General features: G+C 47.5%; 1 long non-coding RNA gene and 1 pseudogene across 3 annotated transcripts; one reads left to right on the top strand and one right to left on the bottom strand.

Annotated features, from left to right (window-relative positions):
• The first annotated feature begins 49,307 nt into the window (after positions 1 to 49,307).
• LOC146752606 (uncharacterized) lies at positions 49,308 to 51,056 on the top strand. 3 transcript variants are annotated; one of them, XR_014940538.1, is made up of 5 exons: positions 49,308 to 49,417; positions 49,519 to 49,554; positions 50,118 to 50,153; positions 50,473 to 50,541; positions 50,701 to 51,056. It is a non-coding gene; the product is annotated as an uncharacterized LOC146752606 (long non-coding RNA). The 3 variants fall into 3 exon arrangements; XR_014940539.1 differs by having other exon boundaries at positions 50,668 to 51,056; XR_014940537.1 differs by having other exon boundaries at positions 49,309 to 49,417; positions 50,715 to 51,056.
• A 2,655-nt stretch (positions 51,057 to 53,711) lies between these two features.
• Positions 53,712 to 54,651, bottom strand: LOC146752605 (olfactory receptor 5AP2-like; annotated as a pseudogene).
• Positions 54,652 to 72,089: the final 17,438 nt, after the last annotated feature.

Genomic DNA, 72,089 nt, shown 5'->3' with positions numbered 1-72,089 from the left:
ACACAAAGTGATATTATTGACAAATTGGCTAATGTGCCTGATGTAGATGAATTCACGGTGGTACAAGATGATGGAGACAAGGATTTCCACGATCGCCTATTGAGAAAGCTAAACAACATGAGTTCCTCTCGACCTGTATCATCGAAAATCTCAACCATAAAAAAGAGACGTCCTCGTATTCAAGCAAATGACAACGATAAGACACCTCGTATTCAAGCAAATGACAACGATAAGACTACACGTCTTGCCTTGTTGTTTTTCCTCTGTAGTCATGGGGAGGACATGAAGAAGTGGTGTAATTCATCCACTTCTGCACATCAGGCATGAGTGAAAGAATTACAATGTGAAACAACCACCAAGGTGAACTCTTCCAAGAAGGGGAGAGTTCCAGTTGCTGCAAGCCACCGAGGTAAACAATAGAGGGGCCCTGCCCCCAGCCAGGGGGGGAAAGGGACAATAGAGTATATTGGACTGTGTAGATTAAGTGGCCTGGCACATCTCAACCACAGAAATATAAAGCCTTGGTGGACACTGGTGCACAATGCACCCTAATGCCCTCAAGTCACCAAGGGACACAACCAGTATATATCCATGGAGTGACTGGGGGTTCCCAAGCATTGACTATGTTGGAGGCAGAAATAAGCCTCACTGGTAAAAACTGGCAGAGACAGCCAATTGTGACTGGTCCAGAGGCTCCATGTATACTGGGAATCGATTACCATAGGATGAGATATTTTAAGGATCCCAAGGGGTATCGATGGGCCTTTGGGATAGCTACTGTTAACACAAACGGTGTTAAGCAGCTGTCAGCTTTACCTGGTCTGTCAGATGATCCTTCTGCTGTGGAGTTGCTCCAGGTAAAAGACCAAGAGGTACCAATTGCCACCAGAGTGGTTCACAGACAGCAGTACCGCACCAATAGGGACTCATTGCTCCCCATTCACAAGCTAATTCGTTAATTAGAGAATCAGGGAGTGAATAGCAAAACTCACTCGCCTTTTAACAGCCCCATATGGCCAGTGCATAAAACCAATGGGGAATGGAGGCTAACGGTGGATTACCGTGGCCTGAATGAAGTCACACCTCCATTAAGTGCTGCTGTACCAGACATGCTAGAACTCCAGTATGAATTGGAGTCAAAAGAAACTAGGTGGTATGCCACCATCGACATTGCTAATGCCTTCTTTTCCATCCCATTGGCTGCAAAATGTAGGCCACAGTTTGCTTTTACCTGGAGAGGTATTCAGTATACCTGGAACCGTTTACCTCAAGGGTAAAAGCACAGCCCAACCATTTGCTATGGGTTGATCCAAGCCGTCTTGGAACAGGGTGATGCTCCTGAGCACTTGCAGTATATTGATGACATTGTGGTGTCGGGCCATACAGCAGCAGAGGTTATCAAGAAAGGAAAACAGATAATCCAAATTCTCTTGCAAGCTGGTTTTGCCATTAAGCGTAGCAAGGTGAAGGGGCCTGCCCAGGAAATCCAGTTCCTAGGTATAAAATGGCAAGATGGACGTCGTCACCTCCCAGCAGATGTGATTGAAAAAATCACTGCTATATCTCTGCCCACCAACAAAACAGACACAATCTTTTCTGGGTGTAGTGGGCTTTTGGAGAATGCATGTCCCAAACTACAGCCACATAGTGAGCCCCCTCTATCAGGTAACACAGAAGAAAAATAATTTCCCATGGGGTCCTGAACAGCAGCAGGCTTTTGAGCAGATAAAACAAGAGATAGCCCGTGCCGTGGCCTTGGGGCCAGTACGGACGGGACAGGATGTGAAGAACATCCTCTACACTGCTGCTGGAGAGAAAGGTCCCACCTGGAGTTTGTGGCAAAGAGCCTCAGGAGAGACCCGAGGCTGACCCCTAGGAATTTGGAGTTGATCATATAAAGGGTCTGAGGAGCGCTACACTCCAACTGAGAAGGAGATCTTAGCCGTGTATGAGGGGGTTCGGGCTGCTTCTGAAGTAGTTGGGACAGAGGTTCAGCTTCTTCTAGCACCTCGCTTGCCAGTAATAAACTGGATGTTTAAAGGACAGGTTCCCTCCACCCATCATGCTACTGATGCCACTTGGAGTAAGTGGATTTCATTAATTACTCAACGAGCTCAAATGGGAAAACTCAGCCTTCCTGGAATTCTAGAAGTGATCATGGACTGGCCTGAGAGTAAAAAAAATTGAAACACCACCTACAGAAGAGGTATCACGTGCTAAAGAGGCACCACCAAACAATGAGCTACCAGAAAATGAAAAGAAATTTGCCATATTCACAGACGGATCATGTCGTATTGTAGGGAAGCATCGCAGATGGAAAGCTGCTGTATGGAGCCTCACACGACAAGTTGCAGAGGCCACTGAAGGTAAAGGAGAATCAAGTCAATTTGCAGAGGTAAAGGCTGTTCAGCTGGCTTTAGATGTGGCTGAATGGGAGAGGTGGCCAATGCTTCATCTTTGTACTGATTCATGGATGGTGGCAAATGCCTTATGGGGGTGGTTGCAACAGTGGGAAGATGATAACTGGCAACAAAGGGGTAAACCTGTTTGGGCTGCTGAACTGTGGAAAGACATTGCTGCCCGAATAAGGAACATTGTTGTAAAGGTGCGCCATGTAGATGCTCATGAGCCTAAAAGTAAGGCTACTGAAGAACATAAAAATAACCATCAGGTTGATCGAGCTGCCAAAATTGAGGTGGCTCAAATAGACTTGGACTGGCAGAACAATGGTGAATTATTCCTAGCTCGGTGGGCCCATGAGACTTCAGGTCGTCAAGGAAGGGATGCAACATATAAGTGGGCCAGAGACCGAGGGGTGGACTTTACTATGGACGCTATTGCTCAGGTTATTCATGATTGTGAAATATGCGCCATAATTAAACAAGCCAAGAGGAAGATACCTTTCTGGGGGAAGGGCGATGGCAAAAGTATAAATACGGAGAGGCATGGCAGGTTAATTATATCACCTTGCCACGATCTCGCAATGGTAAGCGTTATGTACTCACCATGGTGGAGGCAACCACTGGGTGGCTCGAAACATACGCAGTACCCCATGCTACCGCCCGAAACACCATATTAGGGTTGGAAAAGCAAATCCTGTGGCAGCATGGCACTCTGGAAAGAACTGAATCAGATAATGGGACCCATTTTAAAAATTCTCTTGTAACCTCTTGGGCCAAAAAACATGGCATTGAGTAGATTTACCATATTCCCTATCATGCACCAGCTTCTGGTAAGACTGAACGATTCAACGGGTTGTTGAAAACTATGTTGAAAGCAATGGGTGGCGGAACGTATAAATATTGGGAGAACCATTTAGCAGAAGCCACTTGGTTGGTCAACACTCGAGGATCTAGTAATCGTAATGGTTCTAACCAATCCAGCTCCCTACGTACTGTGGAGGGAGATAAGGTTCCTGTAGTACACATAAAGAGCGTGTTGGGAAAAGCAGTTTGGGTCCTTCCAGCGTCCAGAAAGGTCAAACCTCTCCGGGGTACTGTCTTTGCCCAGGGACCTGGGTGCACTTGGTGGGTGATGGAGAATAATGGGAATGTCCAATGTGTACCACAAGAGAATTTGATGTTGGGGGAGTGCAGCCAATGATTTCTTGTAGGTATATAGGTAGAGTTTCAGAAATGTTTGACGAATGTCCAGTTAGGTACAGGACTTAAGATAGAATGGATTAATTTTAAGGAAACACTTTTTCTCTATATACCTTAATTAGGCATTCTGTAAGCAAGTTTTCTATCTGGACTCTGTATTGTGCAATGTCCATTCATGTGTAGAGCACACATGGAAAGAAGTATAAGTCAAATGGAAATCTGCTGTGGCGGCTGGGAAACAATGAGTGCACCTTGATGTGGGGGATGCCCTACTTGCGCTGCCATTCTCCTCCACCGCTGACATGTTTTCCTTTTTCTGGCAGTTTTGCCATTTTCTCAAAATTAATAAATAATAGTGGTTTAGGTTATAGAGTTTTGTTCTCAACTTAGAGATCTGTATGGAATAAATATAAATTGTTGAGAAAATAAGGTTGCTGATTACTCACAACTATACGTATGAATGTGTATGTATGTATAAGCAGAATGTAATGATGTAGAATAAGGGGTGGAATGTCATGGTTTAATAATTTTGTAATTTTGCTATCAGTATTCCACATCATAACATCATATAAAGCATGAATAATCTTACTGAATCTGCAACTTACAGAAGAAGACTACATCTCCCAGAGATCAACGCGAGCAGAGAGATAGGTCACGGGACCTGGACACTATATTTACTCTGTCGCAGGCTAGACTGATGTCTTTCGAGTTCTGGCGTTCAGGGGAGTGTGTGGGAGCCTTCACTGTTTCGCCTGGATTCACAGTAGGCCTCTCAGTTCCGGGACCTCGTTCTCTCTCCTATTTTGCTTGATTTGTTAGCTCAATTTTCAATTATATTGTATTATATTGTGCTATCCTGTATTTCGATATAGTATTTAGTAAATAAGTGTGCCTCCTTAGATCGTTGCCGCTGTTTTCTTTTCCTAATTAATTTTTTCCTTTTGGCCTAGGGCCCCTGTGGGGCCCATGGCCCCCTGTCATATACGCAGGTGGATTTTTCATTTAAACCATGACAGCAGCGCTGTAGAGAGACAGCTGTGCCCAGGAGCAGCTCTTGTGCACTGCACAGCCTGCAGCTGACTGAAGTAGGGGAGAGAAATTGGAGTGAGCTTACAGGATGTGTACTTTATGATTGGGCTGTGAGATCACTGCTGGAAAATTGTACACAGATCACGACACGGTAAGTCTCTTGCAGTAGGTAATGCAGCTGCTTATAATAGAGGGTTATCTGTATGTGGGCCATCCCATAGGAGATCTGGCCACAGGCACTACATATTTCTTTACTATACAAAAAGCTTTCTGCTCCAGCTGAGGGCTTCCGTGCGGCAGCACCAGAGCACAGCCCTGAGGGCTGCGTGTCCCAGCATGGCTGCAGGCTGTGCAGCCGGGGCTGCAGTTGGGTGCCCAGGGCTGTCCTGAAGAGCAGGGTCCCTGCTGTGCCCCAGGGGCTGTGTGCCAGGTATGGGACTCTGCCGCCTGCCAGGCTCAGCACTCAGCCTGCCCGGGGAGCTGCCCAGGGTGCTGCGGGGAGACGTGTGGTGTGGGGGGAAGGAGCCCCCCGGCAGGGCTTGTGCTGCCACAGCTGCTGCCTGGGGCAGGGGGATCACAGCTCCACTACACTGCAGAATATTTGTAAGGGTACTTTGCTAGAGGAGAGCCAAGGCAGGGATTTTCCATTTCCTGTTCTGAGGGAAGGAAAAAGGTTTGGAGGCAGAAATCTAATACACGCTGTAAAATTTGAACACAGCTCTGTGGCTCCCCGGTATTTCTTCAATCCATCAGTTGTTTTGTGAACAGTCACACAAGTTGTGCTTTCAGCCTCTCTTTCGTAAAAGGGCAAACTGATAGAGTAAAGCAGTTAATCTGAGTCAAAAGTTAGGTACGTGGGCCAATAAACAAGTAGGATGTGTTGTTAACATAAAGGAAGAACATCCTGCTTACTAAAGGGAACATTGCCCAAGAAGCCGTCCAGGACCAGACTACCTCTATCAAACATGACAGGGTTAAAAGGACAGAGTGAGAAAGACTTTGAGCCTTTGCGAAAAATATGTCTTACTTTATCCCCACGTCCACTGGAGGGAGACCCCCCACTACAAACTGTGCATTTGCCAGAGGGAGAGGTGGTATGTAAAAGTGTTACTGGAAACAATGAATAAGTAGTTGGGTTCCTGAAAATTTATTGAATACGTATGAGCTTGGCTTTGAAATATGTAACGCTTCGGCTTGCTGGTGTGCAAGACAGAAAAAGTGATCCTCCTTGAACCCAGCATTGAATAAATGCATACCTGCTTTATAATATAAAAACTGGGTTATGGAGTTTAATTCCTCAAGTCAATTTAGCGGCCCAGATGGGAACAGCTCTAATTGGCGGCTGGACCAGCTGAGAAGGGGAACACTTTTGGTGCACCCTGAGATTTCTCTGAAGGACTCCCTTCCTCACCTGATCACTGCAGAGACAGACAAGGACCATCCATACATGGACCAAGTATGCGTATGGTAAGGGGAACTCATAAGTCCCAAGGAGACATCTTACACAGTTTACAGCCATACATGCTGCTCCTAGGGAGGTGAGCTCATGGCTTTGGTTGCCAGCTGGGGTAGGAAGACTCCTTGGGTGAGTTCCTAGGAAAGCGAACTGTCTGTCATATGAATGGAAACAAGAGCGAGAACTCTCTCAGAGGTGGTTGGCAATAGGACAGACCTAGGTTGGACTCTCCTACGGGTATGGGATATAATGGATATCCTGTCAAATGGTAACCTGGGTTCTCCAAGTTGTAATCATGGGGTTTATAGGTTGCATGTCCAATGTTATCATCTGCTGTGTTTGGTACCGTGTGTCAAGCTGACTCTGGAAAAAACCTTAAAGTTTGCAACTGGTTGACCAGGGTAACAGGCTGCCCAGGGAGGTGGTGGAGTCTCCTTCTCTGGAGATATTTAAAACCCTCCTGGACGCCTACCTGTGTGACATGGTGTAGGGAGATTGCTTTGGCAGGGGGGTTGGACTTGATGATCTCTAGAGGTCCCTTCCAACCCCTACAACTCTGTGATTCTGTGATTTTGTAATTCCAGCTAGAAGACGTTGTCAGCATTGTGTGTTATGAATAAACCATGGTTTTTGATCTAAATGTCAGAGTGAGTGTAGTGTGAGTGAGACACAGAACAGCTGCAGGGCGAGTGCCGAGTCCTGATCCATATTTCCTTCCTCCTGTGAGGGAAATGGCCAGAGATGGACAAAGTGAGAGACCCTGTGTTGTCTGTCCACTCATATGTGCTTTCTGCTTGTATATAAGAAGATGGGAATTTGTACTCTATAGATTAGGAAGAAGGTCCTGAGGAGAGGTGTAGATTCCACCCAACCAATGAGTGTCAGCCCATTTATGTCATACTATGTACTGCTTTCAAGGAAGTATGAGAGAGATGTTGGCCAAACAATGCTGGTTCTGTGGCGAGGACTTTATAACTGAACAATACAGATTGTGAATAGAAAGATATATGGTATTAAGGGTGTTTAAGGGAATTAAAGAACTGAATTGTTTGACAAACCGTTTTGAAGGTATAAGAAAGTGTAATTGTTAATGGCATATGGAAGTTTACTTGATGATATGTGGAAGTGTAAATGAGGGTAGAAGTAGTGCAATAGTGGAAACTGGCTTTGACTGATGGAGTACAGGAGCTGGGTCAAAGCAACCCAGAAGTCAGAGGAAGACTTCTGGCAAGTCTCAAAATTTAACTTGATGATATGTGGAAGTGTAAATGAGGGTAGAAGTAGTGCAATAGTGGAAACTGGCTTTGACTGATGGAGTACAGGAGCTGGGTCAAAGCAACCCAGAAGTCTGAGGAAGACTTCTGGCTTCATCCCAACGACCACTGGGGCAAGACCCCCCACTACGGACTGTGCACGCATCAGTAGGAGGGACAGCATGTAAACAAGTTCCCAGATAAACAATGAATATGTTAATGATATCTCAGAAATTTGATGAATATCACAGTATCACAGTATCACAGTCTCGTGCGGGTTGGAAGGGACCTTAGAGATCATCGAGTCCAACCCCCAGGATTTGAACCTCCTGTGTAGCAGAGTGGCACTTCTACCACCTGTGCCACAGGGGGGATTCGAACCCAGGCTCCAGTGTTGCAAAGCAGCATTCCTACCACTGTGCCACCGGGGCACACATATGTATACACTTGCTATATAACTTTGTAACGCTCCTTCCTTTCGGTGTGCATGATAGGAGGAGTGATTCCCCATGTGCCCAGTGCTGAATAAACACATACCTGCTTTATAACCTATCTCTGGTTATAGAGTCTGATTCTGCATGTCAATTTTGGTGACCCAGATGGAACAATCTCTGCTTGGCTGTGGGACCAGCTGAGAGAGGGAATGCCTTTGGCATGCCCCGAGATTTCTCGGAAGGACTCCCCTTCCTCACCTGATCACCACAGGAGCAGACAAGGACCATCCATCGGCAGAAAGGTATGTGTATGGGATAAGGGTAGCCCGTAAGCTGTAAGGAGACGTCCTACGCAGGATATAACAAAGCGGTTGTTGCTTCCCCTGGCCGAGTGAGCTCACAGATTTGGTTGGTTGCCAGCTGGGGTAGGAAGACTCCTTGGGAGTTCCTACAAAGGGACCCATAAGTCGTACATGGGGAACATAAGTCGTATGTGTGGAACATAATTTGTACGCAGGGAACATAAGTTGTATGCAGGGAAAAGGCATCTTGTGGAATGATTTGTGAATTTCTGGGACCATAGTAGTGGGAGCTACAGGTTGCCTTATTACTGTTATCATCAGTGAAAATTATAAAGTTGTTATTGCTGCTATTACCACCTATTGTTTGTGGCCAGTTACCGTGTATTTGAGTAACTGCTATCAAAGCGCTAGTAAAAGGGTCTGCAGCTCTGACTCAGTGAAGTGTGAAGCCGGCAGTGTATGTGATTGAGAGTATGAAATATATGGTTGTCTGATTGTTTGTTTACATATGATAGATAAAATTGCTGCTAATACTCATAATAGTTTGCATACAAGTGTGAGTGAGTTGGAGTTCTTGCCTTGTAAGTTGGTTTTCCCGTAAGAGAAATGGTTGGCGTGTTTTAGGGAGGAACTGAAGTGATTGTGTGTGTTATATGAGTAAATGAATTATTTGGAGTAGAATGAGAATGGAAGAGTATAGTTTATAAATTATAGTGACAGACCAGAGGAACAGTGTCATTTTCACAGAACTAGAGAGTGTTATCCTGTATACGTGATAATTTGTTTAGTCTGTACAGAAATATATTAAGGTTGTTGGTGTCATTTGTACCCAGAGTGCAGGTGCAACTGGTGGAACGAGTTTGCAGAATTGTTTTGGGGAAATTTTGAAGTACGAGGAGTTATCTGTGGGGACTCCTAGAGGATAGTGAACCAACAGAGGAGCACAATGTGGAGTTTGCAAGGAAAGGACATACCTGAGAAAACTCCCCTCAGGTGTATTTTAGCACACTGGCAAGAAATTGCAGGAGAGCCAGGGGGTAGCCTGAGTAAAAAGACGCTGATAAAGTACTGCAATCAGTGGTGGTTATTGTGTGAGTTAGAATATGGGGAAAAGTGGCCCCTGAATGGCACTTCAGATTAACAGCATTGCAGGAGGTGGGGCCAAGGGCAGTAAGAAGGCTGCTTGAGAAAGAACAGTGTGCCATCTGTAGGGAAAAAAAAAAAAATAAAAAAAAAATAAAAAAAGGACAGTGGAAAAAGAATGCCCACAGAATAGGGAGGGGGCCTGGGTTAAGATCCAAGCCCCAGTGAAAAGGGACTGACATGAACCTGGGGAATCTACCCTAGCGGATCCACTGGATAAAATAAAGCTAGGGAATGAAAAACAAAGAGGAGAATTTTTGGTGCATACAGGAGCTACTTATTCTGTTTTAAATGAATCCTCAATGACACTGAGTGAAGATTTTGTGATGGTAAAATGGGCCACAGGTCAAACAGAAAGGCATATATTTCTAAACTATTGAAGTTTGACTTGGGAAAACAGATGGGAATACATAGATTCCTATATATGCCAGATTCACCAAAATGTCTTCTAGGGTGAGACTTATTGGAACAGCTGGAAGCAGAAGTGAAATTTGAAGAGGGGAAAATAACATTTAAAGTAAAGGAAGAGCCTGCAATAGAACTACTTAGCTTGGCCTTAATAACTACCCCAACAAGTACAGAGATACCAGAATAAGTAAGGGACCAGGTTTACCTAGGAGTATAGGAAGTTGAAACCCTAGGCCAAGCTAAAAATGCATCCACTGTAGTAATAAAAATCAAGCCAGGGAGTCAGCTCCCACGAATTAAACAATACTCCCCAAGGACAAAAGATAGAGAGGGACCAATAATTGACCGATTCATAAAGCATGGCCTGCTGGTAGAGTGTGTAAACAATGTTACCAGTCAAAAAGCCTGATAGAAGTTATAGAATTGTCCAAGACCTAAGGGCAATCAATAAAATAACAGAGGACTTATACCCTCTGGTAGCTAATACATATACTCTGCTCACCAAGTTATCCACTGAACTAATACATGGTTTACTGTCTTGGATTTGAAGGATGCTTTTTCTGCTTACCACTAGCCATGGAAAGCAAGCTGTTATTTGCTTTTGAATGGGAAAATCTGAGTACAGGACAAAAATCGCAGCTTGCATGGACTGTGCTTCCACAAGGATTTAAGAACAGTCCTGTGATATTTGGGAATCAGTTGGCAAAGGACTTGGAGCAGTGGGAGCGCCCATCTGATGCAGGGGTATTATTACAATATGTGGATGATCTTTTAATAGCTACAGAAACAAAGGAGTCATATCTGAAGTGGACAGTTAGTTCGTTGAATTTCCTTGGACTTAACCAGTATCAAGTTTCCCCACAGAAGGCACAGGTGGCTCAACAGCAAGTGACGTACCTGGGATATGAGATGGCTGCAGGGATGCGGATGCTGGGACCTGCCCGGAAGGAGGCTATTTGTCAAACCCCTGAGCCACACACCTCCAGAGAGTTGCGGACATTCCTCGGAATGACAGGATGGTGCTGTTTATGGATACCTAACTACGGAATAACGGTAAAGCCGCTCTACGCGATGCCAAAATCTTTCCCAAAGGATCTGATTTGGGATGGGGAGGCCAGAAGTGCATTTCAGCAGTTGAAACAGGAGTTGATGAAGGCCCCAGTATTGGGACTCCCAGATGTCACTAAGCCCTTTCTGCTATACTCCTATGAAAAACAGGGGATAGCCTTGGGAGTTCCAGCCTAAAATCTTGGACCATATCGGAGGGCAGTAGCTTACTTCTCTAAACAGCTTGATAAAGTAAGCAAAGGATGGCCTGGATGCCTAAGGGTTGTGGCTGCCTTGGTAATCAATATCCAAGAGGAACGGACGTTTCCAATGGGGCAGAAGATAACTGCATTGGTATCCCACATGGTCTCTACAGTGCTGGAGGTAAAAGGGAGACATTGGCTTTCCCCTCAGAGATTTCTGAAATATCAAGCCATTCCAGCAGAACAAGATGATGTAGAAATAACAGTAAAAAATATTGTAAATCCAGCTGCTTTTCTTAGTGGAATTACAGGAGAACCCGTGTCTTGCAACTGTTTAGAGACTATTGAAACAGTATATTCCAGTCGCAGAGACCTGAAAGAAGAACCATTGGAGGATGCGGAAGACACCTGGTACACAGACGGGAGCAGTTTTGTTCGGCATGGAATTCATAAAGCAGGATACGCAGTAACAACCATTGATAAGGTAATAGAGGCTATGTCCTTGCCTCCAAACACCTCAGCACAGAAAGCTGAAATAATAGCCCTCACAAGGGTCCTAGAATTGGCAAAAGGGAAAAAGATAAACATATGGACTGATTCAAAATATGCCTTTAGTGTTGTTGATGCACATACAGCGATATGGAAAGAAAGAGGACTGTTGTCAACACAAGGGAAAAGTATTAAACACGCTGAAGAAATACTCAGACTCCTGGAGGCAGTACAACAGCCAGAGAAGGTTGCTATAATGCACTGTCGATCCCACCAAAGGGGAGACAGTGCTGAAGGAATGGGAAGTGTACTGGCCGACAGAGAAGCAAAGCGAGAGGCAGAGGGTGAGGTGGTGGAGGCTTCCTTGATTCCAGATGGTAAAATTCAGGTGGATGGTGAGCCAAAGTACTCAAAAGAGGATTGGAACTTGATAAACGATTTGGAAGGGCACGTAAAAGAGGAAGTATGGGCCTTTACACCACAAAGGAAAAGTAATTATTCCAGCAGCCATATTATGGGCTGTGGTGATGACTGAACATAGGAAAACTCACTGGGGAGCAGAAGCATTATATAAATATCTTGTTCAACGAGTGGTCACCCGAAATTTGTATACTACCATCAAAGAAGTGACCCAACAATGTGAAGTTTGTTTACAAAATAATCCTAAAACAGGCCATAAAGTTCAGTTAGGGCAAATAGGAAGAAGAAATTATCCAGGACAACAATAGCAGGTGGATTTTTCAGAGCTCCCAAGAAATGGGTGGTACAGATACATGTTGGTTTTAACAGATACCTTTTCAGGACGGCCTGAGGTACGCCCCTGCCAAGCTAACAAGGCTAGGGAAGTAACAAAGGTTTTGTTACAAGAAATAATTCCAAGGTTCGGGGTGCCAGGAACAATCTCTTCTGATTGAGACCCACATTTTATTGTTAAAGTGGTTCAACATATCAGTACTTTATTGGGAATCAAGTGGCAATTGCATACACCTTATAGGCCACATTCAAGTGGCCAGGTGGAAAAGATGAACCACTTGATTAAGCTGCAAATAATAAAACTTGACAAAGAGGCTGGGATTCCATGGCTGCAAGCACTGCCTCTGGATCTTCTGAAAATTCAAACTAAACCCCGAACTGAGGAAGGATTAAGCTCGCATGAAATTCTCTATGGGCGACCTTATGCTGTACAACAGGGAATCTCTGCACAGGTGGGGGATGAGGTGTTAGGACAAATATGTGATCAGCCTAACAAGGCAAATAAAGAGAACTGAAAGAGTGGTATTTGGTGCTAGAGCACGGTGCCTGGACGGGCCAGTACATGATGTATTACCTGGAGATTATGTTTATGTTAAATCCCTCTCAGATTCACCTTTGGAACCGAAGTGGGAAGGACCCTACCAAGTGCTACTGACTACACATACAGTGGCTAAGGTGGAAGGACTGATCCCATGGATACACCACACTCGCCTGAAGAAGGCTGCTTAACCATGGTGGACTGCTGAAGAGAAAGAACCTCTTAAGCTTAGGCTTACGAAGAAAACATGAATGTATTAGTTTTTTGTATATATATAGGAGTTGCTTTAGCTTGGCAGGATAATGCTTTTATACAAATGACAGAAAATCTTACTTGAATTATGAATATTTCAGATTGCTGGGTATGTACGGCCTTGCCAAGGGATGGAGGAATGGAACTCCCTCAATATGGGATTCCGTCCACCAATTAGACATTGTGGAAAGGAGCAGGAGGTAGACGTAAGTGTATGAATGAGAAAGTAACTTCAGAAATACAGGGTATTAGGTAGAAAAACCTAAGTTTGAGTTACAACTCTTGGCAAAACATATCATCACAATGCTTAGGAGATGTGGTATAGGTAGACCAGTAAGTGTAGGGGAATTTAATGTGTTCCTATGGAATGGAGTACAGTTTTGTAATCTTGAGAGCCCCAGACAAAGTGGGAAAGATGACCCTTGCTATAATATCACCTTTTATAAACGATCATAGAAGTGCCCCTTAGGACCAGGGTTGTGGTGGCTTTGTGGTGATGGACAGGCAAGGAAGACTTTACCAAGTAAATGGAGGGGACATTGTGTAGGGGGATATTTGGTACCACATACTTCATTTTACAACAAAACTATTCTCCCTCCTGGGATACTAAGAACTCCTTGGAAGAGGATGAAGTGTGTAAATAACCCCTTTATAGACAGGCCAACTGGCTTTCATAGTTTTGTTAGATGTTTCTTTCCGAGCTTAGGCATAAGCAAATTTAGAGAAAGCAATTATTAATATTTCAGCTATGTGGGAATACAAGAAAAGCTGTTCAGAGCAGCAGCTGTGGAGCAAGATAAACAGCATGGGAACCAAGGACACCTCTGCAAGGAGAAGAAGAGTCTCACAGCTCTGATTGGATATGTGCCTGCATCGACAGTTGAAAAGTGTTTTGTAGAATGCTTTGTTGACATGTAAGGTGTTTGGGAAAGTTGTAAGGGCGGATGGGAAAGTTAGAAAATAACAACTTGTGAAGGTATATAAGGGATGTGAGAACTTGTAATAAACAATTTGGATCATTCACATCTGAGTCCGTGCCAAGTCGCTGCACAGCTACATTAGAGATAATAGAAAATGCAACTACTGATGCAATACAAGCGCTAAAAGTAGAAGTTTCAATGTTAAGTAAGGTAGTACTGCAGAATAGAATGGCGCTGGACTTAATAACATCAAAGGAAGTTTGTGTAATGATAAATCAGAGCTTCCGGGCTTATATAGATGAGATGCAAAGAGTAGAGATTCATTTGCAGGCTATGTGGGAACGTACTAGAGTGCTCCATCAGGTTTCATTAGATGATACATCCCTTGGTTTTACAGGGTTGCTGGAAAAGTTAACTGATTGGTTCCCCAACTTTGCCTAGTTAAAACAATTGTTTCTGGCTTGCGTTGCAATATTGGCCTTGCTTGTTTTGATGTGTATAATGTCACGATGTGTGATGTGGCTTTGCAAAGATACAGGAAATAGATACGAGGATTGGAAAAGACATAGATTATGGCAGAAGATGGAAAATTGAAGTTATTTTAGAAATTCAGTTTCTAGAAATGGAATCATTTAGTACAAGATTTTGCTAGATTCAAGAAAAGGGTGGAATTGGAAGTAGGGATCAGGTAAATAGGGGTCTTTCATGAAGATTATGTATCCCAGGCTTTAGGAAATGTCAGAAGAAAAGGACCAGTGAGACATGTCAACATTGCTATAGTTACAGTACAGCTGGGATAACGAAGCTGGGTGTATAGTTAAGACAAAACAGTTGGATATACATGTGCCGGCAGGCCGGCTTTTGGCCTGGCAGGGCCCACTCGAGCCACCCGGTTGGCATTTGACATGGTATGGCGCTACTTTGTGGTTATGGAGTTTGATACCATCATGAATCATATGTCATAATTATTATCCTTTTCTTTTTCTCTGTCTTACTAAATAGCTTTAACCGAGTAAATTCTAATCTGGAGTAGTGCGCTGATTCCCTTACAGATCTCCTTGGGACGCTTGAATCTGACCCAGTCACGCAGTGAATAACATGAGGAGATCTCAAGACCTTCTCAGGGAGCAGCTCCTGAGGTATATTCCTTACACCAGCTTTGGAAGAGACCTCCAGTTCTCTGGTCCTGCTCTGAAGGGGCCCTCCTGTTATGGCAGTGCCAGCAAGGAGACCAGCTCTGACACAGCCGTTCATATTGCCGGCTACTGACTGCAGCCCCGGAGTGCTGCTATAGAGACAACTGGACTGCTGTCAGACACACAAGACCTTCCGGTCAGCAGAAATGAGAAGACCTAAGAGCACTGTGGCAGGGTAAATAGAGAAGGAATGAAAAGAGCCCATTGTGCTGCTGTCCATAGCTGTACCTCCCCCAGACCCAGACAAGATAGGAAGACAGGAAGTGAAAAAGATATGTCTACTCTGAAAGCCTTTTATTTATCCCTTAACCTATTCAGGGAATCTGGTTCAATGTTTATACGAACTTTTGGAATTAGCAAATATAAAAGAGTTAGAAAAAACTATGAAATCATATGCAACATTTTTCTGCAAATTTCTGTATCACACAAAATCAAACCGTCAATGTCACAGAGTTCTCTCTAGAGCTCACTCCGGGACAGTGGGAACAAACCCGGGGGAGCAGGAACAAAAATCCCCCCTCCCCTTTTCTCTAGCGGCACTGTACGGCACTGCGCGGCACAGCCTGGCCACGTGCGTTTAGGGAGAGGGGAAGGGAAGGGAGATTGCGATTGAGTCTAACAAAAAATGAAGGAGAAAAACGTGATCTGAGAATGAACGGCAGTTTAATAACCTAATAACGATAAACAACAACAAGAGAGTTTCAACAAAGAGAATACCAAGTCCCCAATCTCACTGATGGAGGCAGGAAGTTCCGACCACGTTGTCTCCTCGCAGGGAGCCGGGGCAGCAACCCCATCCCCTTCCCCACTTCCCTTCCGGTGTCCCTCCCCACATGCCCATTTAAGGCAGACCACAGAAAAAAACTTGTTCCCTTTACTCCCATTATTAGGCGTGGTGTTCTGATGTGGAATACCAACACCAACCAAATTGCAAAACCATAACAATCAAATATGCATAAAAGATAAAGAACCACCACAGGGAACCATATGAGGATGATGAACACTTTATGGAAGCTGGAATAGTGCTTATTACAACACCTTCCTGAGAGAGTTCTTGATCTCCCTGTTCCTCATGGTGTAGATAACAGGGTTCAGAGTCGGAGGAACCACTGAGTACAGAACTGCCACCATGAGGTCCATGGATGGAATGGAAAAGGAGGGGGGCTTCAGGTAGGCATAAAGGACAGTGCTGAGAAAGAGGGAGACCACGGCCAGGTGAGGGAGGCACGTGGAGAAGGCTTTGTGCCGTCCCTGCTCAGAGGGCATCCTCAGCACGGCCATGAAGATCTGCACATAGGACACAACTATGAAAACAAAGCACCCAATGACTAAACTGATAGTAAAAATGAGAAACACAACTTCCCTGAGGTAGGAGGCTGAGCGGGAGAGCTTGAGGATCTGTGGGATTTCACAGAAAAACTGATTCACAACATTCCCATGGCAGAGAGGCAGTGAAAACGTACTGGCAGTGTGCAGTAGGGAATTGAGAACCCCAGCGCCCCAGGCAGCTGCTGCCATAGTGGCACAAGCTCTGCTGTCCATCAAGGTCCCGTAGTGCAGGGGCTTGCAGATGGCAACATAGCGGTCATAGGACATGATGGTGAGAAGGGAATACTCTGCTGAGAGGAAGAAGGTAAAGAAAAAGAGCTGTGCAGCACATCCTGTATAGGAGATGGCCCTGGTGTCCCAGAGGGCGTTGGCCAAGGCTTTGGGGAACGTGGTGGAGATGCAGCCCAGGTCGAGGAGGGCCAGGTTGAGGAGGAAGAAGTACATGGGGGTGTGCAGGCAGCGGTCGCAGGCTATGGCTGTGCTGATGAGGCCATTGCCCAGGAGGGCAGCCAGGTAGATGCCCAGGAAGAGCCAGAAGTGCAGGAGCTGCAGCTGCCACGTGTCTGCCAGTGGCAGCAGGAGGAACTCGCTGATGGAGCTGCTGTTGGTCATCTGCTGTTGTTGGGCTTGGAGTCCTGCTCAGAGTGCAGAAGATAATGACAAGTCCAGACAGTTCTCAGAGACACTTGTTCTACTGTACAATGAAATGTTTTCATTCTTTTATGAGAATGTTTATTTAGCACAACAAATATAATTGAATTTCATTAAGTTCAGCATTCTGTAAGTAGAAGAGCATATGAAGCTTTAACCTTGCTTTCCTCTTCTAATCTTATCCCATCTCCCTGTATTATTTCATCTGTTTCGTGTCTCATATCTTTACCTTCACTGCTCTTAAAGCCCTCAGTCCCAACCTTTGTGCCCTTCACTTTCTGTTCAGGAAACCTGCCTATTTGCAATGTAAGTGCATTATTCTTGTCAACAAAAATGATAATTTCAACTAGTTCCACCCTTAGAAAGGGTCCTTTTCGTGAAAGGAGTGGCTGGAAACACGTCACTTGTGACAGTTCACAAAACAAGCAATTGCCTGAAGAAGAGTTTGGGAGTCTCAGATCTGTGTTTATATTTGACAGCCCCTTTTAGATTTCTGCTTCCAATCCTTTTCCCTTTCTTCCAAACAAGAAATAGAAAATCGCTACTTTGGCTGCCCACTTGCAAATGGCCCTCACAAATATTCAGTTGTGCAGTGGAGCTGTGATCCCCTGCCCCAGGCAGCAGCTGTGGCAGCACAAGTGCTGCTGGGGGGCTCCTTCCCCTCACACGTCTCCCTGCAGCACCCTGAGCAGTTCCCCGGGCAGGCTGAGTGCTGAGCCTGGCAGGCGGCAGAGTTGCATACCCAGCACACAGCCCCTGGTGCACAGCAGGGACCCTGCTCTACAGGACAGCCCTGGGCACCAGCCTGCAGCCCCAGCTGCACAGCCTGCAGCCGTGCTGGGACACACAGCCCTCATTGTTGTGCTCTGACACTGCAGCATGGAAGCCTTCAGCTGGAGCAGCAGGCTTTTTCCGCAATAAAGAAACTTGCAGTGCCTGCAGCCAGATCTGCTATGGGATGTCTAAGTTTAGTTAACACTCTATGACAAGCAGATCACAGTCAGCAGTGACACTTACCATGTCTTGGTCTGTGAGCAATGCTCCTGCAGTGAGCTCACAGCCCACTCACACAGTGCACATCCTGCAAGCACTCTCCCCTTTCTCTTCTTTCCTTCTGTCACCTGCAGGCTGTGCTGTGCACAAGAGCTGCTCTTGAGCACAGCTGTCTCTCTGCAGCTCTGTAATCTTTTATGAGCTCCCTGTGTCCCAGGAGCTCAGACAAGCAAGCAGCAGATGATGTCATTTTTATCCTTCCCACTCATCTCCCCTGACACATCCCTGGGTCCTCATGGCCATCAGCTCCTGAAAGACAACAGTTTCATGAGTTTGCTTTGAAATCCGCTCAATTAACCACCACATGTCCAGTGGTCCATGACTGATTGGAGACATATGGGGAGTGCTACCAGAGATCGTTTGATAAAACACAAAGGGCACCCAGACAAGGACAGGGAGGGTTGGACTTCCCCTGTGCAGGGCAGTGATCCAGCTGAGGCAGTACAGGCACCTCGTCCCCAGATGGAAACCCTGGGGCTTAAATGGGATTCAGTTCCTCACAGACCCACAGGTGCTGGGATTCCTCTCGTTCTGCACAGATGTTCACAAAGAGTTGTACAGTGCTGCTTTAGTATCTTCTTTAAACCCAACTATAAATAAACAGACAATAAATGTATTTTGGATTCTTCCTCTTTAAGCTCTCTCCAGATACCTCTGCATTTTGATGAACAAGTTCTGAAAACCTGAAGAAGAGAACAGGAAGGCACAAGGCACAAGAGGCTCATTAGGTTATAATGGGATCCAGGGCACATGTGATGCTGAGTCCATCAACCTCCAGTGCAGAGAGAAGTTTACACAGAGTACTCAGCAAGACAAAGTCAGAAGTAACAGTGAAGTTTCTTGGAGTATTAATGGGCCCACTGAGGAACATTACCAAGCAAGCTTCCCAAGGGACTTGTTAGAGCAGATAATTGGAAGCCATGACTACAGGCAGGCAAAGGCACAGGCATGGTAGCTCTGATGCTGAGAAACCCCTCCTTTGCCTTATGATTCCTGACCCCTTGACCGTTGGCAGGGAGATCTGGTCTCTCATGTTGGCTCAGGACCCTTCCTGGGGCAGTGGGATGGAGCTGTGTATAATGTTAAATGAAAGACATGGGGACAGAAGATCCCAGGCTCTGCATGGGGTGCAAGGATGCTGTGAAGTTCATGTCCCATGTGTGCCCTGTTTCTCATCACAGGATGTGGGATGTGAGAAAGGCTCAGTCTGAACAAGCAGTCAATCCCACTGAAACTCTGAACTTCAGATCTCTCAGTTCCAGTGCCCTCTTTTGCACACCATCCCATAGTTTGATGTCCTTTCTATTCTGTGGTGCCCAGAAGTGCACCCAGTGCTCCAGGTGAGGCTGCAGCAGTGCAGAGCAGACAGGGATGATCCTTTCCATTACCCAGCTGGCAATAAATTCAAAAAAGCAAGAACTTGTTTCCTGTGCTCCCAGTCCTTTCCAGTCAGACTTCTCTCCAGTGTTCCATATCCAGTCAGTGTGTATGTCCAGGGTTGCCTCTACCCAGGTGCACAATCAGGCACTTGTTCTTGTTATGCTTTATGTACCAACTGGTTCTCACTTCTCTCTGCAAGTCCTCTCTACCCTTGTCATGGTTTTGTCATCTTTGCTATTGGTATTCTGCATCATAACACCATGTGGAGCTCAGAGAAGAAGAACTAGACGTCCCAGAGGACCTCACAGTCAGAGAGGGAAACACGTCACGGAAGTGTCGCTAGCTCTCTCTCTCTCTCACTGACTGGCAGCTAGTGGGAAACCTCTCTCTTTTATTTCGCTTGATTGATTAGCTTCAATTTCAAATAGATTGTAATTAGTCAAATAAGTTTTCCTCCTTAGATCATTGCCGCTTCTCTGTTTGTTTCCCTGAGCCCAGCTCCCATCTCTCTACCCCTTTCCCTTATTCTGTTCCTGTTTGTCAGGGGCCGGGGGGCCCACGGGTCTACTGCCCCCCGTCACGGACAGAGACTGATCTAGATAACACCGTGACACCATGCACTGTTCTCAAAAGTGATTCAGTGTATCGAGAACTTTCCACTCAAGCATTTCCAAACCAGTTCAAATGCTGAGAGATAGAAATGCTGGTTTGGAAGTTCAACAACTGTGGTGGTCTGCTGAACTTCTCAAAGGGCAGTGTGTAGGACACCCCACGGTAAGAACCATCAGGGGGGTAATCCCACAAACACACACATCTCTTACCAACACTCAGACCATTTCCAACAGCCACGTTTTGGATGCTGCTCCTGGACTGATGTGACACTGAACAGCGTCAGTGCCAAGGGCTTTACGAAGCGCTTCTTTTCTGAGCACACCTAACAGATATCAGGTGGGTCCCTTGGCTCATTTCCCAGTTGGTTGGCAATTTGGAAGCACCGTGGATGAGTTCCACCCAAATCATCACCTGTTTGACCAAAAGGGGTGACAGAAGGGCTCAGAAGGGATGGTGTCACTGTGCAAAGAGCACTGGAAAGACAGGATGAGCTGAAAACACCCTGAGCCCAATGATGGAGTTGAGCAGATGCAAGGACTGATATAAATCACAACCCACAACCACAACAAACCAAGATATAATACTATGACACCAGAACATGTGACACAGAGGTATATTCAAGATTCCGGCACGGTCAAATCTTTGGTTTTTCTGTCACAACACACAAATGGGTAAAGGCAGCTCTCAGCCATTCTGTGTTCAGTCAAGGTCCCGCGGGGATCTTCTTTGAAATAGAACAAGACCCCAACTCGCCCTTTTGGGGGCTTTGTTCATATGGTTAAAATGAGGGAATAACCCAGCAAGTGTTAATTTTAGATTCCTTTTTGGGGGTGTCCTGAGCCTCCCAAGGATATTTGTTAAGGGATTTCATTAAGGCGAGGGAAGCTGGCCTCAGGTTGGCTGGATCAATCCACACAGGCTGGCCAGGGAGAGAAGTGTTTCCCTGGCTTCTCAGCATGGTAGCTCATGGGGGCAAATGGCAAGGGTGTTTTATATATAAAGTATATATATATATAAAGTTTTATAAACTTTAAATTCCTGAATCTGGGCGGATGGCCAATACCTCGGATTATTAGTAAACACTTTTGAGCTATGTCTTTTTACTTTTTTTCCTCTATATTGGAGAAAAAGAAAAAGGAAAAAAAAAAATTATTTTCCTCTATTAAATTTTTTTTACAAGGGACTGCGTCTCATTAGTTCCTCTTTTGAGATGCTCCAAACATATTGGATGTTGTTTAAGCTAGCCACTTTTTCCTATGGAGCTATAGAAATGTATAATCGATTGAAAGCATGGTTAGCAATGCTTACTTGGTATCTGTATACAGCTCCAGAGGGAGCAACTAATGCAACTAATAATACAGAAATGGTGGTTTTTGAGCGTGCTCCTCCTTTTTTCTTTGCACCCTTTAAGCAATCTTCGAATGACCATTTGGCCCAGTTGAACACACTGTCAATCTCCCTGAACTTACTGTTGACTTTTTAACTTATTGGTTCTTGGATTTATTACATTTGTTACATCAGGAGGAAGTCTTCCCTAGAATCAGAGAATATTGAGTGGCAGGGAGTGTGGAGAGACTTTGGAGAGACTTTTAGAAGACAGACATCTTTAGTGTCATGGAGCTTTACTCCTGAACACTTAAAGAATCCTGAGAGTTTGACCGCATATTTGAGACAGGAATGTTGTGGCTCAGGCAGATCTAAGGAGGCACAAATGACTTGGGGCCTAGCTAATGCTTATCGGGCCTTATTCAATACCATTCCTGAGAGGGAAGATTTTGAGGTTGAGAGAGAGAGTCTCAGGGCCGAGAATGAGCGTATGCAATCCAAACTCGACACCCTCCAGTCTATGCACAGCACTCTCCAGTCCGAGCACAACACTCTCCAGACTGAGCACAATGCCCTCCGGACCGAGTACAACACTCTCTAGACTGAGCACAACACCCTCCAGTCTAAGAATAACATCCTCCAGTTCGAGTGTAAAACCATCCAATCCGAGTGCGACACCCTCCAGTCCAACTACGACAGCCTCCAGACTGAGCTCAGTGCCATCCAGTATGAGCGGAACACTCTCCAAAACCAGCTATGTGCCCTCTGGGGTGAGCTGAATATATTTAACCAACTATTGGGGGCACATGTAGTCCAATTTGAACAGCCACTGGGGGCACATGTAGTTCAATTTATCCAACCATCGGGGGCACCAGATACAATGTTGGTTGCCCCTGTAAGAGGGCGAAAAACAAAACGAGTTTCAACTCAGTCAGAGAAAATGCAGAAGGAGTTAGAAAAGCTGAGGGAGTTAGGAGATCAGGGGGAGTCAGAAGAGCAGGGGGAGTCAGAAGAGCAGAGGAAGTTGGAGGAGCAGAGATGTTAGAGGAGCAGAGGAAGTTAGGAGAGAGGAAAAAAAAAGAGGTTTACCAGAAGGAAATAATAGAAGAGTCAGAGTCAAAAGAAGAAGAGGAGCCAAAAGCTAGATTTTCTTTACGAGAAATTCTTAAGTCCAAAATTTTAGATGGGGTGTCCTCATCAACACAGTTGTCACCATCAACACCTGGGACTCTTGATAGAGCAAAAGGCGAGCAAACTATTACAACCATTATTGATTGATCTTTTAAAATGAGTGAAATTCGGGATCTAAGAAAGGATTTCACACGTCAGCCAAAAGAACATATGGTCACTTGATTACTTTGAAGCTGGGACAATGGTGCCAGCAGTGCGTGGCTAGATGGTAGTGAAGCTCGCAAACTGGGTGGCATTTCCAGGGACTCACGTGTGGACAGAGGTACTGGCACATGCCAAGATCCTACACCCTCTGGAAGTGGATGTTGATAGTGGTAAGAGATAGATTCCACTTTAAACGGCACTTGGAGCCTGAGAGAAAGAAATGGACTGATATAGAGAAAGGTATCCATTTTTTGAGAGAAAGTGCTCTGGTGGAAATGCTATACAGCTCCCACTTCAATTGTAGCGATCCAAACCAATTACATGATCCTGAAGCAGTCCGTGTTCCACGACAAATGTGGCGTGACTTTACAAAGGCGGCTCCAGAAAAGCATGTCAGTGCACCTGCATTTGTATATGGCAAAGGGGAAAGGAAACCCCTGGTGAATAAACTAATTGGCAGATTTCAGAAATTTGAATTATTTATAAGCGCTACAGAAGTTAATCTTTACACTTCAGCCATTGTGGAAAGATTAAACAAAATGGAGGGAACACAAAGTGATATTATTGACAAATTGTCAAATGTGCCTGATGTAGATGAATCCATGGTGATACCAGATGATGGAGACCAGGATTTCCACGATCGCCTATTGAGAAAGCTAAACAACATGATTTCCTCTCGACCTGTATCATCGAAAATCTCAACCATAAAAAAGAGACGTCCTCGTATTCAAGCAAATGACAACGATAAAACACCTTGTATTCAAGCAAATGACAACGATAAGACTGCACGTCTAGCCTTTGTTGTATTTCCTTTGTAGTCATGGGGAGGACATGAAGAAGTGGTGTAAATTCATCCACTTCTGCACTTCAGGCATGAGTGAAAGAATTACAATGCAAAACAAACACCAAGGTGAACTCTTCCAAAAGGGGGAAAATTCCAGTTGCTGCAAGCCGCCGAGGTAAACAATAGAGGGGCCCTGCCCCCAGCCAGGGGGGAGAAAAGGGACAATAGAATATACTGGACTGTGTGGATTAAGTAACCTGGTGCATCTACACCACAGAAATATAAGGCCTTTGTGGAAACTGGTGCACAATGCACCCTAATGCCCTCAAGTCACCAAGGGACACAACCAGTATATATCCATGGAGTGACTGGGGGTTCCCAAGCATTGACTATGTTGGAGGCAGAAATAAGCCTCACTGGTAAAAACTGGCAGAGACAACCAATTGTGACTGGTCCAGAGGCTCCATGTATACTGGGAATCGATTACCATAGGATGGGATATTTTAAGGATCCCAAGGGGTATCGATGGGCCTTTGGGATAGCTGCTGTTAACACAAACGGTGTTAAGCAGCTGTCAGCTTTACCTGGTCTGTCAGATGATCCTTCTGCTGTGGGGTTGCTCCAGGTAAAAGACCAAGAGGTACCAATTGCCACCAAAGTGGTTCACAGACAGCAGTACCGCACCAATAGGGACTCACTGCTCCCCATTCACAAGCTAATTCGCCAATTAGAGAATCAGGGAGTGAATAGCAAAACTCACTCGCCTTTTAACAGCCCCATATGGCCACACCTCCATTAAGTGCTGCTGTACCAGACATGCTAGAACTCCAGTATGAATTGGAGTCAAAAGAAGCTAGGTGGTATGCCACTACTGACATTGCTAATGCCTTCTTTTCCATCCCATTGGCTGCAAAATGTAGACCACAGTTTGCTTTTACCTGGAGAGGTATTCAGTATACCTGGAACCATTTACCTCAAGGGTAAAAGCACAGCCCAACCATTTGCCATGGGTTGATCCAAGCCGTCTTGGAACAGGGTAATGCTCCTGAGCACTTGCAGTATATTGATGACATTGTGGTGTCGGGCCATACAGCAGCAGAGGTTTTCAAGAAAGGGAAACAGATAATCCAAATTCTTTTGCAAGCTGGTTTTGCCATTAAGCGTAGCAAGTTGAAGGGGCCTGCCCAGGAAATCCAGTTCCTAGGTATAAAATGGCAAGATGGACGTCGTCACATCCCAGCAGATGTGACTGACAAAATCACTGCTATGTCTCTGCCCACCAACAAAACAGACACAATCTTTTCTGGGTGTAGTGGGCTTTTGGAGAATGCATGTCCCAAACTACAGCCACATAGTGAGCCCCCTCTATCAGGTAACACGGAAGAAAAATAATTTCCCATGGGGTCCTGAACAGCAGCAGGCTTTTGAGCAGATAAAACAAGAGATAGCCCGTGCCATGGCCTTGGGGCCAGTACGGACGGGACAGGATGTGAAGAACATCCTCTACACTGCTGCTGGAGAGAAAGGTCCCACCTGGAGTTTGTGGCAAAGAGCCTCAGGAGAGACCCGAGGCCGACCCCTAGGATTTTGGAGTTGATCATATAAAGGGTCTGAGGAGCGCTACACTCCAACTGAGAAGGAGATCTTAGCCGTGTATGAGGGGGTTCGGGCTGCTTCTGAAGTAGTTGGGACAGAGGTTCAGCTTCTTCTAGCACCTCGCTTGCCAGTAATAAACTGGATGTTTAAAGGACAGGTTCCCTCCACCCATCATGCTACTGATGCCACTTGGAGTAAGTGGATTTCATTAATTACTCAACGAGCTCAAATGGGAAAACTCAGCCTTCCTGGAATTCTAGAAGTGATCATGGACTGGCCTGAGAGTAAAAAAAATTGAAACACCACCTACAGAAGAGGTATCACGTGCTAAAGAGGCACCACCAAACAATGAGCTACCAGAAAATGAAAAGAAATTTGCCATATTCACAGACGGATCATGTCGTATTGTAGGGAAGCATCGCAGATGGAAAGCTGCTGTGTGGAGCCCCTCACGACAAGTTGCAGAGGCCACTGAAGGTAAAGGAGAATCAAGTCAATTTGCAGAGGTAAAGGCTGTTCAGCTGGCTTTAGATGTGGCTGAATGGGAGAGGTGGCCAATGCTTCATCTTTGTACTGATTCATGGATGGTGGCAAATGCCTTATGGGGGTGGTTGCAACAGTGGGAAGATGATAACTGGCAACAAAGGGGTAAACCTGTTTGGGCTGCTGAACTGTGGAAAGACATTGCTGCCCGAATAAGGAACATTGTTGTAAAGGTGCGCCATGTAGATGCTCACGTGCCTAAAAGTAAGGCTACTGAAGAACATAAAAATAACCATCAGGTTGATCGAGCTGCCAAAATTGAGGTGGCTCAAATAGACTTGGACTTGCAGAACAAGGGTGAATTATTTCTAGCTCGGTGGGCCCATGAGACTTCAGGTCATCAAGGAAGGGATGCAACATATTAGTGAGCCAGAGACCGAGGGGTGGACTTAACTATGGACGCTATTGCTCAGGTTATTCATGATTGTGAAATATGCGCCATAATTAAACAAGGCTAGAGGATGAAACCTTGTTGGGGGGAAGGGCGATGGCTAAAGTATAAATAATGGAGAGGCATGTCAGCTTGATTATATCACCTTGCCACGATCTCGCAATGGTAAGCGTTATGTACTCACCATGGTGGAGGCAACCACTGGGTGGCTCGAAACATATGCAGTACCCCATGCTACCACCAGAAACACCATATTACGGTTGGAGAAGCAAATACTGTGGCGGCATGGCACTCCGGAAAGAATCGAATCAGATAATGGGACTCATTTCAAAAATTCTCTTGCGACCACTTGGGCCAAAAATCATGGCATTAAGTGGATTTACCATATTCCCTATCATGCACCAGCTTCTGGTAAGACTGAACGATTCAACGGGTTGTTGAAAACTATGTTGAAAGCAATGGGTGGCGGAACGTAAAAAAATTGTGAGAACCATTTAGCAGAAGCTACCTGGTTGGTCAACACTCAAGGATCTAGTAATCATAATGGTCCTAACCAATCCAGCTCCCTACGTACCATGGAGGGAGATAAGGTTCCTGTAGTACAACTAAAGAGCGTATTGGGAAAAACAGTTTGGGTCCTTCCAGCATCTGGAAAGGGCAAACCTCTCCAGGGTACTGTCTTTGCCCAGGGACCTGGGTGCACTTGGTGGGTGTTGCACAAAAATAGGAATGTTCAATGTGTACCACAAGGGAATTTGATGTTGGGGGAGTGCAGCCAATGATTTCTTGTAGATCACAGAATCACAGAATGTCACAGAGATCTCTCTAGAGCTCACTCCTGGACAGTGGGAACAATCCCGGGGGAGCAGGAACAAAATTCCCCCTCCCCCCTCCCCTTTTCTCTAGCGGCACTGTACGGCACTGCGTGGCGCGGCCCAGCCACCTGCGTTTAGGGAGAGGGGAAGGGAAGGGAGATTGCGATTGAGTCTAACAAAAAATGAAGGAGAAAAACGTGATCTGAGAACGAACGGCAGTTTAATAACCTAATAATGCTAAACAACAACAAGAGAGTTTCAACAAAGAGAATACCAAGTCCCCAATCTCACTGATGGAGCTGTGGAAGGCAGGAAGTTCCGACCACGTTGTCTCCTCACAAGGAGCCGGGGCAGCAACCCCATCCCCTTCCCCACTTCCCTTCCGGTGTCCCTCCCCACATGCCCATTTAAGGCAGTCCACAGAAAAAAAACTTGTTCCCTTTACTCCCATTATTAGGCATGGTGTTCTGATGTGGAATACCAACACCAACCAAATTGCAAAACCATAACATTCCACCCCTTATTACACATCACCACATCATGCCTAACTTTTATCAACATATAAACAGAACAGTAGTTAACATGCATTACATATGTACATACAGATATATATATATATACACACACACATGGAATCACAGGCTGCACTCTCCCAGCATCAAATTTCCCTGTGGCACACACTGAACATCCCCATCCTTCTGCATCACCCACCAGGTGCACCCAGGACCCTGTGCAAAGACAGTTCCACGGAGGGGTTTCCCCTTTCCAGAGGCTGGGAGGACCCAAACCGCTTTTCCCAGCATATTCTTTACATGCACCACAGGAACCTTGTCTCCCTCCACAGTTTGCAGGGAGTTGGATTGTGTAGGGCCGTCTCGGTTGGCTGATCTTTGGGTGTTTACCAGCCTGGTGGCTTCGGCTAGATGTTTCTCCCAGTTCTTAAATGTTCCACCACCCATTGCTTTCAGCGTGGTTTTCAGCTAACCGTTGTGGCGCTCGATCTTACCAGCGGCTGGTGCGTGATAGGGGATGTGATAGATCCACTCGATGCCATGTTCTTTGGCCCAAGTGCTTACCAGTGAATTTTTGAAATGAGTCCCATTGTCTGATTCGATCCTCTCTGGGGTGCCATGTCGCCACAGGATTTGTGTCTCTAGGCCTAATATGGTGTTTCTGGCAGTGGCATGGGGCACCGCATATGTCTCAAGCCACCCGGTGGTTACCTCCACCATGGTGAGTACATAATGCTTACCATTACGAGTCTTTGGCAGGGTGATATAATCAATCTGCCATGCCTCCCCATATTTATACTTTTCCCATCGCCCTTCCCCCCAGAGAGGTCTCATCCTCTTGGCCTGTTTGATCATGGCACAGGTGTCACAATCATGGATGATCTGCGCAATAGCGTCCATTGTTATTTCCACCCCTCAGTCTCTAGCCCACTTATGTGTTCCATGTCTGCCTTGATGGCCTGAGGTCTCATGGGCCCACCGAGCTAGGAATAACTCTCCCTTATTCTGCCAATCCAGGTCTATCTAAGCCACCTCAATTCTGGCAGCTCGATCTACCTGGTGGTTATTTTGTTGCTCCTCTGTCGCTCGACTCTGGGGCACGTGGGCATCTACGTGACGCACCTTTAGGACCATGTTCTTTATTCGGGCAGCAATGTTCTTCCATAGTTCAGCGGCCCAAATAGGTTTACCTTTCCGCTGCCAGTTGTTTTGCTCCCGTTGCTGCAACCACCCCCATAAGGCATTGGCCACCATCCATGAGTCAGTATAGAGGTAAAGCACTGGCCATTTCTCCCGCTCAGCAATGTCTAGGGCCAGCTGGACAGCCTTTACCTCCGCAAATTGACTCGATTCTCCTCTTCCTTCCGTGGCCTCTGCAACTTGTCGTGCGGGGCTCCACACTGCAGCCTTCCATCTGCGATGTTTCCCAACAATGCGGCACAATCCATCAGTGAACAGGGCAAACTTCTTTTCGTTTTCCGGAAGTTCATTGTATGGGGGAGACTCTTGGGTGCGTGACACCTCTTCTGCTGGTGGTGCTTCAAACTTTTTACCTTCGGGCCAGTCCTTGATCACTTCTCTGGATCCCTGGACGGCTGAGGTTCCCCATCTGGGCCCACTGTGTGATTAGTGCAACCCACTTGCTCCATGTGGCGTCTGTGGCATGGTGAGTGGAGGGAACCTGCCCTTTAAACATCCAATTCAGCACTGGAAGTCGAGGTGCTAGGAGAAGCTGTGTTTCGGTGCCAATTACCTCAGAGGCAGCCCGGACCCCTTCATATGCGGCTAGGATCTCCTTCTCAGTTGGAGTGTAGCCCTCTTCCGACCCCCTGTATGCTCTACTCCAGAATCCTAGGGGTCGGCCTCGGGTCTCATCTGAGGTTCTCTGCCACAAGCTCCAAGTGGGACCTTTCTCCCCAGCAGCCGTGTAAAGGATGTTCTTCACATCCTGTCCCATCCGTACTGGCCCCAGGGCCACAGCACGGGCTATCTCTTGCTTGATTTGCTCAAAGGCCTGCTGCTGTTCAGGGCCCCACGCGAAGCTATTCTTCTTTCGGGTCACCTGATAGAGAGGGCTCACAATGAGGCTATAATTTGGGATGTGCATCCTCCAGAAGCCTACTACACCCAGGAAGGACTGTGTCTCTTTTTTCTCAGAGAGTGCAGACACTTCAGTAATTTTGTTCATCACGTCTGTTGGGATGTGGCGACACCCATCTTGCCATTTCACCCCTAGAAACTGGATTTCTTGGGCAGAACCCTTCAATTTGTCTCGCTTAATAGCAAAACCAGCAGACAGGAGGATTTGGATTATCCGTTCTCCTTTTTTAAAAACCTCCGTCGCTGTATCAACCCACACAACGATATCATCTATATACTGCAGGTGCTCTGGAGCACCGCCCTGTTCCAACATGGCTTGGATCAGCCCATGGCAGATGGTCGGGCTGTGTTTCCACCCCTGGGGCAAACGGTTCCAAGTGTACTGAACACCCCTCCAAGTAAAGGCAAACTGTGGCCTACACTCTGTGGCCAAAGGGACAGAGAAGAATGCATTGGCAATATCAATGGTGGCATACCATTTTGACTCTTTCGATTCCAGTTCATACTGGAGTTCCAACATGTCTGGCACTGCAGCGCTCAATGGGGGTGTGACCTCAAGGCCACGATAGCCCACTGTCAGCCTCCATTCTCCACTGGCATTGCTCACTGGCCATATGGGGCTATTGAAAGGTGAATGGGTCTTACTAATTACTCCCTGACTTTCTAGTTGTTGAATGAGCTTATGGATAGGGAGCAAGGAATCCCTATTAGTACGGTACTGTCGTCTGTGTACTGTTCTCATGGCAATTGGTACCCGTTGTTCTTCCACCCGCAGTAACCCCACAGCAGATGGGTCCTCTGATAGGCCAGGCAAATCAGACAGCTGCTTAATGTTGTCTGTTTCTATAGCAGCTATTCCAAAAGCCCATCGGTATCCTTTAGGGTCCTTGAAATGTCCCCTTCTTAGGTAATCTATTCCAAGTATGCAAGGAGCCCCCTGGCCAGTCACTATATGATGTTTCTGCCAGTCTCTACCAGTGAGGCTTATCTCGGCCTCCAACACAGATAGTTCCTGCGAACCCCCAGTCACCCCATGTATATGTATCCGTTCTGTTCCTTTGAAACCTGAGGGTATCAGAGTGCACTGCGCACCGGTATCCACCAGTGCTTTATATTTTTGTGGTTCTGATGTTCCAGGCCACCGAATCCACACAGTCCAATACATTCTATTATCCCTCTCCCCTCCCTGGCTGAGGGCAGGGTCCCTCTATTGGTTGTCTGAAGCGGTAGAGGCAATCTCAGTAGTGGTTGACCTCTTTTGTAATTCTCTTACCCGTGCTCGCAGTGCAAAATTGGGTTCATCATGCCACTTCCTCATATCCTCTCCATGGTCACACAGGTAGTTCCACATGGCGCCACGTGACATAGGCTCACTGCGGTCATTCACTCGGACAGGTGTGCGTTTGCGTCTGACGACTCAGACTGCCACAGGTTCACTGTGGTTCCTTGCTGCAGACCAGCTCTTCTGCATGTTGTCTTGTTTTCTCTCCATTTGGTCCAGTCTATCCACCATTTGACAGATGGCTGCGATGGTGGTACGGTGTGGCAGTAGTGTGTTTTCGGTATTTTGCAGTGAAAGGATGAGCTCAAAAATTGCAGGTCTTCTATCCAGATCATCATACCTGTTAGAGTTCGTTAACAGTATACTGGAATACTTCCCTGGTGCTGACCGTATGAGTTTCTTGCATATTTCCTGAGTACAGCTCACCTTTTCTGGGTCATGGCCATCCTCTGGCTCCCCAGGGACAAACGTGGGATCGAACAGCATTTCTGCCACAGCCATTTCTCTCAGGTACTGGATACCTTCCTCAGCTGTACTCCATTTTTCCAGTACAGGCTCCAAATCACTTTTGAGAAGACAGGTTGCCTTTACAGCTGATAGCATCCTCTCCCAGAGAGTGGCGACTCCATCGAGACATCTGCTGATCCCTCTATCAATAGATGAGTCTCGAGCAATGTTTCCTAATTGACGAGCCTCATTGCAGCTTAGGGACATGCAGGCGGCCCCATTGTCCCAACACCGGAGCAGCCAAGTGACAAGGCATTCACCTGGGAGTCGGGCAAACTCCCTTCTCGTACCTTGGATTTCAGTAATTTTAAGAGGTTTACGAGTAGAGGAAGCGGTGACTTTTCCCTCATCATCACTATCCTCTCCGTGTCTGTTAGTCTTCCGAGTTGCCTTCCTTGGTGGTTTTGGGGAGGGTCCCTCGCCAGGATCTTCCTCTACTTCCTCAATCCGTTCCAGACGTGAGGACACACGTTCCCATCTCAGGCCTTCCACTGGGGTGACTGACACTGATGCTGGTGCTTCCTGTGGTCGGCTGGGATTAACTTGGCACCTTCCCTTTACGGTTTGGATCTCATTCTCGAGACTCTCTATCTTTTTCATAAGCCGTTCGTTCTGAGATCCCCCTGATCTCCCACCCTCACTCACCAGTTCTTTTAATCTCTCATTCAAAAGTTCTATTAATTTCCCAAGGTCCCTCTGGTGTTCAGGGGTGAGATTACCTGATACTGGGGGTTCCGATGCTTCTGTCCCTTTTCCTGAGTCTCTCTGCACTATTCTTTGCAAGTCTCTCCGCACGTTATAGTAAACTACTACAATTAGAGAGACTAACAACACAGTATCCCATTTGACACTCCAGTCATACTTAAGGAATTCAGAGCATTCGTGAGCCAGTTCGAGCACAGTGCCTGTGATGTTCGTTAGTCTGGAAGGGAGCCAGGCAGGTATCTCTATCCCTGCCAGCCGTCGGCTTAATATATCTACCCCTACCCCCATCATCAGGATGTTCTGAAGCCAGGACCTAAGGAACCTAAGGACCTTCAGTCCTACATACAGGGCTGTTGAAAAAAGCCACCTAATTACTGCCCAAAACATTGCCCAGAGCATTGCCCGCATCCTCCACCAAAAATGTCATGGAGTTCTCTCTAGAGCTCACTCCGGGACAGTGGGAACAAACGCGGGGGAGCAGGAACATAAACACCCCTCCCCCCTTCCTTTTCTCTAGCGGCACTGTACGTCACTGCGCAGCGCGGCCCAGCCACCTGCGTTTAGGGAGAGGGGAAGGGAAGGGAGATTGCGATTGAGTCTAACAAAAAATGAAGGAGAAAAACGTGATCTGAGAACGAACAGCAGTTTAATAACCTAATAACGCTAAACAACAACAAGAGAGTTTCAACAAAGAGAATACCAAGTCCCCAATCTCACCGATGGAGCTGTGGAAGGCAGGAAGTTCCGACCACGTTGTCTCCTCGCAGGGAGCCGGGGCAGCAACCCCATCCCCTTCCCCACTTCCCTTCCGGTGTCCCTCCCCACATGCCCATTTAAGGCAGACCACAGAAAAAAAACTTGTTCCCTTTACTCCCATTATTAGGCATGGTGTTCTGATGTGGAATACCAACACCAACCAAATTGCAAAACCATAACACAGAATGACCCAGGTTGGAAGGGACATCAAAGATTATGCAGTTCCAACCCCCCTGCCTAGCAGGGCCACAAAACATACACCTTTACTAGATAAGGTTACCCAGAGCCCTGACCAACCTGGTCTTGAACACCTCCAAGGACGGGGCATCCACAACCTCCCTGGGCAGCCTGTTCCAGGACCTAACCACTCTCCTAGTAAAGAACTTCCCCCTAACATCCAACCTAAATCTTCCCTCTTGTAACTTAAAACCATTTCCCCTAGTCCTGCTATTATCAGCCCTTTCCAAGAGTTTACTCCCCTCCTGGGAGTAAGTTCCCTTCAGGTATTGAAAGGCTGCAGTGAGGTCACCCCGCAACCTTCTCTTCTCCAGGCTGAACAAACCCAACTCCCTCAGCCTGTCCTCATAGGGGAGGTGCTCCAACCCCCTGATCATCTTCGTGGCCCTCCTCTGGACCCTTTCCAAAATCTCCATGTCTTTTTTTTACTGAGGGCTTCACACCTGGACACAGTACTCCAGATGGGGCCTCACAAGAGCCGAGTAGAGAGGGACAATCACCTCCCTATCCCTGCTGACCACCCCTCTCCTGATGGATCCCAGGATCCCATTTGCTTTCCGGGCTGCCAGAGCGCACTGCTGGCTCATGTTAAGTTTCTCATCTATCAGGACCCCTAGGTCTTTCTCTGCCGAGCTGCTCTCAAGGATTACTCACGGCAAAGTGCAAGGTTTTGCACTTGGGCCAGAAGAACCCCAGGCACCTGTACAGGCTGGGAGGAGTTGTCCTCCAATTTGGAGATGAGGATGTGATGGGAGACCATGTCAAAGGCCTTGCTCAGGTCCAGGTTAATGACATCAGTCGCCTTCCCTTCGTCCACCAACGCTGTCACTCCATCATAGAAGGCCACAAGATTAGTTAAGCATGACCTTCCCCTAGTGAAGCCATGCTGGCTGTCTAGGATTACGTGCTCGTTCTTTATGTGATCAAGCATGTTGTCCAGGAGGATCTGTTCCATCATCTTCCCAGGTACGGAGGTGAGACTCACCGGCCTGTAGTTACCCGGGTCCTCTCTGCTCCCCTTCTTGTATATGGGAGTGACTTGACCCTTCCTCCAGTCATCTGGGACCTCACCTGACAGCCACGACTTCTCAAATATGATGGAGAGCGGCTCAGCCTCAGCCAGCTCCTTCAGCCAGCTCCTTCAGGACCTTGGGATGCACGCTGTCTGGCCCCATAGACTTGTATTCATTCTGTCTAAGGAGGCACTCTAGGACTTTCTCTACCCTTACAGTGGGGAGGGATTTACCTCCATGGTCCCCACATAGAGGTATGGGGGTGCAAGACTTAGGGACGTGAAAAAGACTAGAATCCTGGCCACCAGTGAAGACCGAGGTGAAGAACTCATTCAGCACCTCAGCTTTCTCTTCATCTGTTGAAGCCATTTCTCCTTTTAAATTTACCAAAGTAGGTACGCCCGTTTTGACCTGTCTCTTCTGGCCAATGTACCTGTAGATGGTTTTCTTATTGTTTTTCATGTCCCTTGCCAAGTTCAGTTCTGCCTGCGCCTTGGCTTTCCTGATCCCACGTCTGCAAGTCTGGATGGCATCCCTGTATTCTTCCCAGGTGACATAGCCTTGTTTCCAGAGCTTGTACACCCCTTTCTTGGCCCTCAGTTCTCTCAGCAGGTCCTTGCTGAGCCATGCTGGTTTTCTATCTCTCCTGCCCACTTTCTTAATCAGGGGAATGGAGACCTCTTGTGCTGCCAGGAGGGCATCCTTGAAGAGCAGCCAGCTCTCCTCAACGTCCTTGTCTTTGAGGGCAGCACACCAGGGGATCTTGGCCAGCAATCCATTGAGTAGCTTGAAGTCTGCTCTTCTAAAGTTCAGTGTCCTGGTCCTGCTCTTTGCCAGGCCCACATCGCTTGAGATCACAAACTCAACCAGGGCATGATCGCTGGAGCCCAGGCATCCTCCAACCTTGACGCCTTTGATGATCTCCTCAGCGTTGGTGAGCAGCAGGTCCAGCAACACTTCACCTCTGGTTGGTCTGTCCAATACCTGAACCAGAAAGCTATCATCAATGGATTCCAAGAGCCTTCTGGAGCTCTTGCAGCTCGCCATGTGGTTTTCCCAACAGATGTCCGGATGGTTGAAGTCCCCCACCAGGATGAGAGCCCGTGAGCCAGATGCCTCACGCATCTGGAGCAAGAAAGCCTCGTCAACAGCTTCCCCTTGATCAGGTGGCCTGTAGTATACCCCGAATACCAGCTGACCTTTATTAGTCCCATCTCTAATCCTAACCCACAGGCTCTCAACCTGTTCTTGACTGTTTCTCATGGGGAGCTCCTCACAGTTTATCCAATCTCTGACATAGAGAGCGACTCCCCCACCCTTCCTACCTCGCCTATCTCTCCTAAATAGTCTTTAGCCGTCGATGGCAGTATCCCAATTGTGGGAGTCATCCCACCATGTTTCTGTGATAGCAACAATGTAATAACTTTCAGAGTGTATCACAGTTTCCAGTTCCTCCTGCTTGTTCAACGAATGAACCGTTCAACCCCAGTAGCCCTTATTTTGCCCCCTTCCCCCTTCGTTCCTAGTTTAAAGACCTGTCAATGAGTCCCGCTAATTCTTCAGCTAATACCCTCTTACCCGTCAGGGACAGGCTGCTTGCATCAGCAGCCATCATGCCAGGTGCAGTGTAGATTGCCCCATGGTCAAAAAAGTTGAAATTCTTGTGTCTGCACCAGCTCTTAAGCCATCTATTTAGGAGTTGGTTTTTTTGGATCCTCCCTGTACCTTTTCCTGACACCACGGGTGTAGAAGAAAAGATCACCTGCACCCCGGCTCCTTCAAGTATTCACCCCATTCCCCTGAAGTCTTTCTTGATGGACCTCAGGCTTTCCTTGCCAACTTCCTCGCTGCCAGCCTGAATTATTAAAAGTGGGTAGTAATCTGAAGTCTGAATCAACCTAGAAATTTTCTTTGAAATGACCCTGACCCGTGCCCCAGGAAGGCAGCACACTTCTCTGCGGGTAGGGTCGGGCTGGCATATAGGGCCTTCTGTTCCTTGCAGAAGGGAGTAACCTACAACAATCACCCTTCTGTCCTTACGTGTAGAAGCAGTCTTGAGGCTTCAGGGTGACCGCTTCACCTGAGGCAACCTCATGGGTGAACCTGTCTCCACACTCTCACTAGTCCCCCCCTCAAGTTCCAGGGCCTCAAACTGGTTTCACAGAGGCACCTGGGGAGCCGGGGATGGTCGGGATGGGGGATGCCCCTTCCGCCCAGCAGGTACCCGTTTCCATTCCTCATCCCTTCTCAAATTGCTGCTGGGGGGAAGAGAGGACAGGGGGCTCGCTGCAGTGCTGCCAGCTGGCTGGTTCCCCTTTACCACCTGTTTGTGAGGTGGCAGGGGCTGACATGCTCCATTAGGAGCCTCGGCTGTATGCTGAGAACTTGAGGCTGAGAGGGACTGACACCACAAGTCAATCTCCCTCTCACACTCTTTTATAGTCCACAGCCTCTCCATTTCCTCCTTCAGGTCAACTACGAGGCTGAGCAAGTAGTTCACCTGGTCGCAGTGAACACAGTCACTGCCTCCCTCACCCAGCACTGCAAGGGCCAGGCTCTGGCACTCAGTACAGCCAGAGACCTGCACACCAGCATCACGGGTTGGGGGCTCAGTCTGAGTCTCCTCAGACATTTTGGCAGCAGCCTTCCTATAAGGAATGTGCAAGACCTCAGTCTGGGTCTCTGCAGTCTTCTTGGTTGCTGTCTCCCGTTTCTGAGGGATTGGGACCCTTGTCTGGGCCTCCTCAGTATTTCTGGCAGCAGCCTTCTGCCGGGGAGCAACCATGTCGATCGGAATACTTACCAGAACTAAAACAGGAAGTCACGAGGTGCACGAGCCCTGCCTCCTCCTGTCCGTCTACTGGTGGGCAGCGACTAGTTGCTGCCCTCTCTGTGCCCATTTAAATCTCCCTCCGTAGCCAGGGAACACCCACACTCTGCGTCAGCGGCTGCATCAGCTGCTCCCGTGAGAGCTGCCAGGCTTCTCCTCTACCCAGGGGTTTCCTGGTTGAAGGAACCGCCCGAGATCCCCCTTGAACCACGCGGTCAGTCGCTGCTGATCGGTCCGGGACGGCTCCGAGTCAGGCGACTTCGGTGATCAAAAGGATGTATCAGAAAGCTTACAACAAAAGGAGAAGATCCTCGATCTAACACCTTCTATCCCACCCTTGCCACTTGCCCCTGTGAGTCACCATCCAGTTGATCCAGCCAACCTGAGGCCAGCTTCTGTCACCTTAATCCCTTATTAAATACCTTTGGAAGGCTAAGGACACCCCCCAAAAGGAATCTAAAATTAACACTTGCTGGGTTATTCCCTCATTTTAACCATATGAACAAAGCCCCCAAAAGGGCGAGTTGGGGTCTTGTTCTATTTCAAAGAAGATCCCCGCGGGACTTTGACTGAACACAGAATGGCTGAGAGCTGCCTTTACACATTTGTGTTTTGTGACAGAAAAACCGAAGATGTGACCGTGCCGGAATCCTGAATATACCTCTGTGTCACATGTTCTGGCGTCATAGTATTATGTCTTGGTTTGTTGTGGTTGTGGGTTGTGATTTATATCAGTCCTTGCATCTGCTCAACTCCATCATTGGGCTCAGGGTGTTTTCAGCTCATCCTGTCTTTCCAGTGCTCTTTGCACAGTGACACCATCCCTTCTGAGCCCTTCTGTCACCCCTTTTGGTCAAACAGGTGATGATTTGGGTGGAACTCATCCACGGTGCTTCCAAATTGCCAACCAACTGGGAAATGAGCCAAGGGACCCATCTGATATCTGTTAGGTGTGCTCAGAAAAGAAGCGCTTCGTAAAGCCCTTGGCACTGACGCTGTTCAGTGTCACATCAGTCCAGGAGCAGCATCCAAAATGTGACTGTTGGAAATGGTCTGAGTGTTGGTAAGAGATGTGTGTGTTCGTGGGATTATCGCCCCCCCCCCCGCGCAACAGTTCTTACTGTGGGGTGTCCTACACACTGCTTTGTGAGAAGTTCAGCAGACCACCACAGTTGTTGAAATTCCAAACCAGCATTTCTATCTCTCAGCAGTTGAACTGCTTTGGAAATGCTCGAGTGGAAATTTCTCAAGACACTGAATCACCTTTGAGAACACTGCATGGTGTCACAGTGTTATCTAGATCAGTCTCTGTCCATGGCAGAGGGGCAGTAGGCCTGTGGGCCCCTCCGGCCCCTGACAAATGGGAAGGGAATAAGGGAAAGAGGTAGAAAAATGGGAGCTGGGCTCAGGGAAACAAACAGAGAAGTGGCAATGATCTAAGGAGGAAAAGTTATTTGACTAATTACAATCTAATTGAAATTGAGGCTAATCAATCAAGTAAAATAAAAGAGAAAGAGAGAGGTTTCCCACTCGCTGCCAGCCAGTGAGAGAGAGAGAGCTAGCGTCACTTCTGTGACTTGTTTCCCTCTCTGACCGTGAGGTCCTCTGGGACGTGTAGTTGTTCTTCTCTGTGCTCCACGTGATGTTATGATGCAGAATACCAATAGCAAAGATGACAAAACCATGACAAGGACTAAAAGATGTTCTGAGCAAGTTTGCTGATGATTCCAGTTTAGGAGGAGCTGTTGCCTCCACCAAGGGTGAAGAAGACTTGCAGAGAGAAGTGAGCACCAGTTGGTCCATAAAGCACAACAAGAACAAGTGCCTGATTGTGCACCTGGGTAGGGACAACCCTGGACATACACACTGACTGGATATGGAACACTGGAGAGAGGTTTGACTGAAAAGGATTGGGGATCCTGGTAAACATCAAACTGAATGTGAGTCAGCAGTGTGCCAAGGCAGCCAGGAAGACCAACGGTCCCAAGGAGGGCATTAAGGAATTTATTGCCAGCTGGGTGAGGGAAAGGGTTGTCCCTGTCTGCTGTGCATTGCTGCAGCCTCACCTGCAGAACTGGGTGCACTTCTGGGCACCACAGAATAGAAAGGACATCAAACTATGGGATGGTGTGCAAAAGAGGGCACTGGAACTGAGAGATCTGAAGTTCAGAGTTTCTGTGGGTTTGACTGCTTGTTCAGACTGGCCCTTCTCACATCCCACATCATGAGATGAGACACAGGGCACACGGGGAAAGTGAACTTCACAGCATCCTTGCACCCCATGCAGAGCCTGGGATCTTCTGTCCCCATGTCTTTCATTTAACATTATGCACACATCCATCTCATCACCCCAGGAAGGGTCATGAGCCAACATGAGGGACAGGATCTCCCTACCAAGGGTCTGGGGGTCAGGAATTGTAAGAGAAAGGAGGGGTTTCTTAACATCAGAGCCACCATGCCAGTGCCTTTGCCTGCCTGTAGGCATATCTTCCAATTATCTGCTCTAACAAGTCCCTTGGGAAGCTTGCTTGATAATGGCCCTCAGTGGGCCCATTAATACTCTTAGAACCTTCACTGTTACTTCTGACTTTGTCTTGCTGAGTACGTTGTGCAAACTTCTCTCTGCACTGGAGGTTGATGGACTTAGCATCAAATGCGCCCTGGGGCCCATTATAACCTAAAGAGCCTCCTGTGCCTTGTGCCTTCCTGTTCTCTTCTTCAGGTTTTCAAAACTTGTTCAGCGAAATGGAGAGGTATCTGGAGAGAGCTTAAAGAGGAAGACTCCGAAATACATTTATTGACTATTTATTTATAGTTGGGTTAATAGAAGATACTAAAGCAGCACTGTACAACTCCTTGTGCACATCTGAGCTGAACCAGAGGAATCCCAGCTCCCATGGGTCTGTGGGGAGCTGAATCCCATTTCAACCCCTGGGTTTCTATCTGGGGATGAGGCACCTGCACTGCCTCCTCTGGATCACTGCCCTGCACAGGGAAATCCAACCCTCCTTGTTCGTGTCTGTGTTCCCTTTTTGTTTAATCAAACACTCTGTGGTAGAACTCACCTCATGTCAGGAATTGACTGGTGGAAAATTGAGCAAATTTCAATGAACAGTTATGATATTGTTGTCTTTCAGGAGCTGATGGCCATGAGGACCCAGGGAAATCTCAAGGGACACGAGTGGGAAGGATAAAACTGACATCCTCTGCTGCTGAGCTGGGCCAGGCTCCTGGGACACAGGGAGCTCATACAAGTGGGCAGTGCTGCAGAGAGACAGCTGTGCCCAGGAGTAGCTCTTGTACACAGCACAAACTACAGCTCCCAAAATGAGAGTAGAGAAAGGGGAGAGAGCTTCCAGGATGTGTACGGTGTGAGCAAGCTGTGAGCACACAACAGGAGCATTACTCACAAACCATGACAAGGTAAGTCTCACTACAGACCATGCAGCTGCTTTTCATAGAAGATTAACTTAATCGGGAACATGCCGTAGCAGATCTGGCTTCAGGCACTGCATATTCCTTTGCTGTGTTAAAAGCCTTCAGCTCCAGCTGAGGGCTTCCGTACTGCAGTGTCAGAGCACAGCCCTGAGGGCTGCGTGTCCCAGCACGGCTGCAGGCTGTGCAGCTGGGGCTGCAGGCGGATGTCCTGCAGAGCAGGGTCCCTGCTGTGCACCAGGGGCTGTGTGCCGGGTATGGGACTCTGCTGCCTGCCAGGCTCAGCACTCAGCCTGCCCGGGGAGCTGCCCAGGGCGCTGCAGGAAGACATGTGGGGGGAAGGAGCCCCCCAGCAGCACTTGTGCTGCCACAGCTGCTGCCTGGGGCAGGGAATCACAGCTCCACTGCACAACTGAATGTTTGTGAGGGCCCTTTGCGAGTGGACAGACAAGGTAGCAATTTTCTATTTCTTGTTTGGAAGGAAGGGGAAAGGATTGGAAGCAGAAATCTAAAAGGGGCTGTCAAATATAAACACAGATCTGAGACTCCCAAACTCTTCTTCAGGCAATTGCTTGTTTTCTGAGCTGTCACATACGATGTGCTTTCAGCCTCTCCTTTCATGGAGAGGAACATTTCCAAGGGTGTAACTAGTTGAAATTATCAATTTTTTTGACAAGAATAATGCACTTAAATTGCAAATAGGCAGGTTTCCTGAACGGAAATTGAAGGGCACAAAGGTTGTGACAGAGGGCTTTAAGAGCAGTGAAGGTAAAGATATGAGACAAGAAACAGTTGTAAAAATCCAAAGAGATGAGATAATTTTGAAGATGAAGAGAAGGTTAAAGCTCCATATGCTTCTTCTAATTATAGAATGCTGAACTTCATGAAATTCAATTCTATTTGTGGTGCTAAATAAACATTGTCGTAAGAGAATGAAAACATTTCAGAATACAGTAGAAACAGTGTCTCTGAGAATGGTCTAGACTTGTCATTACCTCTGAACAGGACTCCAAGCCCAGCAACTGCAGATGCCCAACAGCAGCTCCACCAGTGAGTTCCTCCTGCTGCCGTTGGCAGACACGCGGCAGCTGCAGCTCCTGCACTTCTGGCTCTTCCTGGGCATCTACCTGGCTGCCCTCCTGGGCAACGGCCTCATCAGCACAGCCGTAGCCTGCGACCGCCGCCTGCACACCCCCATGTACTTCTTCCTCCTCAACCTGGCCCTCCTCGACCTGGGCTGCATCTCCACCACTCTCCCCAAAGCCATGGCCAACGCCCTCTGGGACACCAGGGCCATCCTCCTACGCAGGATGTGCTGCACAGCTCTTTTTCTTTGTCTTCTTCATCTCAGCAGAGTATTCCCTTCTCACCATCATGTCCTATGACCGCTACGTTGCCATCTGCAAGCCCCTGCACTACGGGACCTTGATGGACAGCAGAGCTTGTGCCACCATGGCAGCAGCTGCCTGGGGCACTGGGGTTCTCCATTCCCTGCTGCACACTGCCAGTACATTTTCACTGCCTCTCTGCCAAGGCAATGTTGTCAACCAGTTTTTCTGTGAAATCCCACAGATCCTCAATCTCTCCTGCTCAGCCTCTTACCTCAGGGAAGTTGTGTTTCTCATTTGTAGTGCCATTTTATTCTTTGGGTGCTTTGTTTTCATAGTGGTGTCGTATGTGCAGATCTTCATGGCTGTGCTGAGGATGCCCTCTGAGCAGGGATGGCACAAAGCCTTCTCCACGTGCCTCCCTCACCTGGCTGTGGTCTCCATGTTTCTCAGCACTGGTGCTTTTGCCTACCAGAAGCCCCTGACCATTTCCTCCCCACTCCTGGATCTGACAGTAGCAGTTCTTTATGCAGTGGTTCCTCCAACACTGAACCCTATTATCTACAGCATGAGGAACAGGGAGATCAAGCACGCTCTCAGGAAGGTGTTGCAGTACACACTATTCCAGCTTCCATAAAGTGCACATCTTCCTCACAGGATTCCCAGTGATGATTCTTTTTGTTTTATGCATCTTTGATTGTTTGATATTGCGTGATATAGCAACCTGCAACAAAATGTTATTGAACTTATAAATAAAAAATAATTTCACTTCTTTCTTACCTAATTTCCATTTTCTCACTCCAAGAGCTCATGTAAACATGGAACCAGATTCTCCGAATAGGGTAAGAGATAAAGAAAAAGCATTCAAAATATGCTTTTCCTTAGCCCTTCTTTTATCCAACTTTGTCTGGATTTGGAGGAGGTACAGCCACAGACAGCAGCACAACGTGCTCTTTTCATTCCTGTTCTATTTCCAGTGCTGCACTGCTCTCAAGCCCTCTCATTTGTGCAGTCCTGAAGCTCTTGTGTGTCTCACAACAGTCCTGTTGCCTCTACAGCAGCACTCTGAGGCTGCAGTCAGTAGCCGGCAATATGAACGGCTGTGTCAGAGCTGGTCTCCTTGCTGGCACTGCCATAACAAGAGGGCCCCTTCAGAGCATGACCAGAGAACTGGAGGCCTCTTCCAAAGTTGATGTAAGGAATATACCTCAGGAGCTGCTCCCTGAGAAGACCTTGAAATCTTCAGGTGCATTTCACTGACTGGCAGGGATAGTTTCAGATGTCCCAAGGAGATCTGTAAGGGACTCAAGGCAGTGCTGAGGTTTAGAATCTGTGGTCTAAGGTCAAGATAAAAAGAAAATGATTATAAATATGATGTATGCATATATACATATATATATAGTATATTTTCACATGTATGCAATACAGGCAGTTGCTAACATTTATGCATATACTAATACACATACATATCATACATAGATGATAATAGCTTATATGCATATCTGTTTGCAAGTCCAGGACTAGTTGCAGGGGTTTTAACAGCCTCAAGTTTCACTGTAGGAACTGGAGAGGCTGTTTTCCTATTACAGGAGTTGGAGCAACTGCAGAGCTCATTGCCAGAGCAGGAATCACCGCAGGACCTGTGATTGAAGTTGGAGCACCCACTGGGCTCATCGGAGGGGTTGGAGTGACCACAGGGCTGTACCTCCTGGCACAGTGCACCTCCCCTGGGAGGCATTTGTTTCATTTTCTTGTAGCAATAATTGGAACAGCTACAGGACCTGTAGCAGGAGTGACCGCAGAGCTCCTTATGAGGAGTGGAGTGACAGAGGGATCTGTCCAGAGCTTGGAGCAACTGCAGGATGTCTATCAAAAACTTGGAGCTATTGCAGGGTCGGTGCCGGAGTTGCAGAGGCTGCAGCACTGTCAGCAGATCCAGCTCTCTTCCCCTTGATGATGTTGAAGAGTGTTGAACACAGCTCAGTAGGTGTGGGCCAGGCCCTGGCACACTGCAGTCATTTGTGCCTGTTTAGGATTACCAGTGCTACAGCAGACCTGTCTCCAATATTCTACCAATTTCTCAGGATCCTGCAGTTGCTCGGAGATGAAGTTCCAAAGCCCTGGGGGTGCCCACCGCTCCAGGCAGCTGCCCAGACTGTCCCACACCCCCTGCCATGCAGAGCCTTCTCACCTTGGGGCAGATCTCTCACTGATATTCCTGAATAAATGTTTAATCTCAGTCATAGATTCATAGAATCACCAATGTTGGAAAAGGCCTAAAAGATCATCCAGTCCAACCGTTCACCTATTACCAATAGTTCCCACTAAACCATGTCCCTCAACACAACATCCAGTCACTCCTTGAACACCCCCGGGCTCACAGGGGCGACACTGTAAATTGTGTAATTCCTAATCATACTGACAATATTACTTCTAAAACCCAAAAATGGCCACAGAGCTGAAAGTGCACAGAACTTCACTTTGTCAGCTGCCAATTTTATCATGGTACAAACTGAGGTCAAACAGCATAGCAAATAAATACCCTAATCCAGCATCCAAGCACAAAGGAGCTGTGCAGTGAAGCTTAATGAGAAGACTCAGCAAGCTCCACAAATAGGGAAACAATCAGCATCATGGCCAGCACTTTTCCAACTCCCACAAAGCCCTCAGAGTTATCTCACTCTGGACAGTTGTGCTGTTATCTCAACCCTTGGAGCCTCACATTGGGCACCAAAATGACAGTGGTTGTTGAACCCAACATGTGGCCCAGCAGCTCACAGTGCTTGGTGCACTGCCCTATTCCCAGTGGGATGGGGAAGAGAACTGGGAAAAAAAGTACAACTTGTGGGTTGTAACAAAGCAATTTACTAAGAGAGATAAAAGCAGACGTGTAATAATTATCACTATATATCTGTTGATATGGAATTGTATGTAACAACTGATGCACAAGCACAGCATATGGGTTTGTTGGGCCTATATGTGGTTGTGGGGCCTGTATGGGGTCTATGTGGCTTGTATGGTGTTGTGGGACCTGTATGGTGTTGTGGGGCCTGCATGGGGTCTATGGGGCACATATTGCTTTGTGGGGCCTTTATGTGCTCTATGGGGCCCATATGAAGTTGTGGGGCCTGTATGGTGTCTATGGGGTCCAAATGGGGTTGTGGGCCCTATATTGGCTTGTGGGGTCTGTATGGTTTTGTGAGGCCCATATGGGATTTTGGCACCTTTTTGGGGTCTATGGGGTCTATATGGTGTTGTGGCTCTCGTATGTGGTTGTGGGGTCTGTATAAGGTTGTGGGGCCTGTTGTATTAGGCGAAATCGGACCCTCGGGATGTAACGTGATAGGCCCTCCCCTGCTGGGTCATGCATATGTAAAAAAGATAAGGATGAAACTGGATACCTATATAAGGGACCCTCACATTCCAATAAACGCCATTTTACCGCTCACCATAATGGTGTAACAAATAGCTGTGACTTGGTCGGGGCCGTCGATACACATTCACAAAGGGACTTGACTTTCCAGGCTACCAGATCGAGGTAACAGGGGCCTTTATGTATTTGTGGGGCCTGTATGGAGTTGTGGGGCCTAGATGTGGTTGTGGCACCTGTATGGAGTCTATGGGGCCTGTATGGAGTCTATGGGGCCTGTATGGGGTCTATGGGGCCCATATGGGGTTGTGGAGCCTATATGGGTTTGTGAAGCCTGTATGGGGTCTTTGGGGCCCACATGCGTTGTGGGGCCAGTATGGGGTCTATGGGGCCTGCATGGGGTTGTGGGGACTGTATGGGGTCTTTGGGGCCCGTATGGGATCTATGGGGCCTGTATGGAGTTGTGGCACCTATATGAGGCCTATGGGGACCATATGGGGTTTTGGGGTTGGTATGGGGTCTATGGGATCTATATGGAGTTGTGGGGCCTGTATGGGGTTGTAGGGTCTATATGGGGTCTAAGGGGCCCATATGGGATTGTGGGGCTAGTAGGGGGTCTATGGGCCCATATGGGTTTATGGGGCTTCTATGGTTTTATGCGGCCTGTATGGCGTCTGTGGGGCCCATATAGGGTTTTGGGGTCTATATGGGGTCTATTGGGCAAATGTATGTGGAATTGTTATTAAGGGTATGTATAAGATTAATAACAGGAATAACATCTGCCCAGGAACAGCAGATGTCCAACAGCAGCTCCACCAGTGAGTTCCTCCTGCTGCCGTTGGCAGACACGCGGCAGCTGCAGCTCCTGCACTTCTGGCTCTTCCTGGGCATCTACCTGGCTGCCCTCCTGGGCAACGGCCTCATCAGCACAGCCGTAGCCTGCGACCGCTGCCTGCACACCCCCATGTACTTCTTCCTCCTCAGCCTGGCCCTCCTTGACCTGAGCTTCATCTGCACCACTCTCCCCAAAGCCTTGGCCAACACACTATGGGACACCAGGGCCATCTCCTACACAGGATGTGTTGCACAGCTCTTTTTCTTTGTCTTCTTCATCTCAGCAGAGTATTCCCTTCTCACCATCATGTCCTTCTCACCATCATGTCTCTCTATGTTGCCATCTGCAAGCCCCTGCACTACGGGACCTTGATGGACAGCAGAGCTTGTGCCACCATGGCAGCAGCTGCCTGGGGCACTGGGGTTCTCCATTCCCTGCTGCACACTGCCAGCACGTTTTCACTGCCTCTCTGCCAAGGCAATGTTGTCAACCAGTTTTTCTGTGAAATCCCACAGATCCTCAAGCTCTCCTGCTCAGCCTCCTACCTCAGGGAAGTTGTGTTTCTCTTTTTTGGTTCCAGTTTATTCTTTGGGTGCTTTGTTTTCATAGTTGTGTCCTATGTGCAGATCTTCATGGCTGTGCTGAGGATGCCCTCTGAGCAGGGACGGCACAAGGCCTTCTCCACGTGCCTCCCTCACCTGGCTGTGGTCTCCATGTTTCTCAGCACTGGTGCTTTTGCCTACCAGAAGCCCCCGACCATTTCCTCCCCACTCCTGGATCTGCCAGTGGAACTTCTGTACTCAGTGGTTCCTCCAGCAGTGATCCCCCTCATCTACAGCATGAGGAACAGGGAGGTCAAGGATGCAGTGAGGAAAGCGATGACCAATTTCTTTCAAAAGCAGTGAACTGCCCATCTTGTGGAATTCATGGCTTGTAATGCAGCTTTTTACTGAATCAAGCTCTCTTTTATTGTTGTTTTTTTTTTTGTGCCATTTTATATGTGTAATTTATTCTTATCCTTTTTTAAAAAATACTGCAATCTTTTCACTACTAAGTCGTAATTGAAACCCTTTGTAGTGTAGCCCAAACACAGTGTACATAATGAACTAGGCTCTTTGTCAACCTTAACAGAATAAAGGAAATGCAGTCGCTCTGTCTGTCATCATTACCACTGCTGAAACACACCTCCCTCTCGCTCACTCTGCTCACATCCACTGTTTGGTCTCCAGAAACATTCAGCAAGTATTGGTCAATGTCAATGAATGTAACTTTTTTCCACTTGTAGTTATTGAATGACACACTTTTGCTTCATATGCACTTCTATGTCAGATGCCATTCTGTCAGGCTGCCCATCTGCTGACAACTGTCTCCTGGCAGCAACACGTAATGAGATGCTGTTGGGAAGGTTCAGCCCCTACAGTCACATCTCCAGCATCCGCCTTTGATTTTACAGCCCAGGTAACATAAGACGAGGCATTACTTCTGATGCAGCTCTTATCTGAGGTAACAGTTGGTTGACCTGAGAGGTCATTTCTAACCTAAATGATGCCATGATGGGGAGTTCACTGCAGGGGAGGCTGTTGGATGAGCAGCCTGAGAACTCCAACCATGTCACATTTCACTTGTTCAGTGTTTGACTGTTACAAAAGCCTGAGTGTTTCTTTTTAGATATCATCAAACCAGCCGAGGGGTTTTCCCAAGGAGAACCTTTCACATAAAATTGCTATCAAATGTCACCCACCTACTTTACACTGATCTCAAAGACAGCCTGTACCTCACCTCAGTCAAGATTCCTCACTGATGGCAGCACGGGCAGTTGGTTGGTTCTTTCCAAAAGCACCCCAGAGTAGGGATAATGCCACGTTACATTTAAGTGTAGTGAATGAGGCAGCACTGATCAGCTCTGACAAATACTGCACAGAGCAGAAGCAGCCCAAAGGAAACTCTTCCAGCTGGCTGCTCTCTGGGCAATTTCCAACGTAAACATTCAAGTGTTCTTCTCAGAGATGACCCACAGCAGCTCTCCTGTTTATGGGAAATGCCCTGTGAAAGCTGTGACCAGCTGGCTGTTCTGTCAGATGAAGCACTTCAAATTGGCATGTTTCCTTGTAGAATCCTTGAGTTGTTTGCAGTTCTAAGCCATTTATCAGCTCTCTATTATTTCTTTCCTTTCATCCAGATACAACAAGACTCACTTTCTTTGAAGCTATGACAGGAGGCTGGACCATCATGGGAACAAAACCCATAGGACACCTTTGTTCTCTGAAGTTCAGGCACACAGCCCAGTGACTTCAGATCTTATTCAGGTACCTTCAGCCAATTTTCACCCTCAGCCTTGGATTCTGTGCCTGCGTGTCCTAATGGCAAACTGTCCTCATGGACAGAGGCAGCACTACTGCCATCTCAGACATGCAATGCAGATATCTGGATGTAACATGGGGACTTCTGCTCTTGGCTATGTAAAGACAGCAGAAAATGCATGACACATCTCCTGACGTGACTTAAGTGGTCTTGTCCCACCTGAATGATGCCATGATTCTATAGTTCTATGGTGCTGTGATTTCATGGCTCTGTGATTCCATGACTCGCTGATTCTAGTCTGTGATTCCATGGTTCAGGTATTCCATGATTTTGAGATTCCATGATTCTAAAAGGCATGGTCTTTGGGTTTTGAAGCAATAAATGAGGAGGAAACCAATCAGCCATAGCCAAGTTCTGTTATTCACTCCTGATCTCCAGCATGATGACAAAGCAACTGAGTGAACACTGCCAACCTTCCTGTGTCTATGTTTCCCTATCACCCAACTGTCCCCACTGCCCACACAGAATCATAGAATGGCCTGAGTTAAACGTATCATAATGATCATCTAGTTTCAATCACCCTGCTATGTGCAGGGTCACCAACCACCAGACCAGGCTGCCCAGAGCTACATCCAGCCTGGCCATGATGGCCCCACCTACAAACTTCCAGATCCCTGTCACCAAGAAGTTCCCATTTGGTTGCACGTCCCCATTTTCCCATATCTCCATGACTTCCCCAAACTGCCGTGACATACTCATGTTCCCATGATGTGTTCGTATCACATGATGTTCTCATATCTTCATGTCCTCATATCCCTGTGTCCCCTTGCCTTCCAAATATCTCCATAAGTTCCTCACTACCCATGTCCCTATTACCCTCTCACCTCCCAGTTTCCCCAAATGCTGTATCCTAGTTCCCAAAAAGAATCAGCCTCACACCTTGTAGTTTCACAGGACAGGACAGAACTCAGGGATGAGTCCTTGGACAAAGACATGATATGAGGACAGTGTTATCTCTGGGTGGTCCTGGGTGAAAGAAAGGCTGTGTGTGCTGAGTGCTGGGACCTGAGGGCTTTGGGCTCAGTGCCATCAGGATCCCAGCACTCAGTGTTCTTCCTCTGATCCCTGGCTTCCTCATGTTTCCTGGGGCCAAGGAAGGGGACGGCTGCATGCTGGGCTCAGTCCATGTCAGGGGAGTCTGCCAAGCCCAGGGGCATCTGGGGAGTGGGAGGGGCTCTGGGAGGATAAATGCAGACGTTGCCTCCTGCAGCCTCACCCAGCTCCCAGAGCACAGAGGAACATGAAGGCAGCTGTGCTCAGCCTCGTGATGCTCCTTGCTGCCCTGTGCTGCACAGTGGAAGCTCAGGTGAAGCATCTGTGGGGGATGTGGGCTGGGGCTGGAGGTGATTGGCTACTGGGGACCCCCGACGCAATCTCTCACTCTCTCTCCTACTCCTCTCCCCACAGTCACTTGTGCAAGTGCCGGACTCGGAAGTTGCTGTGGTGAGTGCCTGGGCAGCCATGCTGATTGTGCCCAAGGATGGCCCTGCAGGGAGCTCTGAAGGAGCAGGTGGGGTCTGTCCCTGCCTGGCAGAGGCTGCCCCTATATTTGGCACATCCAAATTTCTTCCATTTGCACCCTAGTCATCTTTTCTCTGGCTCCCCCAAATCCCTTTTCTTGGCTGTTCCAAATGCCATCTCTTTGGGTCCCCACATCCCATCCTTTTTGCACCAACAGATCTCCTTTAATTTGCAACCCAATTCTCATCTCTTTAGGTCCCCAATCCCTTGTGTTTCATTTTCCCTCATTCTCCATTCCTCTCTGTTTAGCACCCCCAAGACTCTTGGCACCCCTATTCCCCTCCTTTGGGCCCCCCAAAGCCCTGCCCTGTCCTTATGCCCAACCCCAGCCCTGGGCTCCTGCCCATGGGCAGAGGTGCAAAGACCTTGGCAACCATGAGGTTGGGGGCAGCCTTGGGACCAACCAGGCTGCTTGGATGGGGTCACCCTGTGATCCCCCAGACTCACAGTTCCCTCATTGCTGCCTCATGGCTCTTCTTCCCCAGGTGCCACCACCTGTTGCTGTTGCCCTTCCTGGACTGGTGAGTTGGGTGACCCTGGGGCAAGGATGGGGCTGAGATGTCTTGCTGTTCTCAGTTCCCCTGAGACTTGGGGACACTCCTGCCGCCCCAAGGCTGCTGTTGGGCTCCCTCCAGATGTGGGAGGGCAATGGTCAGGGGAAGGAGGCAATGGGGGGCAGTTGGGGCTGAGCTGGCTACAGGACCATGCCTTGGCCATGCTGTTCTTGTGCCCACAATGGGTCCCTGCACCTTCAGGGTATCCCACTGTGTCTTATTGCCCACAGTGTGTTCCATTCTCCCCATACCCTCTGTGTATCCCTGACGGCCCCTTTTTCCCCAGGATGTGCTCAGCAGGACTGAGGAGAATCCCCCGCGCGTGAGACGTGTGGCCCTGGATTTACATGTCTAGGTGAGAAGCACGGGGATGCTTACAACCCCACGGGGGACTTAGGGGACCCTGGCTGTATCTGGAGCCCTGAGGACTGGGCATCAGGTGCTGGGAATTGATGTTATGGAGGGGACTGTCCCTGACCAGTTCCAGGGGGACCTGGCCACTCTTCACCTCCAGCCTTTCGCTTGCAGTCTACAGAGATGTGCAGAGGAACAGATCTGGAGGGGGCAGGCTCAGGGTGCCCTATGGATGGCCCAGAGTCACCATGCAGCTGGGACAGGGGCTATGGCTTCTGTCCCCAGGGGACCCACATCCTGCCCTGGGTCTCTTGGCTGCTGCCAGTCCTTCTCCTGCCCTAAGTCCTTGGGGACAAACCCTGCAGGGACAAGGCTCCTCCTTTCCAGTGATGCCCTCTGACATCCTCTGATGACCATTGCTGCCCTCTGATGACTAGCGTTGCCCTCTGATGACCAATGAAGACCTTGATGATCAATGACACCATCTGATGATCAATAAATCCCTCAGCAAAGCTACACTCTGTGTGTCTGTGTCCTTGTTCTCATGCTCAGCATGGACTGCTTGGATCTGTCCCTGCCTGGCAGTGGTCACCTCAAAGTGCTGGGAAGCTTCCCCAGCTCCATGCCATGCACACCATGTCCTGCACCCCTGTGGGCTTCACCACCCTCTCTCATCATCTGCCTCAAAGTCCTAAAGGATGGAGATCCTCATGCTGCCAAGCAGTTCGAGTACCCTCCCTCTGCTCTCTCTCAGCTCCTCCATACAATTCATCCCAAACTCGTTACACTTTGACCCATGGACACAGTGTGACTACATCACCCTCCTTTTACCCCCAGTCTTACTGCAGCCACTTGTCCCTCCTTTGGGTTTGCTTTAGTCCTCTTGCATCAGTGCCCCATCTCCCAGAACAAGGTCTGCACATCCCCTCCCATGGACGCCTCAAATCTCCTGATGACCAATGAAGCCCCCTGATGACCAGTGACACCCTCTCTTGATCATTGATCACTAGGAAGAGTGGGGAGTGAGCAGATGAGCATATGTTGCTCAAGCACCTGCTGGATTAAAACACAACTCCCACAGAGGTTCTGCTCGCCCACCTTGAGCTCTGGATCCAGAAGAGGCACAGAGACAAGGCTGGAACATCTTCCAGCAGTGTAAGATAGCTGCAGCCTAAGCCAATGGCCCTGTGGGTTACCTTGTTATCCCTGCCCAGCTGGGCTGGGTCGGGCACACCTGGCTGGGCATTGACTCCTGCCATCAGCTCTGCCTGTACTAGGGCCAAAATTTCTATGTAGCTAACTCATCACCACAGCCATAAGGCCCATGTAAACTGACAGCAGTCCCAAGAACAAGTGACAGTCATCCTGCAAGTCTGTAGAATCATGAAATCATAGCACAACCTGAACCTGAACAGTTAATGAGGATCATTAACTGCCACTCCTGATTTCGTGCAGGACCACTCAAAGCTCAAATCATACCGCTGAGAGTGTGTTCCTAGTGCTTTTTCAACTCTCTCCAGCAGGCTTTCCTTGGTAATAAGATGGGTGGACTTGTCTCAGCAGAGAGAGGGAGGGGATCTGCTCCTCTGGTCTGTGCTGGCGAGATTTCCCCAGCAGCACTGTGTTCAGATGTGGAGTCCTCAGTGCAGGAGAGACATGGGGCTGTTAGAGTGCCTCCAGAGGAGGTCCACAAATAGGAACCCAGGGATGAAACAACTCTGCTACGTGGACAGGCTGAGAGCTGGGGCTGTGTAGCCTGGAGAATGGTGTGAGGTGACCTGAGTGTGTCCTTTCAATATCTAAAGGGGGTCTGTAGGGATAGGACAAAGGTAAAGAGCCCTGACCAATACCTTCTAGGAGCAGACATTCTCCTTCCGCACAGCCTTTACAGATATAAGCCTTGGAGATAAAAACTCCACTTTCTAGACTGTCTGTAATTCATTAGGAATAGCCCAGTCTAAAAGATTTTAACTGCTTGCAGAGCAGGCTACCCAAAACATCTCTGAAATCCCAGCTGACTACAAGGCAAGACACAGTAAGCTCTGGAGATAAATTCCGCAAAAAGTTTATCTTTTAGCAGAACATTACTATTATTTCTACTGGCTGGGAGATGCTTAACTAATGTGCAAAGCTGAAAGGATTACGTAGGAATAAACAGAACCCATTAAGCAGAGCTTGGAAATGAGGAATGTGAGCACAGTGTTATTTCTCTCAGGAAAAGCAAAGCTGGGTGACACGTGTTTTGCTCCATACTTGTCATTGCTCACATTCTGTGGCAGGCAGAAACCTTCAAAAAGAAAGCACCTTTGCTAAAAAAGGTGCCTGAGGAGAGGGAGTAGTTCTCAAGAGACACAATTCTTCCTACACAACCAGCAAGGAAACCTAGACGGGTGGCTGGACCTGGGCATTTTGTGGATGAGGCCATACAAATGCAGAACGAACTTCTACAAAGGTTAGGTGCTGCTTCATTTGAGCTAGTGATGCAACTGCTTGGTACAACTTAGTATACCGTCATTCTTACATTATTAGTTTTTGGAATATTCCTCACAAAGCAGATTACAGTGATGGGGATCATACTCTTGTGTTGGGAATGGACTTCTGCCTTATTGCTACAGCTGCTTGATGACTTTCTGTACAATCCTGCCATATCCTATACACAATTTCTTCTCAGTACAAGAAAATCATCTCTATTTACCTGACATTTCTTTCTCTGCTTTGGGTGTCTTCAGAAAGCTACTCCTTTCCAGCCCTTCACCTCAAAGATGCTTAGTAACACTGGATATCACAACATCTGGCTTACAATAAGACATCAGGAAGGTTTTTCACCCTAAGTCCTTATTTCTTCTGCTGTGTTCCTCAGGAGCATAGCTGGATGTTCAACAGCCTGTGGGAGTTGTGGAGACTGCAGTGAGCCTGTGGGAGGAAACTGGGATCTGTCTCTCAGGACCCCAACTGACATTTTCTGACAGTGAAGACAACTGATGGGTGTTAATACTGTGGCTGGACTTTCTCTCTGCTGACTTACTTCTGAGGAGTTCTATGCCAAGGGAAATGAAAGAGCAGCGTGCTGTCTCATTGAGGTTCCCTGCTGTTTTCGACAAGATGCAAGTTATACTCTGTGTAGTCACCTCCTAATCTTACATACCTTCAGATTTGTTCCATGAGAGGATTTTACTTATTGACAAATGCTTTCTGTATCAACCTCCTCAGGGCATCCTTCACCTCCCTGTTCCTCAGGCTGTAAATCAGGGGCTTCACCGCAGGGATTACCAGTGTGTAAAACACAGCTGCCACTTTGCACTTGATCAGCAGAGCTGCTGAGCACGGGTATTAAGTAGATGAAGAAGAGAGTCCCATAAAACAGGGTGATAGTAGACAGGTGGGAGGCACAGGTGGAAAAGGCTTTCCACCTTTCTCGGGCACCATGAATCTGCAGGACAGCAAAGATGATGCACAGGTAAGAGATTAGCATGATGCTCACAGTGCCCGAGCCTGCCACTGCAGCAAAGGCCACGTGTAACCCTTGTGCAAAACGCTTGTCAGAGCAAGAGAGCTGCTGCAGTGGGGAGATGTCACAGAAAAAGTGATCGATGACACGGGACCCGCAGAAGGACAGGCTGAACAGGGAAGCTGTGTGGGCAACTGAACTGATGCATCAACACAGGTATGAGACAGAGACCAGCTGAGCACACTTCTGTCTGGACATAAGGACTGCATACCACAGTGAGTTGCAAACAGACACAAGCCAATCGTACGCCATCACGGCTAAGAGCACAACTTCAGCACTGATGGAAAAAGAGTGAAGAAAAAATTGCACAGTCCAGCCCAGAAATGAAATTACTTTCTTCTTTGCTAACAGATTGGCCAGTGTCTTGGGAGGAATCACAAAGGAGTAGGTGATGTCAATGAAGAACAGGTTACAGAGGAAAAAGTACATGGGGGTCTGCAGGTGAGAGTCAACTCGGGTTAACATGATGATGGTGAAATTCCCCTCCAGGCTGGCAGTGTAAATGAGGAGCAGCAGAGTGAAGAGGAGGGCTCATACCTGAGGGTTGTCAGTGAAGCTTAGCAGAACAAACTCTGCCACCTCGGTGAGATTTCCCTCCAGCATCCCTGTCAGGCACACTGTACACAGCTGGAAGCAAGCAGACACATCAGTGAGCAAAGCAGAATACTCCTTATCGGAGTCTTACTCTTTGATGGGAAAGTAAATAAATAGAGATCTCAGGCACTAAAAAATATGTAGATGAGGTTAAAAAAATAAGAAGTTGTTTTCCTGTCCTCTTTCTTCCTATCTTGTGTGCCCCGGTGGTGCAAGTGGTAGGAATGCCGCACTGCAACACCGGAGGCCCTGAGTTTGAATCCCCCCTGTGGCGCAAGTGGTAGAAGTGCCGCTCTGCTACACAGGAGGCTCGAATCCCGGGGGGTTGGACTCGATGATCTCTAAGGTCCCTTCCAACCCGCATGAGACTATGATACTATGATGATCTTCTTTTTATCATGTGGGGATGGAAAACGAAATGCATTTCAGAGAATTCGTTCCCTCAGGACAGCGTTCCAGCAGCTGGGATAAGATCACACTTGCCAGAAAACTTGTCACCTCTTGAGAAGTTGCAGGGGTTTCATATTGAAAGCAACCAGGCAAACGTCCTGTAAAGTTGTCACAGAGATCAGCTCAGAGGAAGAGAGGTGACAAGAATCCCAATCTCAGTCTGAAGTATCCTATAGTGCTCCAAGGTGGAAAAGCCTGAAGAACTCCTGACCCTACAGCCCTTCTACAACAGGGATTGGAAGGCAGCTCTGTTTCCTGACCACAGACCTGTTCAGTCTGCATTTCAGGATGAATGCCTGTCTCTGTGCCTGGACTTCTCCCTCACTCTGGGCACTCATTCCTCCACAAGGTCTCCACCACATCCTTCCTGACTTCCCCTCCTCCTTTGTCCAGCCTTAAAAACTGGAGCACACCTCAGAGAAAAGCACAAAGGTGCACCAAGACAGGGCTAGAGGCATCCGACTGATGAAAACCAATCCTGTACAGCACTGAAATGAGACAGATATCTGCTGTCTTACAAAAGTTGATCACAATCAGAGATGCCCCTAAATGCAATAAATAAATAAAGAAATAAAGAAAAGTGTTGATGTTCCATCATCTAAAATCTAGGAATAAAACTATCTAACTCCAGTGTGGTGTCACAGAGTGGTATTCCTTTATTCCCCAGATACGTGACAAGCAAGCATGCTCTCTCAAAGTTCAGGTTCTACATTTGAACTTTTGAACTGTTCCAACATGCACAAGCAGTACACGGGCATACATATTCATTCTTTTCCAAGAAATTATTCATATATATGCTAATGTCCTTCTGGACACGCTCAGTTGCATCTGTGAGGTCATATGTTCATTTTCTTAATCCCCATTTTTCCATCCTCAGCCTCATCACAGAGGCTTTTGGCTGATCCTCGGTTGTTTTTCCCCAGTTTGGTGGATTTCCATTTTTTGGGATGCAACAGTGAGCAACTTTCCACCTTGGTGCACTCTAATCCAAAACAATATATGAGAAACCTGAGGAAGAAGTCCTTGCATCTGATGGGTGCAAAGATAAAAGCAGCCTATTATGACTCCAGTGTGTCTTGTGAAGCAGAACTGGCAAGAAAAACAAGGCTGTTCTCACAGATAGAGATAATATAGATATAGATAATATTAAGTGTAAAGTGATGAATCAAAAAGCTTAACTTTTCTGAGATTGGAGATCATTAGAGTTGAAGATAAAGACATAACAATATTAGCACTTTTAGGATCTAGCTGGGTGTTGTACTTCTGCCTTCCATCTCAGAGGCCTCTAGGAAGACTCGGCGCATATTGCAACATTAAGCATAACTCATAATAACTTACACAGTCATTCTAGAGGGAGATTAAGTGCAGCACGAGCACCTCCTTCCTTGATACCAAATTCACTGAAATGCCGTAAAAAATGCTTACGCAGGAATAAAAGGCTCATGGTGTTTTAAATCACCAATTTAAATGGAAAGATGGGAAATCAGTTAGGTAGGATACAGTGAGAAAGGCTGACAGTAGCAGGACTAGGGGAAATGGATCCAAGTTGAAGGATGGAAGATTTAGGGTGGATGTTAGGGGGAAGTTCTTTACTAGGAGAGTGGTTAGGCCCTGGAACAGGCTGCCCAGGGAGGCTGTGGACGCCCCGTCCTTGGAGGCCAGGTTCAAGGCCAGGTTGGACAGGGCCCTGGGCAACCTGATCTAGTAAATGTGGATGTTTGATGGCCCTGCTAGGCAGGGGGGTTGGAACTACATGATCCTTGAGGTCCCTTCCAACCCGGGTCATTCTGTGATTCTGTGAGAACCACGTGGAAATACTCACTGCAATGAGGGGTTCATTACAGGTGATATACTGCAGTCTGCACCTCCAGGAAACCTGCCTGTCCTTCTGTTCCTTTCTACATCCAGTTAGAAGATCTGTGTGACAGAAAAATGATTCCACGGGAGATTTCAGAGCACCAGTTTATTAAGGAAGAGCTGTGTCCTGATTTAGTAGAAAAAGAATTTTCTCACGTAGAGTCACAGATGGACTTGTATTGGAAGAGACCTTAAAAGACACATGAGCATCAGCCAGAACTCTAGCCCATGTGCACGAGTAAGTGTCTTTTCATCAATAAGGTGTCATAATTATATGCTGGGGGTGTACCTAGGGAGGAGTGTCTCTGAGGTTTTCTTGGGCACACATACAAGGCACTTTAAGAGTGCAAAGAGTTGCAGGGATATGGCAATGCAATAAAACAACTTCCTTGCCCTGAATCTTTGGATTCCAGTTACTTGGGTGTTGTAGAACATTCCCATTGAGCTGCAGTTCCGTACCTGAGTCTACTTTCAGTACAAGGGAATAGAAGGCATCGTTCTCAATGGGTCCTTACCACTACGCCTCAGGGACCACTCCAGATAGTGGAAATTTTATGTATCACATGAGTACAGAGTTTTGATTTCTTTAAGCCACACTTCTGTCACCTTTACAAAGTCTTTATCACTGTTTTCCAACCACCTTACCTTGGTCTTGTGCCTGCATGTAATGGGGCAAAAGTAACTTCTGCAACGGCTCTCCTGCAGAATTAGGTTGAGAAACCACAGGCCTGTCCTGCTGTGCATGTGCAGACCTTTGGGTATGCCCACCTGTTCCAATTCATCCCCTGTGTACAGCCACCAGCACAACTACACCAGAGGTTGGCAGTACATAGAATACAAGTGTCTTTGTAGTATTTTGTGTTCAGAGTGTGGAATGTTGGAATTTTTATGTATTCACATAATGATTTTGGAGTGATTCCACTAAAAATATTCTTTGAAACTGAAATGAATGACCGATTTACTCATGGAACCATAACAAATCACCAAGGTTGGAAAAGATCTCCAAGATCACCCAGGCCACCTGTCCACCTGTCACCAATTGGACTTGTGCTTCAGACTTTGCTGTGCTGGGGAGCATTCCTTCCATTTCTTTAATGATGATCACAGTATTCTTTGCTGGGTAGAGTAACTCCAGCAGATCCAAGGAGTTACAAGTGCTTGGGGGTGACGTAATAGTTTTATTTGTCTATTATTGTACTTTCACTTGACGAAAAAAAAAAAAACTTAGAACTGATCATAAGGGGAATCACAGAATCACAGAATCAAGAATCACAGAATCACAGAATGACCCGGGTTGGAGGGAATCTCAAGGATGTAGTTCCAACCCCCCTGCCTAGCAGGGCCACCAAACATACACCTTTACTAGATCAGGTTGCCCAGGGTCCCGTCCAACCTGGTCTTGAACACCTCCAAGGACGGGGCATCCACAACCTCCCTGGGCAGCCTGTTCCAGGACCTAACCACTCTCCTAGTAAAGAACTTCCCCCTAACATCCAACCTAAATCTTCCCTCTTTTAACTTAAAACCATTTCCCCTAGTCCTGCTATTGTCAGCCCTTTCCAAGAGTTTACTCCCCTCCTGGGAATAAGTTCCCTTCAAGTACAGAAAGGCTGCAATGAAGTCACCCCGCAACCTTCTCTTCTCTAGGCTGAATAAACCCAACTCCCTCAGCCTGTCCTCATAGGGGAGGTGCTCCAGCCCCCTGATCATCTTCGTGGCCCTCCTCTGGACCCTTTCCAAAATCTCCATGTCTTTTTTGTACTGAGGGCTCCACACCTGGACACAGTACTCCAGATGGGGCCTCACAAAAGCCAAGTAGAGAGGGATAATCACCTCCCTATCCCTGCTGGCCACCCCTCTCCTGATGGAGTCCAGGAGTCCATTTGCTTTCCGAGCTGCCAGAGCGCACTGCTGGCTCATGTTGAGTCTTTTGTCCATCAGGACCCCCAGGTCTTTCTGTGCTGAGCTGCTCTCAAGGACAAGCTCATCTCCTTCTTTAATTAATCATGGGATAATTAAGATAATTAGGCAACACCGAATGCTGTATTTATGCAGTTGAGCTCTGCTCTGAATGTCGCACTGACTCCCAACTCTGTCTTTAAGCGGATTAATTGCATTAAATGCACCTCTGAGTTGATTCCTGGAATTGATTACCCCACAGAAACCCATAGAGACCCACAGAGACCCACAGTGTTGGAGTTTGGGCTGCAGTTGGAGGGTCCTTACAGATCACAGAACAACAGAATTTCCTGGGTTGGAAGGGTTTGTAAGGATCACAGAACCACGGAAAGGTTGGGTTGGAATGGTCCTTAAAGATCATAGAGCCTTGGAACAGCTGGATTGGGTTGGGTTAGGTTGAAAAGGTACTGACAGAATGGCATGGGTTGGAAAGGGCCTCCAAGTGATCCATCCACACCGTTGTCCTGTGCTGGGAGAGCAGCACAGCCTGAGGCACTTTCCTTCCTCACTGAGCTCGCTTTCGGAAGCCCATCCCATGCAGACATGCATCATCAGCTTCAATACATACCTCCCTTTCAGGACCTTGTGGGCAGTCCATCAGCCTGCTCTGAAGCCTTCTCTCTCTTCCTTTCCCACACACTCATGCATTCAGCAGTGCTGTGCACAGAGTTGATGACTGCTGAGCTCTGGACTCATTCACAGCCACATCTCCCTCCATGTGTGGATCAGTCCACAGCTGGCACTGCCCCACTGATAGGGGCGGATCACTGCGTGGCAGAGGATGGAGATATCCTCCCAATTGTGCTCTCTTGGGATTCTTTATCTCTTTAAGGGATTACTGAGACTGCAGTGTTTGTTTGGCTCCAATGGTGGTGGTTTATAATTACGTCACGCAGCTGTGCTGACAGCTCTGATTCCTGTGGGCCTTAATAAAAGTCATCAGATGTTTGTCCGATAGCAACTGTTCATTAATACTTATTGTTATCTTTTATTTTGCCTTACATGAATCTCAACCAGGCATTGCATTCATGGGTAAAGAAAAGCTGTTTAGAAAATGATAGAAAATCAAAGCCCCTTTGCATTGCAGTTGAGGCTTCCACCCATGGAGCGGTGGAGTCACCGTCCCTGGAGGTGTTCCACCAGTGTGGGGCAGCGAGCAGTGCTGGTGGGCAGTGGGTGGTTGGATGAGGGGATCGCTTGAAGTTCTTTTCCAGCCATAATGACTCAGAGCTGGGGCTCAGTGAGGGCTGGCTGCCCCTGAGAGGTGGGTGGTCTTTGGGATGCAGTTGTGTTTTGCCATTAGAATCAGATTGTAATGAGAAATAATTACCCATGGAGGTAATTGTTAGAGTTATAGTTAAAGTTAGGGTTAGGGTTAGGAAGCCATCTCCATTGGTCTCTCCATACAAAGTGCCACATTGAGGTCCCATCCAATGCATGATTTTAAGATGGAGAGCCTACCAGGGGTGGTGCCCTACTTGACTTCTTCTTTGCCCATGGAAGTAGTGGGATCACTGTCCCTGCTGGTTTTTGAGGCACTGGGATGAGGTGCTATGAGATATGTTTCAGTAGCTCAATGGCAGTAATGATGATGTAAGGACGGCTGAACAGGATGGTCTTCTATGTCCTTTCCAACCTTGTGATTCTATGATCCTATGTTTATATCTGCTTAAGTGGATTATAATCTATGCTTCTGATATGCAAATGAGCTACCAGCCTCAGCCTTTCAGATTCTGAATGTACAGTTGAATCTGGGGTTGCACAGAATGGAAACCCATCATCCACAGTTCTCCTCATCAGTTCATTTCCTCTCATAGAATCAAAGAATCACGAGGTTGGAAAGGACCTACAAGATCACCTAGTCCAACAGTAATCCTCCCATTACTGTAGCTACAACAAAGCATTAAACCATATCTTGTAGCTCCTCATCCAGACACCTCTTGAACACTGCCAGGGATGATGACTCCACCACTTCCCTGGGCAGCCATTCCAGTGCCTGACCACATTGACACAAAAAGTTCCTTCTTATGTCTGGTCTAAGCCTCTTCTGGTACTAGTCTGCTGGCAAAGTCGCGTGCTTCAAGGAAGTGTTAAATGAACGCAATGTTTTTTGTTGGTTATTGGTTGGTTTCTCCCTTTCTCTCTTTCCCCAAGAATCTGCCCCACCGGGCAGGGACAGGCATTGCCCACAGACACTGAGGCTGCTTCGTGTGATTTAAACAGCTCTGGACCCATGATCCCTCCCTGCACTGTGGGGTTGTTTCCAGTGATTCAGAGGAGATGGGAGATAAAGCTTATAAGCTTTTACAGTCATTTGAGTACTGAAAAATTACAGTGAGATCGCCCTGCAGTCCTCTCTTCTCACTGAGCTTCATTTGGTTTATGTGGGTGACATTTTGGAGCCTGGCCTGGTCCTTTTGGGTGGCATCCCTTCCTTCTACTAGCTGCACCGCTAAGCATGATACCATCAGTAAACACTGAATCTCGCTGTCTGCCTCATTGATAAAGATGCGGAAGAGTCTTGGTTTCAAGATAGGGATTGGGGGACCAAACTCATCATCAGACCCCACCTGGATGACACCAGCTTGCCCTGGAGAATCTACCTTGGCAGGTCCATGTGCTAAGGAGCTGGACAAAACATGTTTTTGGAGAGTCAAACAGACAGGTTTAACAAGTACCCAAGGTGGCCTTGCAAAACCAACTGGTTCTAGACTTTTTCTGTTAAAAGAATATGGGGTGTGAGGGACGTTGAACTGAGCTGAAGGAGAATGCTGTATCATCATCCACAGTGCCACCACTACCATAACTGAGTCCCATCAAGACACAAAGGCAATCACCAAAAAGACTGGAGTGCTTTTTCGAGTGATGCAGCAAAATGACTGATTTGATGGACTGATCCGCTGGCCGTGGATCACATCCCTGCTGAAATCATTGGGATGCGGAGGGTGGGAGAAATGGCTTGTGAATATCAGTCTTGGGATATGGTGTGGGTTTTTGTTTCTAATGGTAGACCTTCTCATCTCTCTTTCTTTTCATCTGCTAACTGCTACATGCAGATCACCATTATGGAAGGAAACCACAGAATGTTTGAACCATAGGTTGGTGTATGGGATGAGATGTGAGTGTCTGTTCATGTGAGCTGGAACAATGCCCTGAGAGACAATTAAGTCACATGGAGCAGCTGGGTGTCCCTTCCCTTTATTAGATTGATGTATCAGCCACTCCTGGAAGAGTCCTGAACAACAGCTCTGAAATGGTCAGGTTTCAGGACAAGGCCTGGTGTGACTTCCTTTGATTTGGATATAGCCCAGTGTCCAGGAATTAAGGCAACTCCAGTTCCAAATAGGGGTTGATGATATCTGATCTGCTTCCTTTGATATTATAACTAGTTGCTGGTGGGGAGGTCGGATTTGCCCTGCCTCAACTGCTGGCCCTGCTTCTAGGTGTAGTTGTTTCCACTCTATGCTATGTGGAACATCCCTATCAGTAGGCTTGGTGCTGGATTCAGCACTGGTGATCTCATCACCCCCTTTAATTCCCCTTCTTCCTTTTTTTTTTTTTTTTTTTTTTTTTTTGCTACCTCTAATTGGTTTTACTAGCTCAAGTCTTACTTGAAGTTCCTATAAACCTGACAAGATGCCTCTTAACAAGGGACCAGCACGGCTGGACTTCAGTGCCTAGGGCAAGTAATGCTGTTCCAGACATATGCTTTTATTCCTAAAAGAATAATTAACTGGTATCATCCTCCTGGCTGGGTGGCTTATAGTCGACTCCCACTTTACTTCCTTGTCCGTTAGTCCATGCCCAGAGCTTCTCAGCCATGTCCCTGTCAACTGTAAGCTCCATGCAGAGGTCAAGTGGGACACAGAGGGCACAGCCTTCTGCTGGGTGGATACAAGTGTTGGTTGAACTGGATGGGACAAGCTCTCACACCATGCCCTCCTGGGAAAATGGCCACCCCAAGAATGGCAGTCTGCCTCCTCCATGACCCCATCTGAAATGCTCCTGCACTGATTGATTAAAGGGCTTTAAACCAGGTCCAAAGGGCGAAGGGAGGGGAACTGGATCTGACAGGGAAGGGCTGAGGGATGTTGTTGGTGTTGGAGATTGCAGGGAAAGCCTCTGAGTTGTTCCATAGGACTGTGGGAGGATTCCTCAGAGAAGGTCTTGTTGCCAATACCCCGTCCTAAATCTTACTGTGTACCCTCTGGGGGTAACCCCAACCTGCTGCTGCCCAAAATTGCCTGTAGACCAGTGCGGGTAGCATGAGAAATAAATGGGACAACTCAAGAGAAAACCACAGAGCATTTCCTTTCATGCAGGCTTCTGCTTCTGAGCAAGGCCCTGAACACCAGTACCACAGTGTAGATGCAAGGCCCAGCCAGGCTAAATCAAAACATGCTTCTGGAAGGGGATGCTTTCTGAAGGGTCTTTACGCTAATGAGACAACCACAAACATTCACTCAGCGAACTCCAAATCTCTGTGCCTTTGCAGGCCTAGGGTCTTGTTTGTCTCACAGAGACATGGTGGAATGGTTCTCACCTCTGAACTGTAGCAGAGCAGATATCAATTCTTTATGACGGATGGCCAAGGACAATTAGGAAAGGCTGCTGCCATCTGTGAGAGTGCACTGAGCTCTGCCTGGGGATGGCAGAGGAGCCAGCTGAGAACTGATGGAAAGGGCTCAGAGAGGAGAGCAGCAGATTCTGTTCCTTGCTTCCTGATCAGGAAGGACAAGAGGAGGAGGGGAACAAGCAGGTATCTGAGTTACAGCTGGGATGGAATTGTTTTCTTCAGGCTGCCTACTATGGTGCAGTTTTTTGTTTATAAGAGAAAAACAACGGTGATAACACTCTGATGTTTACAGCTGCTGCTAAGCAGCATTGTACAGAGCCAAGGCCATGGTCAGTGGAGGGCTCAAGGAGCTGGGAGGGAACAGACTATGCACAGCTGACTGGAAGTGGTCAAAGGGACGTTTTGTAGCACCTGACAGCAAGCAGAAATTGTATTGAAAGGGGTGGCAGTTTATCTCACTCTCTTCTCTTCCCAGTGCCCAACTGAGCATCAGTCTGGTGATACTGAGCAAGCGCTTGTGCATCAGTTGTTACATACTACTCCGTATAAATAGATATATAGTGATAACTATTACACCACTGCTTTTATCTCTTTTTTCAAATTGCTTTGTTACAACCCACAAGTTGTACTTTTTTTCCCCAATTCTCTTCCCCATCCCACTGGGAATGGGGCAGTGCACAAAGCACTGTGTGCTGCTGAGCCACATGCTGGATTCAACAATCACCATCATTTTGGTGCCCGATGTGAGACTCCAACGATTGAGATAACAGCACATCTGTCCAGAGCGAGATAACACAGGGCTTTGTGGGAGCTGGAAAACTGCAGGCCATGATGCTGATAGTTTCCCTATTTGTGGAGACTGATGAGTCTTCTCATGAAGCTGCATTGCACAGCTCCTTGCTTGCTGCTTGTTTTCCCTGCTGCATCATTTGTCAACTCGGGATGCTGGATTAGGGTATTTATTTTGGTATGCTGTTTGACTCTGGTTTATATCATGATAAAATTGGCAGCTGACAAAATGAAGTTTTGTGCACATTCATCTCTGATGTCATCTTTGAGTTATGGAAGTTATACTGTTGATAAGATTAGTAATTACACCCTTGACTTGGACTCCTCAGGGAGTCTTGCTACGGAGGAGAGAAGGGATGACACTTTCCAGTAGTCCCTCAGACTCACTCTCACTTCTTTTTGTCCTGGAGATTGACAGCTAGTTCCAATAGCTCTTGAAAATTTTCACTATCCGTGGGGTACTCACACCAGCACACTCCCACTGTTACGTGTCATTAATGTGTTTCAGCTTATGTTTCAGATTAAACAGTTATTCAGAAATATCAGTGAGAGATCTGCCCCAAGGTGAGAAGGCTCTGCATGGCAGGGGGTGTGGGATGGTCTGGGCAGCTGCCTGGAGTGGTGGGCACCCCCAGGGCTTTGGAACTTCATCTCTGAGCAACTGCAGGATTCTGAGAAACCGGTAGAATATTGGGGGCAGGTCTGCTGTGGCACTGGTATCCCCCAAGAAACACACATGACTGCAGTGTGCCAGATCCAGAGAGCTGGAAATGCTGACAGTGCTGCAGCCTCTGCAACTCCTGGCACAGACCCTGCAGCAGCTCTAAGGTTTTGCCACATGTCCTGCGTTTGCTCCAAGCTCTGGGACAGATCCCGCTGTCACTCCATCCCTCATAATGAGCTCTGCAGTCACTCCTGCTACAGGTCCTGTAGCTGTTCCAAGTATGGTAATAAGAAAATGCTACAAATTCCTCCCAAGGGAGGAAGTACAGCCCTGCGGTGGCTCCAACCCCTCCAATGAGCCCAGTGGCTGCTCCAACATAGTCACAGGTCCTGTGGTGGTTCCAGCTCTGGCAATGAACTCTGAGGTCACTTCAACTCCTGCAACAGCCTGACAGCCACTTCAGCTCCTACAGTGAACCCTGTGGCTGTTAAAACCCCTGCAACTAGTCCTGGACTTGCAAACAGATGCGCATAGGGATTAGTTCATATATGTTTGCAACTGCATATGTTGTATATGTGTGAAAATGTACTAAATATATTATATGTGTATAAATACATTTGTCCTTTTCTTTTTCTCTTTGTCTCAACCCATAAACCTTAAACCACAGCACTGCCCCGAGGCACTTACAGATCTCCTTGGGACTATTCATTCTGATCTGGTCACACAGTGAAGAGTACCTGAAGATCTCAAGGTTTTCTCAGGGAGCAGCTCCTGAGGTATATTCCTTACACCAGCTTTGGAAGAGGCCTCCCTCCAGTTCTCTGGTCCTGCTCTAAAGGGGCCCTCTTGTTATGGCAGTGCCAGCAAGGAGACCAGCTCTGACACAGCTGTTCGTATTGCTGGCTACTGACTGCAGCCCTGGATTGCTGCTGTAGAGGCAACAGGACGGTCGTGAGACACACAAGACCATCAGGACTGCACAAATGAGAGGACTTGAGAGCACTGTGGTGGTGTAAAGAGATCAGAAATGAAAAGAGCACGTTGAGCTGCTGTCTGTGGCTGTACCTCCCCAAATCCAGACAAAGTAGGAAAAAAGAAAAGCTAAGTAAAAGTCTATTTTGAAACCTTTTTAGGTATATTTTAACGTATTCGGGGAATCTGGATACATGTTTACATGAGCTCTTGGAGTGAAAAAAAGGAAATTAGGTAGGAAATAAGTGTAATACATTTTTATTTATAAGTTCAATAACATTTTTTTGCACGTTGCTATATCTCACATTATCAAACAATAAAAGATAAATAAAACATGAAGAACCATCACTGGGAATCCTATGAGGAAGTTGTCCATTTTATGGAAGCTGGAATAGTGCTCACTGCAACACCTTCCTGAGAGCGTGCTTGATCTCCCTGTTCCTCATGCTGTAGATAATAGGGTTCAGTGTTGGAGGAACCACTGCATACAGAAGTGCCACTGTCAGATCCAGGAGTGGGGAGGAAATGGAGGGGGACTTCAGGTAGGCAAAAAAGGCAGTGCTGACAAATAGGGAGACCATGGCCAGGTGAGGGAGGCACATGGAGAAGGCTTTGCGCCGTCCCTGCTCAGAGGGCATCCTCAGCACAGCCACGAAGATCTGCACATAGGACACAACTATGAAAACATAGCAGCCTACGTCTAAACTGATAGTAAAAATGAGAAACACAACTTCCCTGAGATTTGATTCTGAGCAGGAGAGCTTGAGGATCTGGGGGATTTCACAGAAAAACTGGTTGACAACATTGCCTTGGCAGAGAGGCAGTGAAAACGTACTGGCAGTGTGCAGGAGAACCCCAGTGCCCCAGGCAGCTGCTGCCATGGTGGCACAAGCTCTGCTGTCCATCAAGGTCCCGTAGTGCAGGGGCTTGCAGATGGCAACGTAGCGGTCATAGGACATGATGGTGAGAAGGGAATACTCTGCTGAGATGAAGAGGAGAAGGAAAAATAGCTGTGCAGCACATCCTGTGTAGGAGATGGCCCTGGTGTCCCAGAGGGCGTTGGCCATGGCTTTGGGGAGAGTGGTGGAGATGCAGCTCAGGTCAAGGAGGGCCAGGTTGAGGAGGAAGAAGTACATGGGGGTGTGCAGGCGGCGGTCGCAGGCTACGGCTGTGCTGATGAGGCCGTTGCCCAGGAGGGCAGCCAGGTAGATGCCCAGGAAGAGCCAGAAGTGCAGGAGCTGCAGCTGCCGCGTGTCTGCCACCGGCAGCAGGAGGAACTCGCTGATGGAGCTGCTGTTGGGCATCTGCTGTTGTTGGGCTTGGAGTCCTGCTCAGAGTGCAGAAGATAATGACAAGTCCAGACCATTCTTAGAGACACTACTCCTGCTATATTATGAAATGTTTTTATTCTCTTACAACAGTGTACATTTAGCACCATTACTTGCATTTAATTTCATGTATTTCAGCATTCCTTAAGCAGAAGCAGCATATGGAGCTCTAACCTTCCTCTTATTTTCTTATGCCTTCTCCCTGGATATTTTCATCTGTTTCAAGTCTCATATCTTTACCCCAAGTGCTCTTAGAGCCCTTTACCCGAGCTTCTGTGGCATTCAGTTTCAGTTAGAAAATGCTGCCTGTTTGTAGGATAAGTGAATTATTCATGCCTACAGAAAATGATGATAATTCCATCCTTTGAGAAAGGGGAGACTGAAAGCACATCATGTGTGACTGTTCACAAAACAAGCAATTGATTGACAAAAAATTCTCATAACTCTTATTGTCCCTTTTAGATTTCTGACTCCAATTCTCTTTGCCTCAGAACAGGAAATGGAAACCCCCTGCCTTGGCTCTCCTCTTGCGAAGTGCCCTCATAAACATACTGTTGTGCAGTGTAGCTGTGATCCCCTGCCCCAGGCAGCAGCTGTGGCAGCACAAGCCCTGCCGGGGGGCTCCTTCCCCCCACCCGTCTCCCCGCAGCGCCCTGGGCAGCTCCCCGGGCAGGCTGAGTGCTGAGCCTGGCAGGCGGCAGAGTCCCATACCCGGCACACAGCCCCTGGGGCACAGCAGGGACCCTGCTCTGCAGGACAGCCCTGGGCACCCGCCTGCAGCCCCGGCTGCACAGCCTGCAGCCGTGCTGGGACACGCAGCCCTCAGGGCTGTGCTCTGACACTGCAGTATGGAAGCCCTCAGCTGGAGCAGAAGGCTTTTTCCACGGTGAAGAAACTTGCAGTGCCTGCATCCAGATCTGCTATGGGATATCCCAAATTAAGAAAATTTATTTTCTTTTATTTTAAAAAAATTTATTTTAAAATTTATTTTAAAAAAATTATGAAAAGCAGCTCATGGTCAGCTGTGAGACTTACCTTGTCATGGTCTGTGAGCAATGCTCCTGCAGAGAGCTCACAGCCCGCTCACACCACACACATCCTGCAAGCTCTCTCCAATTTCTCTCCTCTCCTTCTGTCACCTGCAGGCTGTGCTGTGCACAAGAGCTGCTCCTGGGCACAGCTGTCTCTCTGCAGCTCTGCCCACTTTTATGAGCTCCCTGTGTCCCAGGAGCCTGGACAAGCAAGCAGCAGATGATGTCATTTTTATCCTTCCCACTCATCTCCCCTGACATGTCCCTGGGTCCTCATGGCCAACAGCTCCTGAAAGACAACAGCGTCATAACTGTGCTTTGAAATCCGCTCAATTAACCACCACATGTCCAGTGGTCAGTGACTGATTGGAGACATATGGGGAGTGCTCCCAGAGTTCGTTTGATGAAACAATAAGGGCACCCAGACAAGGAAGGCGAGGTTTGGACTTTCCCTGTGCAGGACAGTGATCCAGCTGAGGCAGCGCAGGAGTCTCATCCCTTGACAGAAATCCTGGAGCTGAAATGGGATTCGGCTCCTTACACACCCACAGGAGCTGGGATTCCTCTGGTTCAGTTCAGAAGTGCACAAGGAGTTGGCTGCATGTGAGCTCCTGCTTTGAGTCCTCGGTTCTTCAGCTGGGAGGCAGTTGCTCACACACAGACACTGGGTGATGCCCAAGGTGCCTGGGCTGCTCCTGATGTGTGCCAGTGCTTGTAAACCGTGTGGGAAATCCCTGAGACAGACACCTCCTTCCTGGGCATCAGCCGAGGGCCAGAGAGGGGATACACACTACTCCCACTGCCCTCCAGATTTCTCCATCCCTTGCTCTTTGTTCAGTCAGATACCTCCCAATTATCTGTCTGATTTCTGACTTTCAGGGGGATTACTGGAATTTGTTCCATCTCCCCAAAGTCTGATGGAATGTGTTGTCAACTCCTTCGCTGTGATTTGATCTATCCCTTCCTATCTATTCTTTTTCTTTTTCTTCTTATACTTTTTTTCTCAATCACTGTCTCTTTTTTATTAAGGCACGAAGTCTGAAAGATGTTCATTAATGTCAGTAAAAGTGAAAAGCAGAGTTGGAGACAAAGATAGAAATCAATGAGAATGTGTTAACCCATCTCAATGTGTGAAATACTCACAAGTCCTGATCAATTTTAAGTTGATACCTCTCAACTACCTGGCTGATCTATCCCAGGGAGATTACTGGAATTTGCTCCATCTCCCAGAGTTTGATGGCCTCTGTTGTCAACTACTTCACTGTGATTCAATCTATCCTATGCTACCTCAGTATAAATCATTTCTTTTAAAAATATTCCATATGAAAGACAAACTTCAGTAGATGCAGCTTGAACATGGCATGCAGTTGATCACTGTGTTTTACTGTTCATTCAATTGCATCACCTTTCCTTCCATTTGCTGGCCAGATAAAAAAGAGAAATCTTTCCTTTTCCATGTGCAGCTGGTTCTCTAAGGAAAGCCAGAGAGAGTTGGTGCAAAGCAGTTTTAACACTGAGCGGATGAATGCAGAGGAGAAGAGTGATGTGAAGAAAAGTGATGCAAGTCCCATAGGTCCAATGTGAGCAGAAATCGTGTGGGGAGGTTGAGAAGGACCTTTGTCAACACAGTAACAGTACAGAACTCATTGGGACATCCTGGATTGGTATCAGTTGCACAGTGCTGCTTTAAAACCAGATATAAATAAAGAGAAAATAAATTTATAATGGATTCTATCTCTTTAATCTCTCTCCAGATATCCCTCCTTTTTGCTGAACAAGTTCTGATAACCTGAAGAAGATAACAAGATGGCATAAGGCACAGGAGATTCTTTAGGTTATAATGGTCCCAGGGTGCATTTGATGCTGAGTTCATCAGCCTCCAGTGCAGAGAGAAGTTTGCACAAAGTGCTCAACAAGACAAAGTCAGAAGTAACAGTGAAGTTTCTTGGAGTATTAATGGGCCCAGTGAGGGCCATTACCAAGTAAGCTTCCCAAGGGACTTGTTAGAGAAGATAACTGGAAGCCATGACTACAGGCAGGCAAAGGCACTGGCATGCTAAGAAACCTCTCCTTTGCCTTACGAAGCAAACAGGACAAGCCCTGATTACAAGACCAGTGGTAGAGAGATCCTGTCTCTCATGTTGGCTCCTAGCATTTCCTGGGGCAATGGGTTGGAGGTCTGTATGATGTTAAATGAAAGACATGGGGACAGAAGATCCCAGGCTCTACATGTGGTGCAAGGACGCTGTGAGGTTCATGTCCCATATGAGACCTATGTTTCATTGCAGGATGTGAGAAGGGATTTGAGAAGGGCCCAGTCTGAACAAGCAGTCAATCCCTGTGAAACTCTGAACTTCACATCTCTCAGTTCCGGTGCCCTCCTTTGCACATTCTCCCAGACTTTGATGTCCTTTATGTTCTGCGGTACCCAGAAGTGCACCTAGTGCTGCTAGTGAGGCAGTAGCAATGCAGAGCAGAGAGGGATGATCCTTTCCCTCACCCAGCTGGCAATAAATTGCTTCATGCACTCCAGGGGACTGTTGGCTTTCCTGGCTGCCTGGACACACTGCTGACTCACATTCAGTGTGATGCTGACCAGCACCCCAATCCTTTCCAGTCAGACTCCTCTCCAGTGTCCCATATCCAGTCAGTGTGTATGTCCAGTGTTGCCCCTACCCAGGTGCACAATCAGGCACTTGTTCTTGTTATACTTTATGCACTTGGTGCTTAGTACCAACTGGTACCCACTTCTCTGACTTGTCCACATCTCTCTGCAAGTCCTCTCCACCCTCAGTGGAGGCAACAGCACCTCCTCATCTGGTCTCATCAGCAAACTTGCTCAGAACGTCTTCTAGTCCTGCATTCAAGTCATCTGCATAAACATGAAAGGAAAGTGGCCCCAAAATGGAACCCTGGGGACCCCGACAGTGACCATCTACCAGCCTGATGGAAAAAACTGACTATAATCCTTTGGGACTGACCTACTGGCCAACTGCTCACCCACCACATTGTGTTTCTGCCTAGCCATATGCAGAACATTCTGTCCAGAAGGTTGTTGTGAGAAACAGTATCAAAATCTCCACTGAAATCCTCAAGGATTACATCAACTGGCTTCCCTTGGTCAACTAAACGGATAACTGTGTCACAAAATGAGCTTAAATTAAACAGGACCTTCGCCTCACAAACTTGTGTTGGCTGCGACCAATGACAGAATTGTCCTTCAGCTGTTTTTCCATAACTCCCACCATCATTTTCTCCATAATTTTACCAGGCTCTGGACTGACAGGTCCATAATTGCCCATGTCATCTTTCTTGCTCTTCCTTACAACGAGACAACATTTGCCAGCTTCCTGTCAGCTGGCATGACCCTAGACTTCTATAGATGCAATTGAAATGAGAGCCCAGAGCACACTAAGGTGTCATCATTGAAAGAAAGTAGATGTGCCATAGCTTTGCAATGCCTTGAACTCCAGAGTATGCCACAGATGGAGCAGAGGGGAAGATTTGCCTCTTCAGTAGTGAACTCATTCATTTGGTAAGCAGAATAACACTACCTGATACATGGGGACTGTGTCTCTGCTCTGCTCTGCTCAGCTCACAGGGCAGAGGTTCAGGGTGTTGCTCTCATGTCAGTGCAGGTAAACTTGCTTTAACCCTTTTTCCTCTGTAAATGCTTCCTCTGTTTCTATGCTCAGATACACTTCCACATTCCCTCAAGTACACTTTCATAAATAATTAACAATTACACTTTCTTATACCATCAAAACAGTTTGTCAAACAGTACAGTTCTTCAGTTCACATAAACTCCCTTAATACAGTCT

The sequence above is a fragment of the Coturnix japonica genome, unplaced genomic scaffold (genome assembly GCF_054131305.1).
Source record: "Coturnix japonica strain WE unplaced genomic scaffold, WE-NBRP24 Scf044, whole genome shotgun sequence".
NCBI classification, from domain to species: Eukaryota; Metazoa; Chordata; class Aves; order Galliformes; family Phasianidae; genus Coturnix; species Coturnix japonica.
The sequence above is the reverse complement of the archived record's forward strand: the minus strand, read 5'-3'. Positions and strand labels throughout refer to the sequence as shown.